Consider the following 71,318-nt stretch of genomic DNA (forward strand, 5'->3'; position numbering starts at 1 on the left):
TCCTCTATATCAGAATAAACCTGTGAATGGGAAATGTAGTCCCCTGGGATTGCTATTGTGTACAGAAGTAATGATGACTTTAAAAGGCTTAGAGAATAAGGGGTAGACTTGAAAGGTCAAATTCTCCATCCAACATTGGATAGTGAATCATGTTCATTTGTGTTTAATGTGCACTGTTTGTCTTGGAGTAGGGCACCTTCCATTCTGTGAGATGAATTATCCTCACGTTTTATAGAGGTGTATAAATCATCATTAACTCAATCGGTCCGAGGAGGCTGGAAAGGGATACGGACTCAGATTATTCAGGAATGCAGTAGAGAAATGCAAAATATTGTGTTTGATTTATTCTAATGTAAAAAAAGACTTGAATGGCAGAAAACAGAGGGGGAAAAAATGTTATTTATTAAAGGTGGCTTACGTGTGTATTGTACTGTTGTTTTTTATTCATGAATTAAAGTTTAACTATCTTAAATCACAACTGTTTGGTTTGATATCTCATTGAATGTAAATACAAACTATTGAATAATAGCCATATATCCATTGTACTGTATATTACACATGTTGATATTAAGTCTAGTTTGATTATAATTTGATTATACTCATAATTCACCATTATAAAAAGTACCTTAAAGCAGATTAATTATGATGAATACAGTACATTCAGTTCCCACTCAACCAGTTTCGACTTGGTAACCCCTTTCATGAGAAATATCTTTAATCATCACAATAGCATTATTAGTGTTAACTAAAATCACAAATCAAAAGCACAACACTTACATTATAAAAAGTAATTTATGTGCAAGCTAGATGACATAGAGAGAGACAAGTTATAGGTTACATTCCCATGTCAAATTGTTTGACTTACTAAAATTAACTCTTGTAAAAGAGAGGTATTTAATACACTAGTGCCACTGAAATAAATATGATTCAACAATAATTCATAAAGGGTCGTATCTTAACTTAAGATCCACTCACGTAACTAAGAATCATGCCTAGATTTCTTTGGGAGATTTGTGAAAATGTTGAGTGATGAAACACAAAAATCGAGTTAGGATTCAGCCCAGAAAGTATAAAATACACATTTCAAAATATACAATCTCTGAAGATTAGTCCACAGTAAATGTTTTCTTGACCTGAGCAAATGAACCGCACACTTCCACCCCTCGAGGCCGCTCAAACTCAAACTCTGGACCGCGAAGCCAGTTCCACTGCTTGTTTTCATTGATCCCCTCTAATCAGGGACTGATTTAGACCTGGCACACCAAGTGGTTGCAATTAATTATCAGGTGGAACAGAAAACCAGCAAGCTCCGGACCTCGTAGGGCAAGAGTTGAATACCCCTGCTCTAGACAGTGTGTCTCAACTCGAGTCCTCCAGTACCCCCCAACAGCATACATTTTTGTTGTTGCCCCAGACTAACTCACCTGATTCAACTCATTCAGGGCTTTGATGATTAGTTGACAAGTTGAGTCAGGTGTGCTTGTCCAGGGCCACAACAGAAGTGTGTATTTTTGGGGTATTCGAGTACTGGAGTTGGGAAACACTGCTCTGGACAGCAAATGCATCTTGATAGAAGAACATAAATGTACACAAACAATAGGGAATGATCGTAACTACATTGCAGTGGACAATACAAGTACCAGTAGAAATGCATTAGAAAAATGAACAAAGTCTCTCTTTATCCTTCTCAGGTGATGGAACAGGTGATGCTACACTTTCAGGGAATTCTGGGAACTATTTTCAATTTGACTGTTCACTGTTGACTGTTCAGTGGATCCAAGTAGTTTCCAGACTTTCCTGGAAGTTTCCTTTGTCTTGGGAGTGCATATACGATGGTGATGATAGAAGGTGGGCTTCTCAGGACAGTTCATCCATGCCTTCATCAATTCCCACCACGTATCCTCTGGGTTTCAATACAGACTTGGGTCATTTTTGTCATTTGATTCTCTCAGGCCACCAAATGGCCCCCGTGTGTTTCTTCACCATAGTTCCAGGTTGTTTGTGTTAGCAAACCCCGGGTTCTCTCTGAATTTCCAATAGGTTCCGTTGGTCAGCCACACATCCCTCCCAGAGGAATCCACAGCTTTCCTGAATATGGAAAATGAACAGAAAATGTAAATCACTGAAAGCATACCTTGAAGTTAGGGCTACAAAACTGTATTTTTTTGGTGAAGTATTATCCTCGACATAAGATGACACACTGATTGTTATTGCTTCAGTATCACTGAAGGCTAAAAGAGCAGGGACTTACTTGAAGAAGCGTGGCTTGTGCTCTTGTCCTTTCTTAGCCAGTTGTTTCCTCCGCTCCCTCTGCACGTCCTCCACTTCTTCTTTAAACTTATCACAATCATCCACCCTCCCATTCTCCAGCATCCTGAGGAAAAGTAAAACCTCATAAAACAATGCTCCAGTTCATCGAACCTATCACATCGTATCTACAAGTCAGGCCCTGAATATTTCCTGGTTCAAAAATGTAAGGCCCTATCAATATAAAAACATGATTTGTAAAATTGTTTAATAATGAATCAAGCCCTCCACGGACCATTGAGGCACCACTCACCTCTGGTCAGGGCGAAGGCGCGAGTCTGTGGGGGGCAGAAGAGGCTTCAAGCCTGGGGTGAGCTCGTTCAGCTCCAGTGCGAAGTTGGAAAAGCCGTAATACAGGTAGTAGTCCTTGGGCTGGGGATCTGCACAGTGAAAGAAGCCAATGAGGTGAGCTACAATAATGAGCTGATGTAACCACAGTCTCAAACCATAATGGCTTTAGTTAGCATACCACTAACCACCTTATCATGCTGAAACATGAGGTGATGTCGGTGGATGGATGGCACGACAATGGGCCTCAGGATCACGTCACGGTATCTCTGTGCATTCAAATTTCCATCGATAAAATGCATTGTCTGTAACTTATGCCTGCCCATACCATAACCCCACCGCCACCATGGGGCACTCAGTTCACAACGTGAACCAGCAAACCGCTCGCCCACATGATGCCATACACGCTGTCTGCCTTCTTCCCGGTACAGTTGAAACCGGGATTCATCCCTGAAAAGCACACTTTTCCAGCGTGCCAGTGGCCATCGAAGGTGAGCGTTTGCCCACTGAGGTCGGTTACGACGCCGAACTGCAGTCAGGTCAAGACCCTGATGAGGATGGCGAGCACACAGATGAGCTTCCCTGAGACGGTTTATGACAGTTTGTGCAGAAATTCTTCGGTCGTGAAAAGTCCCAGTTTCATCAGCTGTCGTGGTTACACGTGGTAACAGCTCTGGTGGACATTCCTGCAGTCAGCATTTTAATTGCATGCTCCCTCAAAACTTGAGACATCTGTGGCATTGGGTTGTGTGACAAAACTGCACCTTTAGAATGACCTTTTACAACTTGGTCTTTCTAAATAGGCTTCCTACATACTAAATATTTTTAATCAATGGGCATCGAACATAATGAGTCCAATTTTCTTTTACAGGAGAAATAAAGCCCTTATAGAAGATTTATGTTTTAAACTCTCTGAGTTTTTTCCTTGTGTGGGTGGGATACTCACTTGGCTTCCAGATACACTGCGGAGTGGGAAAAGTGTCACAGAAGATGCCCTCATGCCACAACCCCCCAAACCGGTGGATAACACTCCCAGTCTGGTCCAGCACAGTGCCCTGCACCTCGTTGTTGTTGGTATCCGACCCCCAATAGCGGGACTTGACAAAGGTGATCTTACAGGTGCATGCGTTGCTGTTGAGGTTACGGATGATAACCTCCCCATAGTGCTCCAGGTAGCGCTGCTGGCTGAGGACATTATGGACACAGGTCACTACTTTGTTCCACTCATAGTGGTCCCCGAACCTGAAAGAGTGATTGAAGGTAGAGCATTTCACATTTTCATTTCTAACAGCTTGAGAGAGCAGATAGTAAAGAAATGGCCACCAGGACCAAACAATTACCTTGGGAGAGTGACGTTCACCATCCCTGTTGGCATGATCTCCAGTGACTTTCCCCAGAACTTATTCTTCCACCGCTGGTCTGTTCAGGTGACATAAATATGTTGTGTTCCATGAGGAACATTATTGATAAAAATGTACGATAGTATAGTTACAAAAAAATCTTAAAATGGTTCAGAACAAATGTTAAGACGCTTATCGCTAGCTGACTAGAATAAAGGTTTTGTTCATTTATAATCAAGAAATATAATTTATAATCAAGAAATCTCACCCTGCCACAAGGAGAAGTTATCTGAGTCTGCGTGACATGCAGAGATGGGGGGATGGTGGCAAACCTAATGAAAGACACGAATGGTTTAGTCTGAATCTGACAGAACTAGTCGGACCTGGTCACTCGTCATTTCTGCTGAGGGATGTCAGAGAAGGTTCAGTCCTCCTACCTGCTCACTGATGTAGCGGAAGCCCTTGTCCTCTCTCAGACATTCATAGGTCTCCCCCAGGAGTGGATTAAAGGGCTTGTAGCGGTTGCGGTAGTGAGCCGTAGCATAACCAGAGATGGCAAAGGCACCAATGTAGACCTGCACAAGAACAGAGAAAGACCTTCAGTCTTCTAATCTAACATACTGCAGCTGTTGTTACGTGGTTTCGTTTCAATCCTGAGGCTCAATGTATACTGTATTCTAGCATATACCTTTGACAGAATGGAAAATCTTTATCATAGTTTATTGATGTGAAAAAATGCTGCTACTTTGAGCACTTTCCCATTCAGTGTCTTTAAGATGTATCTAAAAGCCGTACATCCTTTGCGTTACCAAATATTGAAGAAACATACATTAATGTATATTTTTATTTACCATCCTCTGGTAGGGGTCCTGTGTGTTGTTGGCAGTGTCCAGCAGCTCTGAGTACTCCAGCTCCTCACACAGTCTTTGTATCAGGTTGATGGGCTCGTTGAGAGCTGCAGGCATGGAGACACGGGACAGGTCCTTGCCTATATTGTTGTAGAGGATCTGCATCAGGCCCACATGGGCATTCTCTGGGCAGTGGGCAGGCAGAGTGGTACGGCGGCCGGTGTTCTTGGGCACGACGCTGTTGGGAGCCTTAGAGATGCTGGCACGGTACTCACGAGTGGCCGAAGCTGTGGGGAAAATGTATAAATGTTTCAATACATTGAAAAACAACATTTTTTTATTTTTTTTATTTTTACCCCCTTTTTCTCCACAACTTCGTGATTACGATCCTGTCTCATCTCTGCAACTCCCCAATGGGATCGGGAGAGGCGAAGGTCTAGTCATGCGTCCCCCGAAACATGACTCACCAAGCCGCGCTTCTTTACACCCGCTCGCTTAACCCGGAAGCCAGCTGCACCAATGTGTCGGAGGAAATACCGTTCAACTGACGACATAAGTCAGCCTGCAGGCGTCCGGCCCACCACAAGGAGACGCTAGATCGCGATGAGCAAAGTAAAGCCCCCCTGGCCAAACCCTCCCCTAACCCGGACGACACTGTGCCAATTGTACACCTCCCTATGGGACTCCTGGTCATGGATCGAACCCCAGGCTGTAGTGACGCCGCAACACTGAAAAACTACTTCTAATTGACTGGTTACAGTGCGTGTGCGTGTGCGTGTGTGTGTGTGTGTGTGCGTGTGCGTGTGCGTGTGTGTGTGTGTGTGTTCACGGTCACCATGGCCCTCCTCAGGTTCAGAGTTGCTGGTGGTCCTGTCGCTCAGACCAGACTCGTCAGACTCAGAGGAGCTCCCATTCAGGACGTCGTCACTCGCATCAAAATACTCTGCTGCAGAGTCTGTCACTGAGGGCATGCGGCGGGACTGGTTCCCAGATGCAGTCTAAAGAGAGGGGAAGAGTGACGAACAATAGACACCATGATAAAGACCGCAAAACAGACAGAATCGGCAAGGAAAAGCACTCATAGGTCTATTGTAAACCAAACCTCTCTCCATGAAGGTGTGTACCCTCACCTCAGCCAGTGTGGTTGATTGGTGGTAAGTGTCCTGCAGTCTCTGACGCTCCTGGGCCAAGGCCTCATGCACAGACTTGAGGGACGTGTGCACTGATGGGGACAGGAAAATCAAGATATACACATTTAGCATCAGTAGTAATAACACCTGAAGGCAAAGTGTGTGTGTGTGTGTGTGTGTGTGTGTGTGTGTGTGTGTGTGTGTGTGTGTGTGTGTGTGTGTGTGTGTGTGTGTGTGTGTGTGTGTGTGTGTGTGTGTGTGTGTGTGTGTGTGTGTGTGTGTGTGTGTGTGTGTGTATTTGGCTCTGACCTCTTTGGGACAAAGTACAGATGTCCTGCTGGATCTTCTTGCCTTCAGCGGAGGTGTTGGTGGGAGGGGACAGCTGGGAGCAGACGTAGTCTGGGATGGAGGGTACATAGTCTGGGAGGGAGGGGACAGACGCACCCAGTTGGGAAGAGCTGTTCAGGTGACTGGAGGACAGCTACAAAATTGAGGAATGGTGAAGAATGAAAAAGTAGAACAAACAGAATAACCATTTTCTACAGTATTTGTCAGTCACTGATTCCCCACATTACAGAGATGTTAAATATGTTTAAATGTAGATGGAAAATGAAGGAGAGCTGTGTACAAGCCATGCAATATAACTACTATGGAAGGCTAAAAGCTAGCGTCAAGTTCTAGGAGCATGTATGTCCTACAAGGTTTTAGCCAAAACAAATGTCTTATTTCTCAAACTTTTATCACAACTACAACTTGCAAACTTCCATCTGATAGCAGTGTTTACTGTAAATCGTTGCTTTACTCTGTCCCTAAAGTTACATCTGATTTGATGTTACTTTCCATTGTAAACAAATATACCCCTTTGTCTATATTTGACTGTCTGGACAACATGGAAGAGCTAAATTAGGACTAGTTGTTCCATGCTTTGGCAGTCTGCCTAGTGTCATAGTCGGGACTCACCGATTTTGTAATCCCACGAAAAGGCTTTGGATTAAAAAGAAGCCTAAAAGTTATCAGGGGATTGGGTTGGCTAATACATAAAAGCAACATATTATATTCATAACAGATTGGTTAGTGGTACACAATCACCTTTAGGAATTTCAGGATTTGGGGGATTTAAAAATATCTGCACATTAGTACCAAATCCATTGGAAAATTCACTGGAACAATATCCATAAATCAAAACTAAAAAGGTGAGTCGAAAATGTTCCTAAATCACCTTCACATTTAATCTAAGAACCACAGCTAAAACCAAATGCTTGAAATGTTACAAACCTGTCTTACCATTCCGAGGGCCTCCACTCTTGACATTGTGCGTGAGTGACCCCATATCTTGCCAGACCTGGACTTCTTGGGTTTCTCAAGGGAAAGATTCTTGGTGGAATTAAAAAACAGACTCAGCTTAAATCACTGAGCAGGCATCCCATTGTGCACAGACATGAATTCAACGTGAAATCAACCCAAAGTTTCACTCTGTCATCTGTCATTGGATTTAGTAAAGTTGGGTGAAAAAAATATGAAATTCCCTTTTCAACGTCATCACGTTGAATGTTTTGGTTGAAATGGCATGGAAACATCGTTGATTCAACCAGTTTTTGCCCAGTGGTATAAGCCAGTTGCCTCATTACATTACTAAATTCAAGCATGTCTCACACCCTTGTCCTGCAACTCACTGGTATGCCCATGTTCCAAAGTCACCCCTAGCCCCTGGAAAAATGTGTAGACATGAAACATCTGGATAAGTGTTGATATTTGATCCTAGCCTATAAGACGTCTGGGGTGGAACCATTACCACATTGCTAAACCTATCCTAGGAAGTTGTGGTTTGGCACCGGGCCGTAGTGGTGTTGCTTCATCTCACCTGCATGCTGATGATGCGCTGCAGCTCTCCATTGGTGAAGGCTTGCTGCCCCCCCTCCAGTGACTGCAGCCTCTGGACCAGCCGGTTCAGCTCAGACAGGTCCAACTGACAACGGTTCAGCTCTGCAAAAACAATACAGATGCTGTTAGGCCAGGTCCGAGAACAATTCTACTGGGGAGTTAAGACCTGGACCAAAACACTTGTATCTCCTAACTGTGGTCGTCCGTGAAGTACCATTCAGGAGAATTAGGAGCTAGAGATATTGTTTGCATGAGTACAAAAAAATCCTATATTTATACATTTGGCAGAATGGTGTCGAAGGAGATGGCTGCCGTTTTACGATCCCATAACCAATCGTGCTATTGTGGATGTTTTTTTGCGTTATTTGTAACTTATTTTGTACATAATGTTTCCGCCACCATGTCTTATGACCGAAAAGAGCTTCTAGACATCAGGACAGCGATTACTCACCCCGTACTGGAGGAATACTTTTTCTTCAATAAGTCGGACGGGAAGGGTTTACTTCAGACGCCCGACAAGGCCCTCTTCCCCGTCATTCGCAGGAGAAAGAGACGGAGGTATCGGGGACGAAGGTCCGGGTGCCTTGTAAAGGATCCGTTGCCGAGAGGGTAATCTACCTTTATCATCAGTCCTATTAGCCAACGTACAATCAATTGATAATAAAATAGATGAACTACGATCACGTATATCCTACCAACGGGACATTAAAAACTGTAATATCTTAAGTTTCACCGAGTCATGGCTGAACAACGACATGAATAACATACAGCTGGCGGGTTTTAAGCTTTTTCGGCCGGATAAAACAGTGGCCTCTGGTAAGACAAGGGGTGGTGGTCTATGTATATTTGTAAACAACAGCTGGTGTACGAAATCTAAGGAAGTCTCAAGGTTTTGCTTGCCTGAGGTAGAGTATCTCATGATAAGCTGTAGACCACACTATTTACCAAGAGAGTTCACATCTGTATTTATTGTAGCTGTCTATGTACCACTACAAATCGATGCTGGCACTAAGACCGCACTCAATGAGCTGTATTTGGCCATAAGCAAACAGGAAAATGCTAATCCAAAGGCTGCGCTCCTAGTGGCCGAGGATTTTAATGCAGGGAAACTCAAATCCGTTCTACCTATTTTCTACCAACATGTTAAATGTGCAACCAGAGGGAAAAAAACTCTAGACCACCTTTACTCCACACACAGAGATGCATACAAAGCTCTCCCTCGCTCTCCATCTGGTAAATCTGACCATAAATCTATCCTCCTGATTCCTGCTTACAAGCAAAAACTAAAGCAGGAAGCACCAGTGACTCGGTCAATAAGAAAGTGGTTAGATGAAGCAGATGCTAAGCTACAGGACTGTTTTGCTAGTACAGACTGGAATATGTTCCGGGATTCTTCCGATGGCATTGAGGAGTACACCACATCAGTCACTGGCTTCATCAATAAGTGCATCGATGATGTCGTCCCCACAGTGACCGTATGGACATACCCCAACCAGAAGCCATGGATTACAGTCAACATCCACACTGAGCTAAAGGGTAGAGCTGCCGCTTTCAAGGAGCAGGACTCTAACCCGGAAGCTTATAAGAAATCCCACTATGCCCTCCGACAAACCATCAAACAGGCAAAGCGTCAATACAGGGCTAAGATTGAATCGTACTACACCGGCTCCAACGCTTGTGGGATGTGGAAGGGCTTGCAAACTATTACAGACTACAAATGGAAGGACAGCCGCGAGCTGCCCAGTGACACAAGCCTACCAGACGTGCTAAATCACTTCTATGCTCGCCTCGAGGCAAGTAACACTAAAGCATGCATGAGAGCATCAGCTGTTCTGGACGACTGTGTGATGCGAGTCAGACCTTTAAACAGGTCAACATTCACAAGGCCACAGGGCCAGACGGATTACCAGGACGTGTACTTTATGCATTTGCTGACCAACTGGCAAGTGTCTTCACTGACATTTTCAATATGTCCCTGATTGAGTCTGTAATACCAACATGTTTCAAGCAGATCACCACAGTTCCTGTGCCCAAGAACACAAAGGTAACCTGCCTTAATGACTACCGACCCGTAGCACTCACCTCTGTAGCAATGACGTGCTTTTAAAGGCTGTCATGGCTCACATCAACACTATTATCCCAGAAACCCTAGACCCACTCCAATTTGCATACCACCCCAACAGATCCACAGATGATGCAATTTCTTTCCCACCTGGACAAAAGGAACACCTATGTGAGAATGCTATTCATTGACTACAGCTTAGCGTTCAACACCATAGTGCACTCAAAGCTCATCATTAAGCTAAGGACCTTGGGACTAAACACCTCCCTCTGCAACTGAATCCTGTACTTCCTGACGGGCCGCCCCAGGTGGTAAGGGTAGGCAACAACACATGTGCAACACTGATCCTCAATACTGGGCCCCTTAGTGGTGCGTGCTCAGTCCCCTTCTGTACACCCTGTTCACTCATGACTGCATGGCCAGGCACAACTCCAACACCATTATCAAGTTTGCCGATGGTAGGCCTGATCACCAACATCAATAAGACAACCTATAGGGAGGATGTCAGAGACCTGTCCGTGTGGTGCCAGGACAACATCCTCTCCCGCAACGTGATCAAGACAAAGGAGATGATTGTGTACTACAGGAAAAGGAGGACCGAGCACACCCCATTCTCATCGATGTGCTGCAGTGGTTGAGAGCTTAAAGCAGATTGAGAGCTTAAAGTTCCTTGGTGTCCACATCACCAACAAACTATCATGGTCCAAACACACTAAGACAGTTGTGAAGAGGGCACGACAAAGCCTATTTCCCCTCAGGAGACTGAAAAGATTTGGCATGGGTCCTCAGATCCTCAAAAGGTTCTACAGCTGCGCCATCGAGAGCGTCCTGACTGGTTGCATCACTGCCTGGTATGGCAACTGCTCGGCCTCCGACCGCAAGGTACTACAGAGGGTAGTGCGTATGGCCCAGTACATCACTGGGGCCAAGTTTCCTGCCATCCAGGACCTCTATACCAGGCAGTGTCAGAGGAAGGCCCAAGCGGTACCGGAGTGCCAAGTCTATGTCCAAAAGACTTCTTAACAGCTTCTACCCCCAAGCCATAAGACTCGTGAACAGCTAATCAAAGGACTACCCAGACCCCTCTTTTACGCTGCTGCTACTCTCTGTTTATTATCTATCATGTACATATTACCTCAATTACCTCGACTAACCGGTGCTCCCACACATTGACTCTGTACCGGTACCCTCTGTATATAGCCTCACTATTGTTATTTTACTCCTTCTGTTTAATGATTTGTTACATTTATTTTCTATTTTTTACTTAACACTTTTTTTCTTAAAACTTCTTAAAGCATTGTTGGTTAAGGGCTTGTAAATAAGCATTTCACTGTAAGGTCTACACTTGTTGTATTTGGCGCATGTGACAAATACCATTTTTAAAAATATATTTGAAAGCCCTAACAAAAATTTTTAAAATATATATTTTACCATTATTTAACTAGGCAAGTCAGTTAAAAACTCTACAGGATCGGTGTCCCCCCTGCGGGACGGTTGAGCTAACGTGCGCTAATGTGATTAGCATGACGTTGTAAGTAACAAGAACATTTCCCAGGACAAAGACATATCTGATATGGTTAGAAAGCTTAAATTCTTGTTAAAAACAAATTCTTATTTACAATGACGGCCTACACCGGCAAAACCTGGACGACACTGGGCCAATTGTGCGCCGCCCTATGGGACTCCCAATCACGGCCGATTGTGATACAGTCTGGATTTGAACCAGGGTGTCTGTAGTGACACCTCAAGCACTGAGATGCAGTGCCTTAGACCGCTGCGCTACTCGGGAGCCCTGAGTGTATATAACTATAACATATTGGGTGTACTTTGTATATAAGATAAGAGTGCAGTACCTTCAGCACAGCTGTCTGGGTCATGAGTCTGTTGTAACCAGGCTGACACCTTCCCATTCACCCCAGGGTTGACCGAGGGAAACTCTGACAGTGTTGGTGCAGCTATCTCACCCATGTAAGAGCCTGTAGTGCTTTGGTAGTGTTGGTAGGAAGACTGGTATACGGACGAGAGAGAGACACAGACAGACAGACAGACAGACAGACAGACAGACAGACAGACAGACAGACAGACAGACAGACAGACAGACAGACAGACAGACAGACAGACAGACAGACAGAGACAGAGAATCAAGAGAATCAAGAGAATCAAGAGAATCAATACAAAACTATGAACCACCATCACTGCCAACAGAGACTGGATCTCTACAAAGAGAATTTACCACGTCCTGCATGCCGTTCCGCTGTGCTAGTCCAGCCACACTGGTGCCCTGGGACAAGGCCTGGAGGAAGCCATTGTGCACTTGAGCAGCCTCGTTCTTCTTGAACATGCGATGGGCACTCAGCTTGGTCACCCAGATGTAGAACAGGTCATGACTCTTGGCCTAGGAGACGAAAGAACAGGAAGAGTGGCATCAAGTTCATTTGAATTACTACAGGCATCTAAAAGTAATCCCAAAAAGATAATCCAACTCAACTGTTCTTCAAATTAACCTTGTGTAACAGTATAACTTTAAACCGTCCCCTCGCCCCGACACGGGCGAGAACCAGGGACCTTCTGCACACATCAACAACTGACACCCACGAAGCATCGTTACCCATCGCTCCACAAAAGCCGCAGCCCTTGCAGAGCAAGGGGCAACACTACTAATAGGTTTCAGAGCAAGTGACGTAACTGATTGAAACGCTAGTAGCGCGTACCCGCTAACTAGCTAGCCATTTCACATCCGTTACACTTGGACAATACTCAACTTAGTTTATTAAGTTATTTAATCATAATGTACACTGCCGTTCAAAAGTTGGGGGTCACTGAGAAATGTCCTTGTTTTTGAAAGAAAAGCACACTTTTTGTCCGTTAAAATAACATAGAATTGATCAGAAACACAGTGTAGACATTGTTAATGTTGTAAATGACTATTGTAGCTGAAGAAGTCAGATTTCTTTATGGAATATCTGCATAGGCGTACAGAGGCCCATTATCAGCAACCATCACTCCTGTGTTCCAGACGCGTCACAAGTCCTCAACTGGCAGCTTCATTAAATAGTACCAGCAAAACACCAGTCTCAACGTCAACAGTGAAGAGGCGAATCTGGGATGTTGGCCTTCTTTTTTATTTTATTTTTATTTTATTTATCCGTTATTTTACCAGGTAAGTTGACTGAGAACACGTTCTCATTTGCAGCAACGAGCTGGGGAATAGTTACAGGGGAGAGGAGGGGGATGAATGAGCCAATTGTAAACTGGGGATTATTAGGTGACCGTGATGGTTGAGGGCCAGATTGGGAATTTAGCCAGGACACCGGGGTTAACACCCCTACTCTTACGACAAGTGCCATGGGATCTTTAATGACCTCAGAGAGTCAGGACACCCGTTTAACGTCCCATCCGAAAGACGGCACCCTACACAGAGCAGTGTCCCCAATCACTGCCCTGGGGCATTGGGATCTTTGTTTTTTTAGACCAGAGGAAAGAGTGCCTCCTACTTGCCCTCCAACACCACTTCCAGCAGCATCTGGTCTCCCATCCAGGGACTGACCAGGACCAACCCTGCTTAGCTTCAGAAGCAAAATCTTCTATGCAGAGTTGCAAAGAAAAAGCCATATCTCAGACTGGCCAACAAAAAATTAAGATGGGCAAAAGAACACAGACACTGGACAGAGGAACTCTGCCTAGGCCAGCATCCCGGAGTCGCCTCTTCACTGTTGACGTTGAGACTGGTGTTTTGCTGGTACTATTTAATGAAGCTGCTAATTGAGGACTTGTGAGGCGTCTGTTTCTCAAACTAAACACTATAATGTACTTATCCTCTTGCTCAGGGCCTCCCACTCCTCTTTCTATTCTGGTTAGGGCCAGTGTGCGCTGTTCTGTGAAGGGAGTAGTATACAGCGTTGTACGAGATCTTCAGTTTCTTGGCAATTTCTCGCATGGAATAGCCTTCATTTCTCAGAACTAGAATAAACTGATGAGTTTCAGAAGAAAGTTATTTGTTTCTGGCCATTTTGAGCCTGTAATCGAACCAACAAATGCTGATGCTCCAGATAATCAACTAGTCTAAAGAAGGACAGTTTTATTGCTTCTTTAATCAGAACAACAGTTTCAGCTGTGCTAACATAATTGCAAAAGGGTTTTCTAATGATCAATTAGCCTTTTAAAATGATAAACTTGGATTAGCAAACACAACGTGTTTGGTTGCTGATAATGGGCCTATGTACACCTATGTAGATATTCCGTAAAAAAATCTCCCGTTTCCAGCTACAATAGTCATTTACAACATTAACAATGTCTACACTGTATTTCTGATCAATTTTATGTTATTTTAATGGACAAAAAAAAAAAAAAATGATTTTCTTTAAAAAACAAGGACATCACTAAGTGACCCCAAACTTTTGAATGGTAGTGTATGTAGCATAGTCAACAAGCTAAAATAAGGTAAAAGGGACGGGGCATACCTTCATGTGATATAGAATGTCTCCTGCATCCAAATTGATACGATTGGATTTCTTGTTGATTGACATGACTGCAAGGCTGACATCTAATGAACCATGGAGCTTTCCCCTTGTGATCTTTAAAGTAAAAAATAAGTGCTTTCCATTATTAATGGGGAGATTTTCATAATTGAACTAAAATATATAATTAAGGGAATGTGCACTTACATCTTGTTGGGTTTTGGAATATCGCAAGATCCCTGTTTCCAACACAAAGTACCTCTGAAAGTAGGATAAACACATGAATTAAGGCCAAAATGAACTAATTTCCAAAATAGTGATGAATGGACAGTTTGCTGACCTTGTGCCAGCCTTTCAGGGGCCATTTTCTCCTCTTGAGGAGGTATCCTTCACAGATGCCTGGGATGGTCAGGTCCGGGGGGTTGTCACCTGACGTCACGTCCACCTGAAGGTCGTCCATCACCTCCCAATCTTTAATGTTCTGAGGGTGAGACAACACCATACCAGACACATCAACAACCATCTAGAGACAGTCCTGTTGTTTGTGAAATGTTAACATCCAGTTTGAAGTTTTGTTTGGATATTTGATATTTAAACAAGTGCAGGATGGGCCTAAAACTCCTAGAATTTTATTCATTCTGTCAGTGACTGTAAATGTGTTGATTGTTTATTGAATTTGTTGATGTTTTGTCATTGTGACTCTCTCTTGGCGGAAGAGACATACTCACCCGGGAGTGACGGGAGGAGGCAGTGCTACTGCTCCGAGAGTGGGTGGGCTTGTTGCAGGTGGGAGGGGTCTTCTCCAGGCCACTCATCAGCGATTGGCTGCGGTTGAGCGTGGCCCCGTAAGGATTTTGAAATGATTCCATTTTTGAAATTATGTCAGGCTTCCCTCCCTTGTGTTATTGGTAGATTTTTCCAGTGAGACTGTCCTGCTACAAACTCCCTGTCATCTCAGGAGGGTATGGGTCTGAGAAAGAAAGTAAACACATGAAACGTGAGCAATAATCAAACAACCTTTACAGGGGGAAAAAACGATGACTTATGAGGACAACACAGACACTGACACTGGAAGGTTTTGAAATAGTTGTCATTCAAGATGATCTCAATGGCATCTCAACAGAGCTGCATTCTTGGCCGGAAAAGAAAAAGAACACTAAAATCCTATGCACCCTTACCCCAGAGGTGTCCAACACTCCCGAACACTGACACGAATCTGTCAAACAAACTAAACTTCGGAGAACTTGAGGGGACTCACTCTAATCTGGTTCCCAGAGAGATGCTTCACGTGAACGCATAGCCTAGGCTTACCTGGATCGTACTGGATCTAGCTTGTTCACCTCGGGAATGACTGAATTCTGTCAGGAAACAAATACTCTCTCACTAAAGACAAATCTAGGCAGTGCTATAATTCTGCAATAGTAGCCAGCCTCACCTCAACTTCTGGGGTAGACCAAATGGGTGTGGAAATGGACTTGTGTGTAGCTTTTGTTGAGTAAGTTGCACATTATGAATTGTTAACTGGACAATTGTTTGCTGCAATGATGTGAATAAGAGGCTGAAGAGACTCTTCGCCATGTTTGATTCACAAATCTCTTGTCTGAGGTCGTTGCATGAAGATATGAGGCCTGTATTCATAACTTGTCAGCAGGTGTTATTTCTAAAATACTAAAACCACATCTAGGTATTGGCAAATGGTTTCAATGGGGGCTTGTGACAGAACCTGAGATCCCTCTCAGCCTTGAACTACAGGTATTTGTGCCACTGAGCTATTTAAGATCAATGTCAGATTTCCCATCTAGTGTAATAACCATTTCCATTTCAATATACAGTAAAGGAAGAGCCATGATATCAGAGGCCATTGCCTGTAGGCTGGTAAGAATTGTGCTCACTTCCTCCCAACAGGCTGGGAATCTGAGAACAGGATTAGTAACCTTCCTTCTAATTGGCTTAGCCAAGTCTTTTTTTAAGCAATACCCCACCTGCACATGCAATAATGACATCACAAGGCAGAGAACACTGAAGCTGGTGGTGACAACAAAACAAAGTTTGAGGCCTATGTATGGGAGTGCTAGGACTATGCTAAAGTTACACATCTACAGCCATCAAAAACACAACAGATGATGTGTATTAGGCTGTGAGGCTGTGTGTCCATGTGCACCCATGCAGGCTTGGCTTGGATTGGTGTTACATGTGATGGTTGAGGACAGAGGTAGGGATGGGTGCCTCTCTGATCTCAGTCAGGAAAGCATGTGGCAGGAACAGGATAATGAGATTTGTTGCTAGCCAAGCTTCAATCTTGCTTACTCAACACAGAAAAATACACAATTACAGTGCATGCTCATGCTCTGTGTATTGCCTTGCAAGGCATTTTTAAGCGGGCAATTTATCCATTGGATTATGAATACTATGTGGAGATGTTGAATGCTAGGTGATGTTTATGGTTTACATTTGATCACACCAGCTATCTATACGTTCAAGGGACCACTTCCAACTAACTGAATCTATTTATTTTATTTTGACAGGGAGTCAATGAAGGATGAAGGATATGTCAGTCAAAACAGCCAAATAGGCCTACACGATCTAAACGTGAATCGATTCACAATTGCAAATATACACATGTCCTGACGTATTTCGCACCCATAGTAACCTTACTATAAGGTTATTATAGTAAACAAAAAAATTTACGAAAACTAATCATGAAAAAACTATTTAGCAAACTGAAATAAAATAATTAACAAACCCGTTTTAAAAACTAAAACTATACTGAAACTATTATCTTTGACTCCAAAACTAACTAAAATAAAGTTAAAATCATGAATTATGTTCGTATACTACATGGACACACCTGGCCTGCACAGCTGTGTAAGGGAAAACTGGAATATAACATTGCGGATAAAGTTTGGAATGACAATTTCATGTGTACCACATCTAAAGAGCTGCATCACTATACTGAGAGCTTTGCCGTCTCTAAAAGGACGATTCACTGTTGGGGTAAGTTTCTCAAAAACAAGTAAAATCTCAAAAATGGTGGCTGGACCCTTCTATAACATGCCATTTACATAAACAAAAATAGAGATTTGGTTGTAAAAAAATACAACTTCTCCTTTAGGCCTTTTAATGCTTGTTGTTGTTACGGAAATGTACCCACTAATACGATTTACTTTGTGCATCTACGTCATCTCGCTGAGTCTACCTTTATAACTAACCAAACCTATGACCTGACCCATCACCTTATGCATTACTGCCCCACAGTGGCAAGAAGTTAAATCCCTAAAAATACAAAAACGATAGGCCCATAACGGAGTGGCTGCGGTTCCGGATTTTCAGGAACCCGAATTGCTGTTGCTAAAAATACGGAGATTTCTACGCAAGCGGGAACCACTAGTCTACCTCCTTTCAGCTGCTGCTCAGTGCTGTCACTCTGAGTTCACAGATAGAACAAGGAGCCAGCTGTTTCACCGTATGTATACATCTGTATGGAGTGAGGTGGCACTGGGCCGACATGCTGATGATTTTCTCACCAAAGAAAAGTCAGATCTCAATAAAGTTTTCTATTCCCAAAACTATTATATGTTGCAAACAGAGCACACTAAGTTTTGTAGACGTAACCCTTTGCCAAAATGTTGTTTTACAAGGAGTGCAAGGGTGAATTTAGTTATTGTATACGTGCACTTCACAGAGAAGGCGTTCCCTAACAGAAATATGCAAATACATGCTAGAACACGCCAATAGGATCTCGCTAGCTCATGCTTGGCTCTGCCCACCTCCTCGCTTATTCTGCTCACTATGCTTAATTTACTCCCATTGAAAACGACACAGATGAACTATCTTGGGTTGGTTATAAATATCTTTGGTGACTCCGCTGCCGCTTGAACACAAATCAGTTCGAACAAACTTCCCACTGGGCACAAACTGGTGGAATCAACGTTGTTTCAACGTCATTTGCCAACGTATTGTGGTGTGGACTCTACATGGAAATACATTGTACCTTCAAAGGGGAATTAAGAACTATTCTACCGCGCTGATATACGGTGTGCGTTATTTAAGCAATAAGGCCCGAGGGTTGTGGTATATGGCCAATATACCCCCTTATTGCTTAATTCTAAACTGCTTCAGCCCTGAATGCTGATTTGCTGACCGTGGTATACAGTACATTCAGAAAGTACTCAGACCCCTTCACTTTTTCCACATTTTGTTACGTTACAGCCTTATTCTAAAATCGATTAAATAAAAAATAAGCCTCAATCTATACACGATACCCCATAATGACAATGCGAAAACAGTTTTTTTTACATCTTTGCAAATGTATAAAAATAAAAAACGGAATTACATTATTTACATAAGTATTCAGACTGTTTGCTATGAGACTCTTCCTAGAGCTGGCCGCCCGGCCGAACTGAGCAATCGGGAGAGAATGGCCTTGGTCAGAGAGGTGACAAAGAACCCGATGGTCACTCTGACAGAGCTCCAGAGTTCCTAAGTGGAGATATGAGAACCTTACAGGATAACCATATCTCCATTTTTATATATAGAAATCTGCAACATTTTGAAAAACCTGTTTTTGCTTTCATTATGGAGTATTTTGTGTAGATTGATGACAAGTTTTTTTTATACATTTTAGAACAAGTCTGTAACATAACAAAATGTGGAAAAAGTCAATGGGTCTGAATACTTTTCGAATGCACTGTATATATTTTTTATTTATATATTTTTTTATTCCGATTTTTCAGGGGGTGCTGCAGCTACTTCCTGCGGCTGTTCCCAGACAGGCAGTTAATAGCGATTTAATGTTCTTTTTTCATTATCATTGCAAACATTGGCTAAACAGGAGGCAAACTGCTGGCTATATGGCGGCATAACTATAAAGATGACATAATCACACAAAACGCTTATTGTTTTGCCCCATTGCAATGTATAGACTGCGTCTTGCTTGTGCCAGCTATGGCAATATCCCTTACAACAGCCTTCATATATTTTTGGGGAACATTGTTAAAAAATATGAGGCAAATATAGGCTACATCATCATATCAATCAAATTGGTTGAGTGTTCAGAAGAGGGTGAGTAGAGAAACGTGAATTTGTGTGTAAAATAATAAATGCCCAGAACGTGACTCAGATCCTTAGATTTAAGAAATAAGTTTCCAGAAGGGGGGGACGGGGGGCGAAAACTCTGTGTTCAGAGCCCCAGCCAACACATGAATGGCTCCTAGCCTCCATCGCATAGGCTACTTTCTGTCCCTACTAAAACTAAAACTGACATTTAATAATATAAAAAAGAAAATGAAATGTTTTTATAAAACTTTAAGTAAATAAAAACTAGCAAAGTGAATCGAAAAACTAACTGAAACTTAACTGAATTTAAAATAAAAATCTTAAAACGAATAGAAATAAAAACAAATATAAAAACACCAAACGAGGCCTCCCGAGTGGCGCAGTGGTCTAAGGCACTGCATCGCAGTACTAGCTGTGCCACTAAAGATTATGGGTTAGAGTCCAGGCTCTGTCGCAGCCGGCCGCGACCGGGAGACCCATGGGTCAGCGCACAATTGGCCCAGCGTCGTCTGAGTTAGGGGAGGGTTTGGCCGGCAGGGATGACCTTCTCCCATCGCGCACTAGCGACTCCTGTGGCGGGCAGGACGCAGTGCACGCTGACACGGTTGCCAGGTATACAGTGTTTCCTCCGACACATTGGTGCCGGCTGGCTTCCGGGTTAAGTGGGCATTGTGTCAAGAAGCAGTGCGGCTTGGTTGGGTTGTGTTTCGGAGGACGCGCGGCTCTCGACCTTCGCCTCTCCCAAGTCCGTACGGGAGTTGCAAAGATGAGACAAGACTGTAACTACCAATTGGATACAACGAAAATTGGGGAGAAAAAGGGGTCAAATAAAAAAATATAACACAAAACTATAATAACCTTGATACACACTATGAAAGTCGAACATTCCGACTGAAGCACGTTTGCTCACAATCAGTTGGAAGTGCTTGTGTCTAAATGCAAATTAAAAGTCCTGCATATCACCTGTTCTGTGAGGTGTGACCGCTTATAGCTCTATGGGTGTTGTGAGGGACAGCTCTGGTGGGCTAGTCGTTGGAGCGTATAGGAGAAGACTTTTTTTTTTTACTCCTAGTGAGTCGAGTGAAGATAATAGCACAGAGAGTGAGAATGAGTGGGTTACAGTGGCAAAGAAGAAGGGAAACAAGAGAAGTCAAGTTGTGATGGAAACTAGGAAACCCCTAGACTCATGTTTTATCCAAGTGAGGGTGTTGGATCAATGCTACCTGGGAAATCCATTTAATGTCTCGAGGAAAATCGGGTATGTGTTGGAGGAAAGTGTGGAGTTGGTGAGAGTCACAAGTGTGTCTGCGGAGCACCCTCAAAAAGATATCGGAGTGGAAATGTTTCCTGTATGGATCTTCGAAGCAGGGCGCATATCAAGGAGGCAGAAGCTATAACTGAAGACATAGATGGAGTGGTTGGTGCATGTCGACTGACCCGTATGGTGGATGGAGAAAATAAATTAACTTCATCCATACTACTGTTCTTTGATGAAGAGTCTCCCCCTATTCATATAAAGTTAGGATTCATGAAATACCATGTAAGAGCTTTTGTGCACAAGCCCCTTCAGTGTCATTAGCGCAAAATATTTGGCCATGTGTCAAGTGTGTGCAGAAGGGAAGAGTATCATATGCCAGATGAAGTGAAATTCTGCAACTGTGGAGGCGAACATGGACCCAAATTCCTGGAGGGTGAAGGAGACCGAGGTGGCAAGAGCAAGGTGTGTTCATTGTGTCTCCTATCTGGAGGAGGTGAGAAGAATGGAAGGAACGAGTGGTGGGAAAGAAACAATGATAGTAGAGCCACCACGAAGAGTGAAGGTTTCTCATCAATCGAGGGATAGTGAAATGCTACATGTTAAAAAGGTGGACTTTGTATTATTTTACTTCAATGGTCATAAACTGTACAGCACAAGCGGAGAAGAGTCAGAGAAAATTGGAATCATTGTGAATGCAGCTGAACGTTTCTTGGGTCTTTGTGATTTCACAGCTGAGGCCTTGCAAGAAATCCAGTCGGTGAATGTTTTGCCCTCACAAGCCCCTTATTTTTATTTTTTTAAATTAAATGGGGGGGATGGAATGTGATTGAATAAGTGAGATGGGTTTTGTTTGTTGACTTGTCTATTTTATATTTTGGATGATGCCGTTTATCTCCCTTTCCCCAATGGATTTTTAATTATACCCTGTCCAGCTGGTGGCAGTAATACACCATTAATTTTGGATGCCAACAGCACTGACAACCGGTAAAGAAAGAGAAATATTCTGGCTTGTAAGAAACATTTACACGATTTTGCACTCCAGTGTTTCAGGCTGTATGTAACCAATTAATTGTGTTTTACAGCCCGATTAATCAGACAGGTTGGTGATTTGTCTCGTCCATTGAAATACGGTTGTGTAAGAATCGTGTCAAAAAGGTGTATAGTAATTTGACCTTTTATATTATAATTTCTCAGTGTAAAGTTCCAAAGGTTTACTAAACCGTATCGCAAACCCTTGGGACTTTTGTACACATTGGCAGAAACTGTATTTGCTCTGGCGTTGCTCCCAATTGTACTGGGTTGCAAAAGAACAGTCTGCGGGAAGCCAGAAGTTAAATAAAATTCCATTTCAACTTACTGTGCCTGGTGGGCAGAACGATTACTCCTTAAAACAGAGTGAATTTGAGACAAAATATCTCAAGGAAATTATTATTAAACAGATTTTCCAAACGCGAGTCTGTTGTAGACCCACTTTCTCTGCTTACCTCATGTCAACAAAAAAAGTCCCCCACAAGGCCGTCAAATGAAAGGCACTCATTCAATATAATTTTTGGGGGACTAAAATAAAACTGGTCAGTTTGTCACTTTCAACAGGGCCAAGTACAGAGAGATCCTTGATGAAAACCTGCTCCAGAGAGCTCAGGACCTCAGACTGGTGTGACGGTTCACCTTCCAACAGGACAATGACCCTAAGCACACATCCAGACAACGCAGGGGTGGCATCGGTACAAGTCTCTGAATGTCATTGAGTGGCCCAGCCAGAGCCCGGACTTGAACCCGATCCAACATCTCTGGAGTTGTTGGATCGGCCCCGTCGATGAGAATGGGGGAGTGCTCAGTCCACCTTTTCCTGTAGTCCACAATCATCTCTGTAACCAAGACTAAGGAGATGATTGTGTACTACAGGAAAAGGAGGACCGAGCACGCCCCCATTCTCGTCGACAGTGCTGTAGTGGAACAGGTTGAGAGCTTCAAGTTCCTTGGTGTCCACATCAACAACAAACTAGAATGGTCCAAACACACCAAGACAGTCATAAAGAGGGCACGACAAAGCCTATTCCCCCTCAGGAAACTAAAAAGACTTGGCATGGGTCCTGAGATCCTGAAAAGGTTCTACAGCTGCAACATCGAGAGCATCCTGACTGGTTGCATCACTGCCTGGTACGGCAATTGGTCGGCCTCTGACCGCAAGGCACTACAGAGGGTAGTGCGTACGGCCCAGTACATCACTGGGGCTAAGCTGCCTGACATCCAGGACCTCTACACCAGGCGATGTCAGAGGAAGGCCCTAAAAATTGTCAAAGACCCCAGCCACCCCAGTCATAGACTGTTCTCTCTACTACCGCATGGCAAGCGGTACCGGAGTGCCAAGTCTAGGACAAAAAGGTTTCTGAACAGTTTTTACCCCCAAGCCATAAGACTCCTGAACAGGTAATCAAATGGCTACCCGGACTATTTACATTGTGTGCCCCCCCACCCCCCCAACCCCTCTTTTTACGCTACTGCTACTCTCTGTTTATCATATATGCATAGTCACTTTAACTATACCTTCATGTACATACTACCTCAATTGAGCCGACCAACCAGTGCTCCCGCACATTGGCTAACCGGGCTATCTGCATTGTGTCCCGCCACCCGCCACCCGCCAACCCCTCTTTTACGCTACTGCTACTCTCTGTTCATATATGCATAGTCACTTTAACCATATCTACATGTACATACTACCTCAATCAGCCTGACTAACCACTTTTTTATTTTTTTACCTACCTATTGTTCACCTAACACCTTTTTTGCACTATTGGTTAGAGCCTGTAAGTAAGCATTTCCCTGTAAGGTCTACACCTGTTGTATTCGACGCACGTGACAAATAAACTTTGATTTGAAATAGCTGTGCAGCGACACTTCCCATCCAACCTGACAGAGTTTGAGAGGACCTGCAGAGAAGAATGAGAGAAACTCCCCAAATACTGGTGTCCCAAGCTTGTAGCATCATACCCAAGGAGACTTGATGCTGTAATCGCTGCCAAATGTGTTTCAACAAAGTACTGAGTAAAGGGTCTGAATACTTATGTAAATGTGATATTTCCTCGGGGAGGGTTAAATAAATTTGCTAAAATAAAAAAATAAAAAAATATGTTTTTGCTCGGATTATGGGTTATTGTGTGTAGATTGATGAGGGGAAAAAACAATTTAGTCCATTTTAGAATAAGGCTGTAACGTAACAAAATGTGGAAAATGTCAAGGGGTCTGAATACCTAACGCACTATATAGGTTCGAACCTAGGTTTTGCCTTTTGAATTAGAAAAATTGTATTTAAACAAATGTTTTACTTCTTCCAATGACTTGCCAAACCTCGGTCTGTTCTGTCGAGTCTGCTTTGCGACGAGTTCCTGGAAGTATCGCGATGTTGTGCCTCTGGGATTGAAAACTCTGATGCCACTGTCTGACAATTGTGTGAGTGTACCACAGGATGAAGGGGGTGATCAAACAAGTGAGTAAATGTGCTATGTGGTTAAATAATACAAACTACTTGTTATTCTCAAGAAAGCACTATGCAAAAAGGCATAACCTTGGGCCTCATCACAAGGGTTAAATAGGGGCAAGGAGGCCCTTATCTAAAGCCCATTATGAATTATTGTCACACACAACTTGACTCATGGTCTGAACTGAACAAAGCCATTTTAAGCATGGCACAAGTTTAAAATGTGTGATTTTTTTGTTCAACCATCATCTATTGATTAAACATCTCATTCATAGCCATAAGATCCTAGTCTGATTAATGATGTGCTTAATAAAGTGTTAAAACAAATGTATTCTATAATAGCCAAATCTATAATTATCTGATATTATTGCAATATTTATGTCCAATCGCAACATTTTGAAATGGGTCAACCCAATAAATACTGTAGCTTGTTTTGGTTATGTGGTTGTTTGTTTAGTTGGCTAAAGTGGACATGTTGAAATTGCAATTCATATACAATTCTTGGAATTCCCTTTCCTGAAAAGTCCTCTCGTCAAACTACACATTCCATAAATGCAAATATCAGTCTGTGTGCTTACCTGAAGTTCATGTGTGACCACTCTCATCACGGTAATAATGTTTTCTTCAAATGTCCAACAAACTTTGTGATTTCCCATTTGTTTGTCAAATCACAGAGCCTCACCATATCGTTGAACAATGGCTTTCTCAACAAATATGCGGGAAAAACAAGAAATGCCTTCAAAAAGTGTTGTAGAAACTGCCAATGACGGCTTCCCTGTCCTCACGCAATGAGCAAAATGCGCATCCCCCAAATCCATGGAGAGCTGTGCCACTGCGCATTGTGGCCAGGGCATTATCCGCATTAGCCTAAGGAATTAGATGTGCTTATGGGGTGTTGCTAGACATGTAGACCTGACAATTTACGGCGCACCTAGGCTTGTCTGACCCTATATCTCCATTGGATAACTGCATGTTTACAAGAAATTTAAATCAAGTCTCTTCAATGTTGTTCTGCAGCACAGAATACACATGACAGACTGACATGATGTAAAAAGCTATTTTCTATAGTTAAATAAGAAATTCAAGAGGGCTATTTGAACAGGATACTTCATGTGCTTTAGCACACACACATTCAATGAATACGCAACCCTGTGGGTTAGTAGGGCTTGCCCTGTGACAGACTGCTATTGAATTGAGATGAATATGTTAGGTTCTCTCCCACAAACCCAGAATAGCAGCGGTAATCGGTAATAGACTGACCCAGATGAACATTCTGTAATCCCCAGATTAGCATTTGTCAGGATCTCCCGAGACCACTTGTGTTTATTTTGGCTAGCCTGATTCTCATTACTATTGCAACATGCATGACTCTTGGTAATGACTTTTGCAAATGTCTACTCAGATTTTGATATATTAAAAAAGGATCACCCCAGACGATGACCTCTTAACCTCTTTAACCAAGTAGGTTGGTGCGTTTACTTTTTTGCTGGAGCAGCAATGAGAGGTGGGCGGGGTGGCGCTGCAGCATGGAGGCTGTCTGAGGGGTCATCGTGGTCAGTCTCTCCCTGAACCAGGGTCACTGACAACAGCTTGGCATAGTTCAACACCCCCGGCTGACTCAGCAATGTCTTCCATATACGAGCCCCTAAAACAGTGGGAGGAAAAGTAAGACATTACACAATTGCTTGTATTATAGTATCTTCACTGAAGTCATGTAATACAGTTTTGCTATACTGGTAGTAGGACCATCAGATTGTACTTACCCAATAATACCACCTGGGGGCTGGTCCTCAAACTCAGAAACATCTGCTTCACCTTTGGCTCTTTACTAACAAATATAACAGTCTGGCCATTGAATAGAGGCCCCATGTTAATGTAAGGGCTGTCTGGCAGGTAGGACCTCATCACCTGTGGTTAAACAATGTCAAAAACGTCATATTAAACTCTTTCCAAATGCAAACGGCTATACAATTTGCCTCAAAGGCACAATATAAACAAGCTTGATTTTGATGCCATGCTAGTAGAGCCTGTGCTTGAGAAGCAGAATATCTTCTGAATTGGTGGCGTTGTTTTGGAACACAGCGATCATCTTACAGTCCTGGAACACTGTCTGCAATTCCTTCTTCAAGAGCAACACCAGGCCACTTTCTTGTGAATAAACCAGGACTCATAAATCAGTCCACATCTCGATACCAGCTCACATCACTACTATTCCTAACTGACCGGATGCTATTCCTAACTGACCGGATGGAGGAGCTCTCCTTTCAGCACTACACAACTATAGATGTGTGTTTGTGTGGCGCTGAAAAGACAGCTCCAGTATGCACACGAACATTGACAGGTTTCTTGTGCTTGTTTTTGAGTTATAAACACATGCGCTGGACTTCACTGACCTCCTGAACTGGTTTGACGTGGGGGGTCAGAATCCCTGGGGGAGCCGCAGGTTTGGGTGAAATGTATTCAGTGACAGTCATCAGCTTCTGTTTGAGGATGTGCATGGACTTCTTGTGACGTGTGACTGCCTTAGAGCCATGCTGGACACTCTGCATCAGGGGCAGCCATCCTGTAGACACACATGTTACATTAATAAGGTGTTTATTGTGTGTTTATAAAGGAGGATTTATTAAAAAAATAGAGGTTAGACAGACTGAATCTTATATTTAACTAGGCAAATCAGTTAAGAACAAATTCTTATTTTACAATGAGGGGCCTACCCCAGTCAAACCCTCCCCTAACCCAGACCAATTGTGTGCTGCCCTATGGGACTCCAGATCACCGCTGGTTGTGATACAGCCCGGGATTGAACCAAGGTCTGTAGGGCTCCTGAGTGGCGCAGCTCAGGAGCCCTACCGTTCTATGCAGGCAATAAAACCTGATAGCTGTGTTGCATTGGATAAAAGTGTTCACTTGTGTGTGCATGTGCATACATTCCAATAATACAGTATATGATGTGAGTGATACGATACAATCCATCTTTATGTCAATGTGATTATCTTTGTACAGTGATGGTCTTGGCTCAGGTTTGACATCAAAGAAAGGATGTATATGGTGGTAGTGTACAGAGCATTTTGCACATCAAGCTTTCTGTAATAACCTTCCACCCAAGAGTAAAGCATGAAGTTGCAATTCGTTTTTTCTCCAGGTGTATTTTTAAAGGCTGTTGTTGCAATGCTCTGCTTGTTACAATGCAGCCATGCACTTGCTAGACAGGTACTTGCTACAATGTAACTAGCTTTTTATGTAACTAGCCGGTGTAACTAACTAATGACGGCTAGTTAAGAAGTCATAAGGTGTAAACTGTGTACAACAGAGGACATAGACTGCAACAACATGGTTTGACTCGACATGTAGCTGTATTCATTTAACAATGTAATTTTCTCGAAATCTAAAGGAACAACCAAGATTCGAGCAAATGTCTTAACTAGTTGAACATGTTATTTCTCCAACCTCGTGCAAATTACAAACTGACACGTTTTCATTTTCGTTCCAAAAAATATTTGGTTTGACGGCCTGTATATGCGTAGTTTAAATATGCGTAGTTCAGCGCATAAGCTTAGCTTGCCACCTATTTCTCCTGGAGAAGCAGTTTCTGCCTCTCTTCATACAGTACTGTTTTTGGTTACAAAAGTCAGCGAATGTTTGCGTAATATTTTACGTGAGACAGTGAACGTGATTACGTCAGTCAGGCTTTGCGTGGTTGTTGTACAAGCATGAGGCGCATACCCAGTTGCAGTACATTAAAGAATATCAGTGAAATAGGTCAATACTTTCATTCCCATGCCTCGTTGACAGCTTGCTGTCGAGCATTATTTTCTCAGTCCTTTTGCACGAAATCTACGAGTGATTCTACAACCATGGATCTCAGTGGCATGCGGAAAAAATACAAAGGAGACGAAGAGGTGAGAATTAACAAGTTTTTTTTTCTTACATTCTTGTTATGGCACAAGCTACCTCACTTACCCTTCTAATTTGGGTTGAACGACCGTAAAGATGGCAATGGCAAATGCAGACACTTGCATATACCAGCGGCACCCCAACATTTCCATCACATTGCAAGTATGATATGTCAATTGAATGTACTTTAGTCAAATGTAAAATCTGCTTACAAAGCTGACTTTGCTTACGTGCAACGTCTTGTGATGTAATGAAGGGGTATCTCCCAATAGCTCCACCGCTGGCGAAGGGAGCATAACGGCCCTATAATATACACTATATATGCAAAGGTATGTGGACACCCCTTAAAATTAGTGGATTCCGGTATGTCATCCACACCCGTTGCTGACAGGTGTATACAATCGAACACACAGTCATGCAATCTCCGTAGACATACAGTGGCAGTAGAATTGCCTTTCTGAAGAGCTCAGTGACTTTCAACGTGGCACCATCTTAGGATGTCACCTGTTATTGTGAAGTGGAAACATCTTTGGAGCAACAACAGCATATCTGCGAAGTGGTAGACCACACAAGCTCACAGAACGGGACCGTTGAGTGCTGAAGCGTGTAACGTGTAAAAAATCTTCTGTCCTCGGTTGCAACACTCACTACTGACTTCCAAACTGCTTCTAGAAGCAACGTCAGCACAAGAACTGTTCCTCGGGAGCTTCATGAAATGTGTTTCCATGGCCGAAAAGGCACACAGAAGTCTAAGATCACTATGTGCAATGCCAAGCATTGGCTGGAGTGGTGTAAAGATCACTGCCATTGAACTCTGGAGCAGTGGAAACGCGTTCTCTGGAATGATGAATCACGCTTCACCATCTGGCAGTCCGACGGACAAATCTGGGTTTGGCGGATGCCAGGAGAACGCTACCTGCCCCAATGCATAGTGCCAACTGTAAAGTTTAGTAGTGGAGGAGGAATAATGGTCTGGAGCTGTTTTTCATGGTTCAGGCCCTTTTAGATCCAGTGAAGAAGGTTTTAACAATACAGCAAACAATGATATTCTAGACCAGGGTTCCCCAACTGGCAGCCCGCGGTCCGAATTTAGCCCATTGGTGGTTTTATTTGTCCACCCAAGTTTTCTGAGAAAATAAATAAATACATGTTTTGTTGTTAAACATATTAGACTAAAAACACCTGGAAATCAGCTAAAAAATGATTTTACTTAAAAAAATCTGTTTCCAAGTAGTCCCACGCATAATAGAGAGAAATGTGACCATATACAAATGTAAGCATGGTTTGAAATCATTCTGTTTTAGTCAAACATGATACTGTATATGTTTGGGCTTCTTGAGGTCAATTTGCCATCTACAAATGATTGTAAATATGTTCCCGGCCCCCCGACCATCACCTCAAGAAAAAATTGGCCCGTGGCGGAATCTAGTTGATGATCCATGTTCTAGACGATTCTGTGCTTCCTACTTTGTGGCAACAATTTGGGGAAGGCCCTTTCAAGTTTCAGCATGGCAATGCCCCCGTGCACAAAGCGAGGTCCATACAGAAATGGTTTGTCGTGATCGGTATGGAAGAACTTGACTGGCCTGGACAGAGCCCTGACCTCAACCCCATCTAACTCCTTTGGGATGAATTGGAACACTGACTGCAAGCCAGACCTAATTGCCAAACATCAATGCCCAACCTCACTAATGCTCTTGTGGTTGAATGGGAGCAAGTCCACGCAGCAATGTTCCAACATCTAGTGGAAAGCCTTCCCAGAAGAGTGGAGGCTGTTATAGCAGCAAAGGGGGGACCAACTCCATATTAATTCCCATGATTTTGGAATGAGATGTTCAACAAGCAGCTGTCCACATACTAGAAAAGAGAATTGTGTCACCTCTAGTCATAACATCTTTATCATCTACAAAGTTATGAAGGTTCACCTCACTGCATACACCCCAGTAATTGGAGTGATATCAGAAATGTATTGAAGATGGCATAATAGACATTTCTCAAAATGTATTTCCTTAAATGTCCAAGTCTGCTTATGTCTTCAATGTAATGTGCATTTTGATGTAAAAGTGTCATTATATTAACATGTCGTAGTGCTTTGAGGAGAATCAGCTCGTGTCTCTGGATCCCATCAAGCAGTTTGGAGATTGGTTTGATCAAGCCACAAAATGTCCTGAAATTGGAGAGCCCAATGCAATGTGCATCGCCACATCCACTAAGTGAGTACCCCCGTAAGTACTCCATTAAACACAATGCTTGCTTCTTAAGCTCAAATTGTAACACATTTTCTATCAATCTGCTTATTTCTACGTGAAGAGAAGGATGTCCATCTGCTCGTATGGTCTTGTTAAAAGGCTACAGCGATGAAGGCTTCCGCTTCTTTACCAACTACGAGAGCCGGAAAGGTGGAGAGCTGGTTAGTGTCTGCTACTGTCACAAGGCAGGCATCTTCCTGTCCTCTCAAATATATGTACTACTAGATTATGTCATACTATTCTTAGGGCTGGGCAGTATACTGTATTTTACAATATACCGATATTGATGCACGGACCGGTTTGGGATTTTACTTTACCTTCTATAACGGTTTTTGAATGTATGGTCTGTTAAATGTGATAAGCCGTGTGTAACGTCAATTTTTATAGTTTACACCTTCTACTTGAGTCATCCTTCTGTCACTGAAGGGGCGTATTTGTTGTTGCTTGACCACGAGACACTTGCGTTCAGTCTGCATCAATCCAGCACATGCAACAATGTTGATGACGACGATGTTATTTCCACTTGTCTTCTTAATTTAAATCCACAAGCGTTCTGTAATTACACAATTAGTTTGTGTTACATCTGCAAACAGCTACTTTGTCTTTTCTTACCACGTTTTAGCTAAATCCTGTTAGCCGCTAATCGCTAGTTAGCTGGCAGTGTGGGAATGATCTAAAATGAGTGCAGGATATGCAGAAATTGATGGAAATGCAGGAAAGTATTTTAGGTTGAAGTTAAATTGAACAGTATAAAACAATCAGAATGAAGAAAGACCCATTAAAATCATGTAGAATGTATGTGTTGCCACCGTAGCATCACGCACTACTCGTAAAGCAAATGTGGAACTTTTATTATTAAAAAAAAATAGTCAAATACCATCAACACTTTAAAAACTACTGTGATATGATATTTTGGCCATATCGCCCAGCCCTACTACTTCTGTTTGCAGACTTTACATCAGAATTTTTGATTTCCCTTCCGGTAGGACAGCAACCCTTACGCATGTCTGTGCTTTTACTGGGAGCCCATCAACAGGCAGGTATGTGCTTCATTTTACCTCTTAAAATGTAGCCTACTGGTCAACCCATTGTTTTAATATCTTCAAATATCTTAGATTTTTTTTTTAAACACATTGTGATGTAGTTTTTGAATCAATTAACTAATGCAGGATGACACTGAATTTGCTGTACAGTAGTTGGCACTACTCTTGAGAATGTGTGTGTGCAGATCCGTATCGAGGGCAATGTGGAGAGAATCCCCTACCAGCGTTCCTGTGACTACTTCCACTCCCGGCCCAAGAGTAGCCAGATCGGGGCCATTGTGAGCAGACAAAGCACTGCCGTCCCTGACAGAAATGTGAGAACCAGTCCATGCTACTCCACTGTATTATTGCCTTCCACCATTGAGGGACTTATTCCCTCAAAATGAGGGAAATTAATGAAATATGTTAAATCTGGGCAATTCCAGGCCAGGATAGCCCAGAAATATTTTGGGGTATCGCAGAATGTTCTGCCAATTTTCACATAGAAACTTCATTGGGAGGAAGGGTGCTTGACATGTATGACAAACAATTTTTTTGAAAATGATGATGAAATTGGCTATTTTATGTCCTTTTTAAACCTATACATGCCTCCTGTAAGACCCTATGATCTGTGAACCGTCGATGATACAGACAACATCTTGGTGTCATTATACTCCTTATAGTGTGCTCTAACATAATGGAGTATCTCTAGATTGAGATTTTTTTTCTCACATGAATCTATTCAACATGAAAAATAATATTTCTAAAGTACCCTTTTTGATTTTGTTCCTTTTATGACATACTCTACAAATACATACAATTTTTAAGTTATTATTTTATAAGCATCACCCACACTGCAATGCAATGTTGTCGTCGGTCTCTCGTTATGTAGTGTTGCGTTGACTCTCTTGTCGTGATGTGTGTTTTGTCCTATATTTTTATTTTTAGTCCCAGCCCCCATCCCCACAGGAGGCCTTTTGCCTTTTGGTAGGCCATCATTGTAAATAAGAATTTGTTCTTAACTGACTTGTCTAGTTAAATGAAGAAAAGAAAAAGGTGATTTTTGTGAATGTGCAATCCTAAAGGAGGGCTGTGATTGGTTATGACCTATAATATACATGTCTATACATTTGTCATATCTTCAATGGTACCAGAGAGCCCACTCTGGAAATTGTATGTGTTTGAAGAGGATATTATTCCAAACGATGTATCAAAAAGGGTACTTTTGAGATATTCATGTTGTTTATGTTGAATAACTGAATGTTAAACATTTTATTTCAGAATCTAGAAATACTCCATACTTGAAAGCACACTATAAAGAAGTATAATGACACCAAGATGTTTTCGTATCATGTATGGTTCACGGATCATAGGGTCTTACAGGAGGCATGTACAGTATACAGTTGAAGTCGGAAGTTTACATACACCTCAGCCAAATACGTTTAAACTCAGTTTTGCACAATTATTTACATTTAATCCTAGTAAAAATTCCCTGTCTTAGGTCAGTTAGGCTCACCACTTTATTTTAAGAATGGGAAATGTCAGAATAATAGCAGAGAGAATTATTTATTTTAGCTTTTATTTGGTTTACCACATTCCCAGTGGGTCAGATGTTTACGTACACTCGATTAGTATTTGGTAGCATTGCCTTTAAATTGTTTATCTTGGGTCAAACGTTTCGGGTAGCCTTCCACAAGCTTCCCACAATAAGATGGGTGAATTTTGACCCATTCCTCCTGACAGAGCTAGTGTAACTGAGTCAGGTTTGTAGGCCTCCTTGCTCGCACACACTTTTTCAGTTCTGCCCACAAATTTTCTATGGGATTGAGGTCAGGGCTTTGTGATGGCAACTCCAATACCTTGACTTTGTTGTCCTTAAGCCATTTTGCCACAACTTTGGAAGTATGCTTGGGGTCATTGTCCATTTGGAAGACCCATTTGTGACCAAGCTTTGTGATGTCTTGAGATGTTGCTTCAATATATCCACATAAATTTCCTCCCTCATGATGCCATCTATTTTGTGAAGTGCACCAGTCCCTCCTGCAGCAAAGCACCCCCACAACATGATGCTGCCACCCCCGTGCTTGTGGTTGAAAAACTAGTTTTAATGACTCCAACCTAAGTGTATGTAAACTTCCGACTTCAACTGTATGTCTTAAAAGGGCCTAAAATGACCACTTTCATTATGATAAAAAAAAAGTGATACAAATGTAAAAGCTTGTCAAACATCCTTCCTCCCAATGAAGTTTCTCTGTGAGAATTGCCAGAATCTGAGATACACAAAATATTTTTGGTCTGTCCTGGCGTGGAGTTGCCCATTTGACGGTTTTGTTTCACTCTGCAGTACCTGAGACAGAAAAATGCGGAGCTGGAGGAAAAGTACAAGGACACAGATGTCCCAATGCCTGACTATTGGTTAGTATTACTATCAAATCACCAGGAATTCTACATGACTTGGCCATGCCAAACCTGTGCAGTAAGTGGTCTTATCATGCAAGCCTGTTCTTGTTTTTGCCTGTCTTCCAACAGGGGAGGCTATATCGTTAAGCCTTACATGATAGAGTTCTGGCAGGGTCAGACCAACAGGCTACATGACCGTATTGTTTTCACACGGCCGAAAAATGTTCTAGAAGAGCATCAACATCATGCTGAGGCGGGCTGGGTGTACCAGAGGCTATCCCCTTGACAAGGACGGTTAGGGGAAATGGACTAAAGAGCAGGCTGGAGATTGGGGCTAGCGTACAACTCACTCATGTCAACATCATCAATCAAACCAACATCATTTCAATACATTAGGAACATTTTGATGTTGAATAACTAAGTGCTATATGATGTGTATCTTATTAAGCCATAATTTGCTGTTCTGTTCAATTGGTCTTGTTTTATACCAAATAAAGGAGACATTTTCTGGTTGGTTAGGAGGCCTGATTGTCTATTGTCTCCAAGGCAACAATGGAACATGATTAATGTGATGCAACTATGAACTATACAGTCTAGCACATAACCTGTGACACAAGGTTTTGCTAATCTGAATATGCTATATGGAATGCTTTGCATTTTCTGACTCATGAAGTGCAAAGTCTGTCTAGTAGAGTAGTCACTGTTTGGTAATGATTGACAGAAAATCAGCAATGTGTTTCTGCAGGCCTCAACAACCTCTAGAAACTGTACTTGTAAAGAGCACAATCTCCAGTACTGTGTCTGTTATTTAACGTTCGTACATGAGTTCCATTCTATTGGAGCAGGGATAGCCTACATGTTCTGTCTAGCTGCTAATATGTATTTTAATGGCCCACATCCACAGCAGTTTCTCTGTCATAATGTAATAACGATAGCCTATTAGGCTGAAGTCCCAGTGTTGAATTTGTTATGGACTGATTCCACAGGCAATCCATGTCTTGATCAATCTGCCTTTGAAATATAGGTATATTAAGGTGTATATATATAGGTACAGTTGAAGTTGGAAGTTTACATACACTTAGGTTGGAGTCATTAAAACTAGTTTTTCAACCACTCCACAAATTTCTTGTTAACATACTATAGTTTTGGCAAGTCTGTTAGGACATCTGGATGACATCTAAATGACACAAGTCATTTTTCCAACACTTGTTTACAGGCAGATTATTTCACTTATAATTCGCTGTATCACAATTCCAGTGGGTCAGAAGTTTACATATACTAATTTTACTGTGCCTTTAAACATCTTGGACAATTCCAGAAAATGATGTCATGGCTTTAGAAGCTTCTGATAGGCTAATTGACATCATTTGAGTGAATTGGAGGTGTACCTGTGGATGTATTTCAAGGCCTACCTTCAAACTCAGTGCCTCTTTGCTTGACATCATGGGAACATCAAAAGAAATCAACCAAGACCTCAGAAAAAAATTGTAGACCTCTACAAGTCTGGTTCATTCCAAACGCCTGAAGGTACCACGTTCATCTGTACAAACAATAGTACGCAAGTATAAACACCATGGGACCACACAGCCGCCATACCGCTCAGGAAGGAGATGTGTTCTGTCTCCTAGAGATGAACATACTTTGGTGCGAAAAGTGCAAATCAATCTCAGAACAACAGCAAAGGACCTTATGAAGATGCTGGAAGAAACAGGTACAAAAGTATCTATATTCACAGTAAAACGAGTCCTATATCGACATAACCTAAAAGGCCGCTCAGCAAGGAAGAAGCCACTGCTCCAAAACCGCCATAAAAATGCCAGACTACGGTTTGCAACTGCACATGGGGACAAAGATCGTACTTTTTGGAGAAATGTCCTATGGTCTGATGACCAATGTTATGTTTGGAGGAAAAAGGGGGAAGCTTGCATGCCGAAGAACACCGTCCCAACTGTGAAGCACGGGGGTGGCAGCATCATGTTGTGGGGGTGTATTGCTGCAGGAGGAACTGGTGCACTTCACAAAATAGATGGCATCATGAGGGAGGGAAATTATGTGGATATATTGAAACAACATCTCAAGACATCAGGAAGTTAAGCTTGGTTGCAAATGGGTCTTCCAAATGGACAATGACCCCAAGCATACTTCCAAAGTTGTGGCAAAATGGCTTAAGGACAACAAAGTCAAGGTGTTGGAGTGGCCATCACAAAGCCCTGAACTCAATCCCATAGAAAATGTGTGGGCAGAACTGAAAAAGTGTGTGCAAGCAAGGAGGCCTACAAACCTGACTCAGTTACACCAGCTCTGTCAGGAGGAATGGGCCAAAATTCACCCAACTTATTGTGGGAAGCCTGTGGAAGGCTTCCTGAAATGTTTGACCCAAGTTAAACAATTTAAATACTAACTGAGTGTATGTAAACGTCTGACCCACTGGGAATGTGATGAAAGAAATAAAAGCTGAAATAAATCATTCTCTCTACTATTATTCTGACATTTCACATTCTAAAAATAAAGTGGTGATCCCAACTAACCTAAAACAGGGATTTTTTTGACTAGGATTAAATGTCATTAATTGTGAAACTGAGTTTAAATGTATTTGGCTCAGGTGTATGTAAACTTCCGACTTCAACTGTATATTAAGATTAAGAGATCTGATGTGAGAGCAATTGTGCCAAGGTAATTCTGTGTAACATGTATATGTATAACAAACATCTATAACGAACAAACCTTTGAAGCTAAACATCATAATTTCATATACTTTAACATATATTCACTCCAGATTACTGGTCATGAGCCCTTGTTCAGACACAGGCAACATATTTGTTGCCTTATTCTTGAAAATCTTGAAAAGTGCAATGCTCACAGGAATGAACTGTTGAAGGTACTTTGCTAGCTATCCACACAAGGATACCACACATTCTAATATGTCTGTGCATCAATAACCTTGAACTGTATTGTTTATATGGGTGTGAGTGAGAATGTAGATGGTAACAGTATTATCGGTGTACTTGAGTGTGGTGTCCACCTTGGGAGTGTATATATATATATATATATATATATATATATATATGTTTTGTGCGAATAAGATTGCTGCGTTTTTGTGAGTGGTGTGGCTGTTTGTTGTTCATTGGTATTGATATGCACTTGTGTGTGTGTGTGCACATGCGTTATGTATGTTATTTCTCTGCTCTGTGGTTCTCATCACTAAGACCATGTTCAGGGGACAACATAGGGTTCTCAGCCAGTGTGGCACGGATCTTCTTGAAGCGACCAGAGTGGGACACCTTAACATGGCGCCCTTTAGTGGCCGACTTATCAGCTATCTTCTCCAGTCTGGCACTGAACTGGTCGTCTGTGGGGATCTGAGAGCTGTTGGAATGCTTCTTATTCCCAGTGCTATTGCCATACTCTGGGGGGATCTTGTACACAACCTTGACCTCAGACTTCTTGCGTGAGAAGGTCAGCTTCCACCAGCCAGGGTCAGCCATGGCACAGACAGAGACTGGAGGGGGTGCAGACCTAGGGAGGGAAAGGGCACCTGGTTTTGTGACAGTTGCACAGCAAGAGGACTCAAGTTCAAGAGACAAAGGCAGGGGGGATTCTTGAGACAATGCTGACATGTTTCTTGTAGTTGATTGGCAGACTAAAGTGAAAATTATCCAGACCTTATAGCTGCAAAATGTAACTTTTTGGGTGACAAATTCACATAGGAATATTAGTTATAGATCTGTCATTCTCATTGAAAGCAAGTTTAAGAAGCGGTAGATCTGTTCTATGTGCGTTATTTGTATGATTCCTATTCTGAAGTTTCGTTTTTGCGACCTTTACTTTAGTTTTTGTACAGAAGCTTCAAACATCTGAAAATGCTGTATTTTGGGTTATTGAAATATATTTCACAGCGGTTTTGATGGTACAATGATTCTCTACACTGCTTGTTTCATCACAAACTGAAATTTGACAAAATATTAGAATTTTAGCAACCAGGAAATGGCGAAGCCATTTCTGCATATTGCACCTTTAAATATAGCATTAGCTGATGATGATCAACTTTTATCCTAATTGTCTAATGCAGCTGTTTTTACCTCAATATCAAATAATTTCTGGGTTACAATTATGTACCTTACTGGGATTGTGGGAGGGGACAACTGAAAACTGGCTGTTATTGGCAGAGGTTTGGAACCAGGGGTAGGAACCGGAACAGAACCGAAAACCATAAAAGGTTCAGGGGACAGAACCAAAAACTGGGAACAAAAGTAATCTATACTGTTCCGGGAACAGAACCATTATTTTAAAAGCATGGGAACCGGTTAATTACTTTTAGCTAGCTAGCTCTGGTCCAACATGAAGCCAACTCTCTGAAGTTCAAAGATGTTCAAAGTTCTTTCATAGAAGCCGCTCCTCCATAGGTATAATTCTGTGGGCCTATTTCAGATAATGCATGTCAAACAACAAGATGCCTAGTGCTTCAAGCCAAACCGCCTGCTCCACCCTCTCTCGCGCTCTCCAACACCCGCAAAATTTGTTGCATCTCGCATCCTACACTTGTCTGTACAATGCATGTAAATAGCTTGCCCGCTCCATAGCACACTACACTGCTCTATCCGCACTGATTGGTGAAGTAATTTAATGTCGAGCTAGATGTAAAAAAAAAAAAATCTGAAGTTTAAAAAGGAACAGAAAGGAACAATAAAAAAAATATGTTTTTTGGTTCGAACCCGTTCAGTGTTTTATTTTGCTGGTCAGAACAGTGGAACGCAACAAAAAATATATATGGTTCTGTTCAGAACGAAACGATTGGAAAATAATTTACCACCTTTACCTTTACCTGGTGATGTCACCAGGCAGGCCAAAACTCCATCCAACCAAAACAGGCAGAAATTTCAGGCAGTCTTTTACACTACCCCATAGTGTGGAAATATATACAAAACATCAGGGAAATTGCATTTTTGACTGCACGGGCCTTTGAGTTAAGTATGTCAGTCAACCTGGAGAAAGTGCTTGAAAAAAAATGTGCTTGTTAGAGGCTTTCATCCATGCTAGATCAAACAAGGATTTGGTGATACAAAGTTGGATGTCACATTATACACTGCTCAAAAAAATATAGGGAACACTTAAACAACACAATGTAACTCCAAGTCAATCACACTTCTGTGAAATCAAACTGTCCACTTAGGAAGCAACACTGATTGACAATAAATTTCACATGCTGTTGTGCAAATGGAATAGACAACAGGTGGAAATTATAGGCAATTAGCAAGACACCCCCAATAAAGGAGTGGTTCTGCAGGTGGTGACCACAGACCACTTCTCAGTTCCTATGCTTCCCGGCTGATGTTTTGGTCACTTTTGAATGCTGGCGGTGCTTTCACTCTAGTGGTAGCATGAGACGGAGTCTACAACCCACACAAGTGGCTCAGGTAGTGCAGCTCATCCAGGATGGCACATCAATGCGAGCTGTGGCAAGAAGGTTTGCTGTGTCTGTCAGCGTAGTGTCCAGAGCATGGAGGCGCTACCAGGAGACAGGCCAGTACATCAGGAGACGTGGAGGAGGCCGTAGGAGGGCAACAACCCAGCAGCAGGACCGCTACCTCCGCCTTTGTGCAAGGAGGAGCACTGCCAGAGCCCTGCAAAATGACCTCCAGCAGGCCACAAATGTGCATGTGTCTGCTCAAACGGTCAGAAACAGACTCCATGAGGGTGGAATGAGGGCCCGACGTCCACAGGTGGGGGTTGTGCTTACAGCCCAACACCGTGCAGGACGTTTGGCATTTGCCAGAGAACACCAAGATTGGCAAATTCGCCACTGGCGCCCTGTGCTCTTCACAGATGAAAGCAGGTTCACACTGAGCACATGTGACAGGCGTGACAGAGTCTGGAGACGCCGTGGAGAACGTTCTGCTGCCTGCAACATCCTCCAGCATGACCGGTTTGACGGTGGGTCAGTCATGGTGTGGGGTGGCATTTCTTTGGGGGGCCGCACAGCCCTCCATGTGCTCGCCAGAGGTAGCCTGACTGCCATTAGGTACCGAGATGAGATCCTCAGACCCCTTGTGAGACCATATGCTGGTGCGGTTGGCCCTGGGTTCCTCCTAATGCAAGACAATGCTAGACCTCATGTGGCTGGAGTGTGTCAGCGGTTCCTGCAAGAGGAAGGCATTGATGCTATGGACTGGCCCGCCCATTCCCCAGACCTGAATCCAATTGAGCACATCTGGGACATCGTGTCTCGCTCCATCCACCAACGCCACGTCGCACCACAGACTGTCCAGGAGTTGGCGGATGCTTTAGTCCAGGTCTGGGAGGAGATCCCTCAGGAGACCATCCGCCACCTCATCAGGAGCATGCCCAGGCGTTGTAGGGAGGTCATACAGGCACGTAGAGGCCACACACACTACTGAGCCTCATTTTGACTTGTTTTAAGGACATTACATCAAAGTTGGATCAGCCTGTAGTGTGGTTTTCCACTTTAATTTTGAGTGTGACTCCAAATCCAGACCTCTATGGGTTGATAAATTTGATTTCCATTGATCATTTTTGTGTGATTTTGTTGTCAGCACATTCAACTATGTAAAGTAAAAAGTATTTAATAAGAATATTTCATTCATTCAGATCTAGGATGTGTTATTTTAGTGTTCCCTTTATTTTTTTGAGCAGTGTATATCGATTTTTAAGGCCATTTTCAAGGGGTCAAAGGTCAAATCTGGTGAAAATGTTCATATACATTTTAGTAATTTAGCAGGTGCTCTTATCCAGAGTGACTTACAGGAGCAATTAGGGTAATGTGCCTCGCTCAAGGGCACATCGACAGACATTTTTCCTAATAATATAAATATAAATACATTTTGCTCAAATGTCCTGGAACTCTCAACAAAAACGGAGTAGATTATCACATATAAACACTTCGACTATGGAATGGACGCATTAATAGTGACTTTTCATACAGCAATTGAGTCATTCACAAAATAATGCCTTTTGCGTCCCTTTGATATTTTAAGTAGAAATTATATACCAATATTGAATTTTTAAAGCATGTTATATTAAATAAAGTGCCCTTTAATATAAGCCACATTGTCACGATCGTCGTAAGGATTGGACCAAGGTGCAGCGTGGGAGGCGTACATTTAATTTAATTTAAATGAACACCGAACAAAATACTGAACGAAACGTGAAGCTACTGGTGTGCACACAGGCAACTATCTGTAGACAAGATCCCATGAAACACAAAGGGGAAATGGCTGCCTAAATATGATCCCCAATCAGAGACAACGATAAACAGCTGTCTCTGATTGGGAAACATACCAGGCCAACATAAACCATTAATCACCTAGATGACCCACCCTAGTCACTATCACGCCCCAACCAACATAGAGAATAAACAGCTCTCTATGGTCAGGGCGTGACACACATGGATAATTCAATAAATCAAAGTTTTTATAGCAATAAAGACTTGCTTAAGGGCCAAAATTCTGCATTTTGATAAATGTCCCTAAGTGCACCCCTGTGACTTCTAGGAAGATTTTAACCCACTTAACCCCTACATTTCTCCAAGTTCTCACCATCATTGTAAATGCCTAGTTATTTTGTTGCTTTGACAAAGTCATTTCTGAAGATTATAATTTATTTCATGTGATTAGTGATTCATTTACATCCCTCATTTTAAGGTCAGTTACATGAACTTAACTCTTATTTTAATTAATATGGTGAAACTATTCCTTTCTACATATTTTTTTCAAAGGTAACATTGAACATCTAATGTGGTGTCTGGCTAGACTGTAAACTCTCCTTCCAGACTCATATTAAACATCTCCAATCCAAAATCAAATCTAGAATCGGCTTTCTATTTCGCAACAAAGCCTCCTTCACTCACGCCGCCAAACTTACACTAGCAAAACTGACTATCCTACCGATCCTCGACTTCGGCGATGTCATTTACAAAATAGCTTCCAATACTCTACTCAGCAAACTGGATGCAGTCTATCACAGTGCCATCCGTTTTGATACGAAAGTCCCTTACACCACCCACCACTGCGACCTGTATGCTCTAGTCGGCTGGCCCTCGCTACAAATTCGTCGCCAGACCCACTGGCTCCAGGTCATCTATAAATCTATGCTAGGTAAAGCTCCGCCTTATCTCAGCTCACTGGTCACGATAACAACACCCACCCGTAGTACGCGCTCCAGCAGGTATATCTCACTGGTCATCCCCAAAGCCAACACCTCCTTTGGCCGCCTGTCCTTCCAGTTCTCTGCTGCCAGTGACTGGAACGAATTGCAAAAATCGCTGAAGCTGGAGACTTATATTTCCCTCACCAACTTTAAACATCAGCTATCTGAGCAGCTAACCGATCGCTGCAGCTGTACATAGTCCATCTGTAAATAGCTCACCCAATCTACCTACCTCATCCCCATATTGTTTTTATTTACTTTTCTGCTCTTTTGCACACCAGTATCTCTACTTGCACATCATCATCTGCTCATTTATCACTCCAGTGTTAATCTGCTAAATTGTAATTATCTCGCTACTATGGCCTATTTATTGCCTACCTCCTCACGCCATTTGAACACACTGTACATAGACTTTCTTTCTATTGTGTTACTGACTGTACGCTTGTTTATTCCATGTGTAACTCTGTGTTGTTGTTTGTGTTGCACTGCTTTGCTTTATCTTGGCCAGGTCGCAGTTGTAAATGAGAACTTGTTCTCAACTAGCCTACCTGGTTAAATAAAGGTGGGGGAAAAAGTATTCAGACCCTTTGCTCTGAGACTCGAAATTGAGCTCAGGTGCATCTTGTTTCTATCGATCACCCTTGAGATATTTCTACAACTTGATTGGAGTCCACCTGTGGTAAATTCAATTGATGGGAGAACCTTCCAGAAGGACAACCATCTCTGCAGCACTCCACCAATCAGGCCAGACGGAAGCCACTCCTCCGTAAAAGGCACATGACAGCCCGCTTGGTGTTTGCCAAAAGTACAGAGAGATTCTTGAAGAAAACATGCTCCAGAGCGCTCAGGACCTCAGACTGAGGCGAAGGTTCACCTTCCAACAAGAAAACCACCCTAAGCACACAAGACAACGCAGGAGTGGCTTCGGGACAAGTTTCTGAATGTCCTTGAGTGGCCCAGCCAGAACCTGGACTTGAACCCGATCGAACATCTCTGGAGGGACCTAAAAATGGCGCTGACGGATAGGGCAGCATTAATTATATTTATTTTTATGTGTTATTTCTTACATTATTAGCCCAGGATTTCTTTTGTGTTATTACATACAGAACTTTTGGATATCAGAGTGGTGGTACATTACACTCTCTGCCATCTTTGATTTTACTGTTACAAAGAGACCTCATATGACTACAGTGCCTTGCAAAAGTATTCATCCGCCTTGGCGGTTTTCCTATTTTGTTGCGTTACAACCTGCAATTTAAATAGATTTTTATTGGGATTTCATGTAATGGACATACACAAAATAGTCCACATTGGTGAAGTGAAATAAAAATATAAAAAAATAAAAACAATAAAAACGGGAAAGTGGTGCGTGAATATGTATTCACCCCCTTTGTTATAAAGCTCCTAAATAAGATCTGGTGCAACTGATTACCTTCAGAAGTCACATAATTAGTTAAATAAAGTCCACCTGTGTGCAATCTAAGTGTCACATCATCTGTCACATGATCTCAGTATATATACACCTGTTCTGAAAGGCCCCAGTGTCTGCAACACCACTAAGCAAGCGGCACCATGAAGACCAAGGAGCTCTCCAAACAGGTCAGGGACAAAGTTGTGGAGAAGTACAGATCAGGGTTGGGTTATAAAAAAAATATCAGAAACGTTGAACAACCCACGGAGCACCATTAAATCCATTATTAAAAATGGAAAGAATATGGCACCACAACAAACCTGCCAAGAGAGGGCCGCCCACCAAAACTCACAGACCAGGCAAGGAGGGAATTAATCAGATAGGCAACAAAGAGACCAAAGAAAACCCTGAAGGAGCTGCAAGCTCTACATCGGAGATTGGAGTATCTGTCCATAGGACCACTTTAAGCCGTACACTCCACAGAGCTGGGCTTTACGGAAGAGTGGCCAGAAAAAAGCCATTGCTTAAAGAAAAAATAAGCAAACACATTTAGTGTGAGCCAAAAGGCATGTGGGAGACTCCCCAAACATATGGAAGAAGGTACTCTGGTCAGATGAGACAAAAATGTAGCTTTTTGGCCATCAAAGAAAACGCTATGTCTGGCGCAAACCCAACACCTCTCATCACCCCGAGAACATCATCCACACAGTGAAGCATGGTGGTGGCAGAATCATGCTGTGGGAATGTTGTTCATCTGCAGGGACTAGGAAACTGGTCAGAATTGAAGGAATGATGGATGGCACTAAATAGAGTGAAATTCTTGAGGGAAACCTGTTTCAGTCTTCCAGAGATTTGAGACTGGGACAGAGGTTCACCTTCCAGCAGGACAATGACCCTAAGCATACTGCTAAAGCAACACCCGAGTGGTTTAAGGGGAAATATTTAAATGTCTTGGAATGGCCTCGTCAAAGCCCAGACCTCAATCCAATTGAGAATCTGTGGTATGACTTAAAGATTGCTGTACACCAGCGGAACCCATCCAACTTTAAGAAGCTGGAGCAGTTTTGCCTTGAAGAATGGGCAAAAATCCCAGTGCCTAGATGTGCTAAGCTTATAGAGACATACCCCAAGAGACTTGCAGCTGTAATTGCTGCAAAAGGTGGCTCTACAAAGTATTGACTTGGGGGGGTTGAATAGTTATGCACACTCAAGTTTTCTGTTTTTTTGTCTTATTTCTTGTTTGTTTCACAAGAAAAAAAAAATTATCTTCAAAGTGGTTGGCATCCATTAAAAGTTAAAATCCATTATAATTCCAGGTTGTAAGGCAACAAAATAGGAAAAATGCGAAGGGGGTGAGTACTTTCGCAAGCCAGGGTTCAACGAACACTCAAACTGGACAGTTTTATCTCAATCTCTTCATTCAACGACTCAATCATGGACACTTACTGACAGTTGCTGCCATGTTGTGTTGCTACCATGTTGTTGTCATGTTGTGTTGCTACCATGGTGTGTTGTCATGTGTTGCTGCCTTGCTATGTTGTTGTCTTAGGTCTTTCTTTTTGTAGTGTTGTGTTGTGCCTCTTGTCGTGATGTGTGTTTTGTTCTGTATTTATATTTTATTTTTTATTTTTAATCCCAGCCCCCGTCCCCGCAGGTCTTTTGCCTTTTGGTAGGCCGTCGTTGTAAATAAGAATTTGTACTTAACTGACTTGCCTAGTTAAATAAAGGTTCAATAAAATAAGATTTAAAGTATGTGGGGAAGCTGTGTGAGCTGTCCATCCCAGGACCTCTGTCTGCCCAGTGTGAGAGGTCTGACAAGGAGGAGGCCATAGCTGGATTTGTCTCCTGAATCAATGTTGGGGGTGACTGAAGCCAAGTGGGTGACTGAAGCCTGCTTGATTGAAGCAAGGTACATGGGTCCCCCTCCTCTCCTGCTCCCCTCCCCATCAATCTCTTTAGTTGGTTGCGTTTCCTAAAGCCTAAGTAGTTCGCTTTTACGTATTATAATATCAAAGGGTGTTACTTTGTATTGTTTTTTTTAAAGCATTCAGACTGGAGATGAGTGTTACAAATTGTACGAATCAATGGGTCCTGCACACTGTAGGGCGGCTGGTGGCCTATATTAGGCTTATTGCTCTAATAATTATTTCTAATTATTTCTCATGAGTGTTCATGTTGATCAATATTTTGGCTATGCTGGCCTATTGTAAATTCTCGAATAAATGTCTGATCAATACATACAATTCATATTAATGCAGAGGCACCAATAAATTGTACAGTACACTTATTGTATGTGTGTTTTCATGTACATGTCTAAGATTCTAAGGTGACTCAGGCTTTGCTAATTATTGTGAAGAAGTGAATTGTATTCTGTAATCACACTGAACAAAAATATAAATACAACATGTAAAGTGTTGGTCCCATGTTTCATGAGCTGAAAAAAAAGATCCCAGACATTTTCCATATGCACAAAAAGATAATTTCTCTTAAATTTTGTGCAAAAAATATTTTACATCCCTGTTAGTGAGTGGTTCTCCTTTGCCAAGATAATCCATCCACCTGACAGGTGTGGCATATCAAGAAGCTGATTAAACAGCATGATCATTACACAGGTGCACCTTGTCCTGGGGACAATAAAAGGCCACTCTAAAATGTGCAGTTTTGTCACAGATGTCTCATGTTTTAAGGGAGTGTGCAATTGGAATGCTGACTGCAGGAATGTTCACTAGAGCTGTAGCCAGATAATTGAATGTTCATTTCTCTAACATAAGCCAGCTCCAACGTTGTTTTAGAGAATTTGTCAGTACGTCCAACCGGCCTCAAAACCACATGCCACGTGTATTACGTAGTGTGGGCAAGCGGTTTGCTGATGTCAATGTTGTGAACAGAGTGCCCCATGGTGGCGGTGGGGTTATGGTATGGGCAGGCATAAACTATGGACAACAAACACAGTTGCATGTTATCTATGGCAATTAGAATGCACAGAGATACCGTGACGAGATGCTGAGTCCCATTGTTGTGCCATTTATCCACCATCATCTCCTCATATTTCAGCATGATAATACACGGCCCCAATTCCCAAGGATTTGTACACAATTCCTGGAAGCTGAAAATGTCCCAGTTCCTCCATGGCCTGCATACTCATCAGACATGTCATCCATTGAGCATGTTTGGGATACTCTGGATAGATGTGAACGACAGCGTGTTCCAGTTTTCTCCAATATCCAGCAACTTCGCACAGTCATTGAAGAGGAGTGGGACAACATTCCACAGGCTACAATCAATAGCCTGATCAACTGTATGTGAAGGAGATGTGTCGCGCTGCATGAGTCAAATGGTGATCACACCAGATACTGACTGGCACCTAGAAGAGCAGGTATTCCAGGACAGAGTGGGATGCAGGTTGGGTGTGATGTAGGGAGCAGAATGGGGGAAAACCCAATAATGTTAGTAGACATGAGGAAGGTTGTTCCATTTGTGACAGCAGCAATCAATTGCACAGACAAATTACAATCAAAGACTAAGAAGATACAAATCATCAACAGAGCAGGCAGTGAGGTATCTCGGGATCACAGGACTGAAGTGGGGAAATGTACAGGATGGCCTCTGTAAGATTTAGAATCAGTCCAGTCAGTAATCAGGTATTGGATCATTTTCATAACGGTGTTAATCCTTCAACAGAATGCCAGAAGTTTGATGGCTGATGGGCAAGAGTTCAAACAGTTTATTGAGGAGTTACCAGCCAAACCTGATGTGATATGCCTCCAGGAGACATGACTTAAGCCTACTCCAGAATTTGTATTACATGGTCATGTTGCAGTCCATAGAGATAGGGTGGCAGGGGGAGGAGGGGGGTGTGCTACCTTTATAAAGCGGGGGATCCCATATAGGCACGTGGGAGAGGGAGTTGAACAGGAGTATGTAGTAATATTGGTGTGGTTGGGAGAGGGGAATATGGTAAAAGTGAACTTTTACAACTCGTGTAAGAGACTAGATTTGATGGCCATTGGGAATGTAGAAGGTCAAGATAGGAGATGGGTAATGTGGTGTGGGGGATTTGAATGCTCATAGTATGCTCTGAGGAGGGTTAATGACTGATGTAAATGGACAAGTGGACCTTACTTTGATCTCAAGTTCAGTGGCAGGCAGATGTAGTTGGAAGGTTTTGGAGGAATCTAGACGGGGTAGTGACGGTCCTGTCACGCATACTGTAGGATTGAGGGTGGAAGAATCAGTAGGAAATGGATTGAGGAGATGGATATTTGGGAAAGCGGAGTGGGATCAGTTTCAGGAGTTGAGTGAACAGACTCTGTCTCAGGTTGATCTCAATTCAGACATAGAAACAGTGAGTGATGGAGTTAGAGGAGCAATAATAGAGGCCACAAGGCAGGTGATTCCTATGGGTACAGGGGGAGAAAGAGCAAGGCAGGTGATTCCTATGGGTACAGGGGGATAAAAAGCAAGGCAGGTGATTCCCATGGGTACAGGGGGAGAAAGAGCAAGGCATGTGATTCCTATGGGTACAGGGGGGATAAAAAGCAAGGCAGGTGATTCCCATGGGTACAGGGGGGATAAAGAGCAAGGCAGGTGATTCTTATGGGTACAGGGGGGATAAAGAGCAAGGCAGGTGATTCCCATGGGTACAGGGGGAGAAAGAGCAAGGCAGGTGATACCTATGGGTACAGGGGGGAGAAAGAGCAAGGCAGGTGATTCCTATGGGTACAGGGGGAAGAAAGAGCAAGGCAGGTGATTCCTATGGGTACAGGGGGAGAAAGAGCAAGGCAGGTGATTCTTATGGGTACAGGGGGGATAAAGAGCAAGGCAGGTGATTCCCATGGGTACAGGGGGATAAAGAGCAAGGCAGGTGATTCCTATGGGTACAGGGGGGAGAAAGAGCAAGGCAGGTAATTCCTATGGGTACAGGGGGAGAAAGAGCAAGGTAGGTGATTCCTATGGGTACAGGGGGAGAAAGAGCAAGGCAGGTGATTCCTATGGGTACAGGGGGGAGAAAGAGCAAGGCAGGTGATTCCTATGGGTACAGGGGGAGAAAGAGCAAGGCAGGTGATTCCTATGGGTGCAGGGGGGAGAAAGAGCAAGGCAGGTGATTCCTATGGGTACAGGGGGAGAAAGAGCAAGGCAGGTGATTCCTATGGGTACAGGGGGATAAAGAGCAAGGCAGGTGATTCCTATGGGTACAGGGGGGAGAAAGAGCAAGGCAGGTAATTCCTATGGGTACAGGGGGAGAAAGAGCAAGGCAGGTGATTCCTATTGGTACAGGGGGATAAAGAGCAAGGCAGGTGATTCCTATGGGTACAGGGGGAGAAAGAGCAAGGCAGGTGATTCCTATGGGTACAGGGGGGATAAAGAGTAATGCAGTTCCCTGGTGGACTGAAGAGTGGAGAGAAGCAGGGAAGTGTAGGAACAGGGCATTCAGAATGTAGAAAAGGTCCCATAATTACCAGCACCTGATTCAGTATAAACAAGCACAAGATGCAGTAAGGAGGATCACTAGGACAGCTAAGAGGTAGTATTGGCGCCGGTTCTGTGGAAACATAGGCAGGACCACTCCTGTGGGAGAGGTATGGGGGATGATTAAGAGGATGAGTGGGGTCAGACAAGATTGGGATCTCACTGTGCTGAAAAATGGGGAGATTGTTGCAGTGAGAGATATGGAGAAGGCAGGGATGTTAGCCCAGGCATTTGTGAAGGTGCACAGCTCAAATAATCTGACAGAAGAGGGATAGCGTGGGAGAGAGAGTGTCAGAGGAGAACATCCAGGGGTCCTGGATCAGAGAGAGATGGTGGGGGATACATTGAATGCCCCTTTTAAATTGGTTGAGATGAAGAGAGCATTAGCTAATGCTTCGGTAACATCTCCTGGGAAGGATGAGATGTGTTACATCATGATGGCTCATTTCAGTGACACTGCAATGGAGAAAGTTGAAAACTGATTGCTCAGTTTGGCTGAGTGGCCAGCTCTAGGAAGAGTCTTGGTGGTTCCAAACTTCTTCCATTAAAGAATGATGGAGGTCACTGTGTTCTTGGGGACCTTCAGTGCTGCAGACATTTTTTGGCACCCTTCCCTAGATCTGTGCCTCGACACAATCCGGTCTCGGAGTTCTAAGGACAATTCCTCTGACCTCATGGCTTGGTTTTTGCTCTGACATGCACTGTCAATTGTGGGACCTTATAGAGACAGGTGTGTGCCTTTCCAAATCATGTCCAATCAATTGAATTTACCACTAGTGAACTCCAATCAAGTTGTAGAAACATCTCAAGGATGATCAATGGAAACAGGATGCACTGAAACTCAATTTCGAGTCTGATGGCAAAAGTTCTGAATACCAATGTAAATAAGATACAGTGGCAAGAAAAGGTATGTGAACCCTTTGGAATTACCTGGATTTCTGCATGAATTAGTATTTAAATTTGATCTGACCTTCATCTAAGTCAGTGTGCTTAAACTAATAACACACAAAATATTGTATTTTTCTTCTCTATATTGAATACATAATTTAAACCTTCACAGTAAAGGTTGGAAAAAGTATGTGAAAAGTATGTGAACCCCTAGGCTAATGACTTCTAATGACTTTGGTTGGAGTTGCCCTGCCCTATACAAAACACTCACAAAATTTGAGTTTGCTATTCACAAGAAGCATTGCTTGATGTGAACCATGCCTCGAACAAAAGAGATTTAAGAAGACCTAAGATTAGGAATTGTTGACTTGCATGAAGCTGGAAAGGGCTACAAAAGTATCTCTAAAGCCTTCATCAGTCCACAGTAAGTCAAATTGTCTACAAATGGAGAAAGTTCATGACTGTTGCTACTCTCTCTAAGACTGGTCGTCCTGCAAAGATGACTGCAAGAGCACAGCACAGGATGGTCAATGAGGTTAATTATTTTTAAGAAGAATCCTAGAGTGTCAGCTAAAGACTTACAGAAATCTCTGGAACATGCTAACATCTCTGTTGATGAGTCTAAGATACGTAAAACACTAAACAAAAATGGTGTTCATAGGAGAACACCACGGAACAATCCACCGCTGTCCAAAAAAACATTGCTGCACGTCTAAAGTTTGCAAAAGAGCACCTGGATGTTCCACAGCGCTACTGGCAACATATTCTGTGGACAGATTAAACTACAGTTGAGTTGTTTGGAAGGAACACAACACTATGTGTGGAGAAAAAAAGGCACAGTACACCAACATCAAAACCTCATCCCAACTGTAAAGTATGGTGGAGGGAGCATCATGGTTTGGGTCTGCTTTGCTGCCTAAGGGCCTGGACAGCTTGCTATCATCGACGGGAAAATGAATTCCCAAGTTTATCAAGACTTTTTGCAGGAGAATGTGAGGCTATCTGTCTGCCAATTGAAGCTCAACAGCAGTTAGGTGATACAACAGGACAACCACCCAAAACACAGAAGTAAATCAACAACAGAATGGCTTCAACAGAAGAAAATACGCCTTCTTGAGCAAAATTGAGCATGTTTGGGATACTCTGGATAGATGTGAACGACAGCGTGTTCCAGTTTTCTCCAATATCCAGCAACTTCGCACAGTCATTGAAGAGGAGTGGGACAACATTCCACAGGCTACAATCAATAGCCTGATCAACTGTATGTGAAGGAGATGTGTCGCGCTGCATGAGTCAAATGGTGATCACACCAGATACTGACTGGCACCTAGAAGAGCAGGTATTCCAGGACAGAGTGGGATGCAGGTTGGGTGTGATGTAGGGAGCAGAATGGGGGAAAACCCAATAATGTTAGTAGACATGAGGAAGGTTGTTCCATTTGTGACAGCAGCAATCAATTGCACAGACAAATTACAATCAAAGACTAAGAAGATACAAATCATCAACAGAGCAGGCAGTGAGGTATCTCGGGATCACAGGACTGAAGTGGGGAAATGTACAGGATGGCCTCTGTAAGATTTAGAATCAGTCCAGTCAGTAATCAGGTATTGGATCATTTTCATAACGGTGTTAATCCTTCAACAGAATGCCAGAAGTTTGATGGCTGATGGGCAAGAGTTCAAACAGTTTATTGAGGAGTTACCAGCCAAACCTGATGTGATATGCCTCCAGGAGACATGACTTAAGCCTACTCCAGAATTTGTATTACATGGTCATGTTGCAGTCCATAGAGATAGGGTGGCAGGGGGAGGAGGGGGGTGTGCTACCTTTATAAAGCGGGGGATCCCATATAGGCACGTGGGAGAGGGAGTTGAACAGGAGTATGTAGTAATATTGGTGTGGTTGGGAGAGGGGAATATGGTAAAAGTGAACTTTTACAACTCGTGTAAGAGACTAGATTTGATGGCCATTGGGAATGTAGAAGGTCAAGATAGGAGATGGGTAATGTGGTGTGGGGGATTTGAATGCTCATAGTATGCTCTGAGGAGGGTTAATGACTGATGTAAATGGACAAGTGGACCTTACTTTGATCTCAAGTTCAGTGGCAGGCAGATGTAGTTGGAAGGTTTTGGAGGAATCTAGACGGGGTAGTGACGGTCCTGTCACGCATACTGTAGGATTGAGGGTGGAAGAATCAGTAGGAAATGGATTGAGGAGATGGATATTTGGGAAAGCGGAGTGGGATCAGTTTCAGGAGTTGAGTGAACAGACTCTGTCTCAGGTTGATCTCAATTCAGACATAGAAACAGTGAGTGATGGAGTTAGAGGAGCAATAATAGAGGCCACAAGGCAGGTGATTCCTATGGGTACAGGGGGAGAAAGAGCAAGGCAGGTGATTCCTATGGGTACAGGGGGATAAAAAGCAAGGCAGGTGATTCCCATGGGTACAGGGGGAGAAAGAGCAAGGCATGTGATTCCTATGGGTACAGGGGGGATAAAAAGCAAGGCAGGTGATTCCCATGGGTACAGGGGGGATAAAGAGCAAGGCAGGTGATTCTTATGGGTACAGGGGGGATAAAGAGCAAGGCAGGTGATTCCCATGGGTACAGGGGGAGAAAGAGCAAGGCAGGTGATACCTATGGGTACAGGGGGGAGAAAGAGCAAGGCAGGTGATTCCTATGGGTACAGGGGGAAGAAAGAGCAAGGCAGGTGATTCCTATGGGTACAGGGGGAGAAAGAGCAAGGCAGGTGATTCTTATGGGTACAGGGGGGATAAAGAGCAAGGCAGGTGATTCCCATGGGTACAGGGGGATAAAGAGCAAGGCAGGTGATTCCTATGGGTACAGGGGGGAGAAAGAGCAAGGCAGGTAATTCCTATGGGTACAGGGGGAGAAAGAGCAAGGTAGGTGATTCCTATGGGTACAGGGGGAGAAAGAGCAAGGCAGGTGATTCCTATGGGTACAGGGGGGAGAAAGAGCAAGGCAGGTGATTCCTATGGGTACAGGGGGAGAAAGAGCAAGGCAGGTGATTCCTATGGGTACAGGGGGGAGAAAAGGCAAGGCAGGTGATTCCTATGGGTGCAGGGGGGAGAAAGAGCAAGGCAGGTGATTCCTATGGGTACAGGGGGAGAAAGAGCAAGGCAGGTGATTCCTATGGGTACAGGGGGATAAAGAGCAAGGCAGGTGATTCCTATGGGTACAGGGGGGAGAAAGAGCAAGGCAGGTAATTCCTATGGGTACAGGGGGAGAAAGAGCAAGGCAGGTGATTCCTATTGGTACAGGGGGATAAAGAGCAAGGCAGGTGATTCCTATGGGTACAGGGGGAGAAAGAGCAAGGCAGGTGATTCCTATGGGTACAGGGGGGATAAAGAGTAATGCAGTTCCCTGGTGGACTGAAGAGTGGAGAGAAGCAGGGAAGTGTAGGAACAGGGCATTCAGAATGTAGAAAAGGTCCCATAATTACCAGCACCTGATTCAGTATAAACAAGCACAAGATGCAGTAAGGAGGATCACTAGGACAGCTAAGAGGTAGTATTGGCGCCGGTTCTGTGGAAACATAGGCAGGACCACTCCTGTGGGAGAGGTATGGGGGATGATTAAGAGGATGAGTGGGGTCAGACAAGATTGGGATCTCACTGTGCTGAAAAATGGGGAGATTGTTGCAGTGAGAGATATGGAGAAGGCAGGGATGTTAGCCCAGGCATTTGTGAAGGTGCACAGCTCAAATAATCTGACAGAAGAGGGATAGCGTGGGAGAGAGAGTGTCAGAGGAGAACATCCAGGGGTCCTGGATCAGAGAGAGATGGTGGGGGATACATTGAATGCCCCTTTTAAATTGGTTGAGATGAAGAGAGCATTAGCTAATGCTTCGGTAACATCTCCTGGGAAGGATGAGATGTGTTACATCATGATGGCTCATTTCAGTGACACTGCAATGGAGAAAGTTGAAAACTGATTGCTCAGTTTGGCTGAGTGGCCAGCTCTAGGAAGAGTCTTGGTGGTTCCAAACTTCTTCCATTAAAGAATGATGGAGGTCACTGTGTTCTTGGGGACCTTCAGTGCTGCAGACATTTTTTGGCACCCTTCCCTAGATCTGTGCCTCGACACAATCCGGTCTCGGAGTTCTAAGGACAATTCCTCTGACCTCATGGCTTGGTTTTTGCTCTGACATGCACTGTCAATTGTGGGACCTTATAGAGACAGGTGTGTGCCTTTCCAAATCATGTCCAATCAATTGAATTTACCACTAGTGAACTCCAATCAAGTTGTAGAAACATCTCAAGGATGATCAATGGAAACAGGATGCACTGAAACTCAATTTCGAGTCTGATGGCAAAAGTTCTGAATACCAATGTAAATAAGATACAGTGGCAAGAAAAGGTATGTGAACCCTTTGGAATTACCTGGATTTCTGCATGAATTAGTATTTAAATTTGATCTGACCTTCATCTAAGTCAGTGTGCTTAAACTAATAACACACAAAATATTGTATTTTTCTTCTCTATATTGAATACATAATTTAAACCTTCACAGTAAAGGTTGGAAAAAGTATGTGAAAAGTATGTGAACCCCTAGGCTAATGACTTCTAATGACTTTGGTTGGAGTTGCCCTGCCCTATACAAAACACTCACAAAATTTGAGTTTGCTATTCACAAGAAGCATTGCTTGATGTGAACCATGCCTCGAACAAAAGAGATTTAAGAAGACCTAAGATTAGGAATTGTTGACTTGCATGAAGCTGGAAAGGGCTACAAAAGTATCTCTAAAGCCTTCATCAGTCCACAGTAAGTCAAATTGTCTACAAATGGAGAAAGTTCATGACTGTTGCTACTCTCTCTAAGACTGGTCGTCCTGCAAAGATGACTGCAAGAGCACAGCACAGGATGGTCAATGAGGTTAATTATTTTTAAGAAGAATCCTAGAGTGTCAGCTAAAGACTTACAGAAATCTCTGGAACATGCTAACATCTCTGTTGATGAGTCTAAGATACGTAAAACACTAAACAAAAATGGTGTTCATAGGAGAACACCACGGAACAATCCACCGCTGTCCAAAAAAACATTGCTGCACGTCTAAAGTTTGCAAAAGAGCACCTGGATGTTCCACAGCGCTACTGGCAACATATTCTGTGGACAGATTAAACTACAGTTGAGTTGTTTGGAAGGAACACAACACTATGTGTGGAGAAAAAAAGGCACAGTACACCAACATCAAAACCTCATCCCAACTGTAAAGTATGGTGGAGGGAGCATCATGGTTTGGGTCTGCTTTGCTGCCTAAGGGCCTGGACAGCTTGCTATCATCGACGGGAAAATGAATTCCCAAGTTTATCAAGACTTTTTGCAGGAGAATGTGAGGCTATCTGTCTGCCAATTGAAGCTCAACAGCAGTTAGGTGATACAACAGGACAACCACCCAAAACACAGAAGTAAATCAACAACAGAATGGCTTCAACAGAAGAAAATACGCCTTCTGGAGTGGCCCAGTCAGAGTCCTGACCTTTACGCGATTGAGATGCAGTGGCATGACCTCAAGAGAGCAGTTCAGACCAGACATCACAAGAATATTGCTGAACTGAAACAGTTTTGTAAAGAGGAATGGTCCAAAATCCCTCCTGATTGTTGTGCAGGTCTGATCCGCAACTACAGAAAACATTTGGTTGAGGTTATTGCTTCCAAAGGAGGGTCAACCAGTTATTAAATCCAAGGGTTCACATACTTTTTCCACCCTGCACTGTGAATGTTTACATGGTGTGTTCAATGAAGACATAAAAACATACAATTGTTTGTGTGTTATTAGTTTAAGCACACTGTGGGTGTCTATTGTTGTGACTTAGATGAAGGTCAGATCTAATAACGGCCATCTTTAAATCGGGCAACCTTGCTGACGTGAGTAACTACAGGCCCATTAGTATACTACCTGTGGTGTCAAAGGTTGTTGAAAAGTGTGTAGCAGAACAACTGATTTCCCACCTCAACAACAGGTTGGTTCACATTATACTCCATGCAGTTTGGCTTCAGAGCGAAACACTGGAAAATGTGAAGTCCAAGATGGACAAAGGGGGCATTGTTGGGGCTGTGTTTCTGGACCTAAGGAAGGCTTTTGATACTGTTAACCATGAGATTCTCATTTCAAAATTGTCCAAGTTCAACTTTTCCCCCGATGCCTTGAGATGGATGAAATCATACCTTGAAGGCAGAACTCAGTGTGTCAGAGTGAGCAATGAGCTGTCGCCCACTCTTAGCTATGATGTGGGCGTGCCCCAAGGGTCAATACTGGGGCCCCTCCTGTTCAGCCTGTACATTAATGATCTGCCTTCTGTCTGTACTAGGTCTGAAGTTCAAATGTATGCAGATGATACAGTGATATATGTGCATGCAAAGAGCAAACAACAAGCTGCACAAGAACTCACTACTGTAATGGTCCAGGTTACAAAGTGGCTCAGTGACTCGTGTTTGCATCTCAATGTGAAAAAAATTGTTTGCATGTTTTTCACAAAGAGGGCAACATATACATAGCTACTGAGCCAGATGTCTATGTGTCAGGGGAGAAGCTCCAGGTGGTATCTGATTTTAAGTACCTTGGCATCATACTTGATTTCAACCTCTCTTTTAAAAAGCATGTGAAAAAGGTAATTCAGATAACCAAATTCAACTTAGCTAATTTCCGATTTATACGAAATTGTTTGATTACAGAGGTAGCAAAACTACTTCAAATCTATGATACTCCCCCACTTAACATACTGTGTCACGTTCCTGACCTATTTCTGTTAGTTTGTTGTATGTGTTAGTTGGTCAGGACGTGAGTTTGGGTGGGCATTCTATGTTGTCTGTTTCTATGTTGGTTTAGGGTTGCCTGGTATGGCTCTTAATTAGAGGCAGGTGTTTGGCGTTCCTCTAATTAAGAGTCATATTTAGGTAGGTTGTTTCACAGTGTTCGTTGTGGGTGGTTGTCTCCTGTGTCAGTGTTTGTCGCACCATACGGGACTGTTCGGTTTGTTTTGTTCATCGTCAGTTATGTGTAGGCTATTTTCCCTGTTCGTGCGTTTTCGTGTTTATGTGAGTTCGTCGTCCAGGTCTGTCTACACCGTTTGTTGTTTTGTTAGTTTATAGTGGAGTTCGTGTTTTCGTGTTTTCTTTAAATAAATTATGTGTTCACAACCCGCTGCGCCTTGGTTCCATCACTACTCCTCCTTTTCGGTTGAAGAGGAGGAGGACCACCGTTACAGAATTCCCCACCAACATTGGATCAAGCAGCATGAGCGGAACCAACAACAGCGGCAAAGTAACCAGGACTCATGGACATGGGAGGAAATATTGGGTGGAAAGGGACCATGGGCTCAACCAGGAGAATATCGCCGCCCTAAAGCTGAGCTGGAGGCAGCGAAGGCAGAGAGGCGGAGATATGAGGAGGCAGCAAGGAGACGTGGCTGGAAGCCTGAAAAGCCCGTGAGTACTACCCAAAAATTTCTTGGGGGGGGGCTAAGAGGTAGTGGGCCAAGGGCAGGTAGGAGACCTGCGCCCACTTCCCAGGCTAACCGTGGAGAGCGGGAGTACGGGCAGACGCCGTGTTACGCAGTAGAGCGCACGGTGTCTCCTGTACGGGTGCATAGCCCAGTGCGGGTTATTCCACCTCCCCGCACTGGTAGGGCTAGATTGGGCATTGAGCCAAATGTCATGAAGCCGGCCCTACATATCTGGCCACCAGTACGTCTCCTTGGGCCGGCTTACATGGCACCAGCCTTACGCATGGTGTCCCCGGTTCGCCTACATAGACCGGTGCGGGTTATTCCACCTCCCCGCACTGGTCGGGCGACGGGGAGCATTCAACCAGGTAAGGTTGGGCAGGCTCGGTGCTCAAGGGAGCCAGTACGCCTGCACGGTCCGGTATTTCCGGCGCCACCTCCTCGCCCCAGCCTAGTACCACCAGTGCCTACACCACGCACCAGGCTTCCAGTGCGTTTTCAGAGCCCTGTTCCTCCTCCACGCACTCTCCCTATGGTGCGTGTCTCTAGCCCGGTACCTCCAGTTCCGGCACCACGCACTAAGCCACCTGTGCGTCTCCTGAGTCCTGTACACACTGTTATTTCTCCCCGCACTCGTCCTGAGGTGCGTGCCCTCAGTCCGGTACCACGCACCAGGCATATAGTGCGCCTTGAGAACTCAGTGTGCCCTGTTGTTGTTCCCCGCACTAGCCTGAAGGTGCGTGTCCTTAGCCCGGTACCTCCAGTTCCGGCACCACGCACCAGGCCTACAGTGCGTCTCAGCCGGCCAGAGTCTGCCGTCTGCCCAACGGCGCCTGAACTGTCCGTCTGCCAAGCGCCGCATGAACTGCCCGTCTGCCATGAGCCTACAGAGCCTTCCGCCAGACAGGAGCAGCCAAAGCCTTCCGCCAGACAGGATCAGTCTGAGCCATCCGTCTCCGCAGCGCCATCTGAGCCATCCGTCTCCGCAGCGCCATCTGAGCCATCCGTCTCCCCAGCGCCATCTGAGCCATCCGTCTCCCCAGCGCCGTCTGAGCCATCCGTCTGTCCCGAGCCATTAGAGCCGCCCGTCTGTCCCGAGCCGTCAGAGCCGTTAGTCAGTCAGGAGCCGCTAGAGCCGTTTGTCAGTCAGGATCTGCCAGAGCCATTTGTCAGACAGGATCTGCCAGGGCCGCCAACCAGACAGGATCTGCCAGAGCCGCCAACCAGACAGGATCTGCCAGAGCCGCCAACCAGACAGGATCTGCCAGAGCCGTCAGCCAGCCATGAGCGTCCTGAGCCGTCAGCCAGCCATGAGCGTCCTGAGCCGTCAGTCAGCCATGAGCGTCCAGAGCCGTCAGCCAGCCATGAGCGTCCAGAGCCGTCAGCCAGCCATGAGCGTCCAGAGCCGTCAGCCAGTCATGAGCTGTCCCTCAGCCCAGAGCGGCTATTTATTCAGAACTGCCCCTCTATCCTGAGCTACCTCTCTATCCTGAGCTACCTCTCTATCCTGAGCTATTCCTCTATCCCGGTGCTGCCCCTTGTGTCGATGTTACCCAAAAGATTAAGTGGGGGTAATATGAGGGTGGTCATTTGTAGGGGGAGATATAAGCTGGGATTGACTATGGTGGGGTGGGGACCTCGCCCTGAGCCTGAGCCACCACCGTGGTCAGATGCCCACCCAGACCCTCCCCTAGACTTTGTGCTGGTGCGCCCGGAGTTCGCACCTTAAGGGGGGGGCTATGTCACGCCCTGGCCTTAGTATTCTTTGTTTTCTTTATTATTTTAGTTAGGTCAGGGTGTGACATGGGTAATTTATGTGGGTTTTGTAGTGTCCAGGGTGATTGTAAGGTTTAGGGGGTTTATTTAGAGTAGTTGGGTTTATGTTTAGTATAGTTGTCTAGCTGTGTCTATGTTGTGAGTAGTTGTCTAGGAAAGTCTATGGTTGCCTGAATGGGTTCCCAATTAGAGACAGCTGGTTTCTGTTGTCTCTGATTGGGAGCCATATTTAAGGTAGCCATGGGCTTTAGTTGGTTGTGGGGAATTGTCTATGGTGAACGTTTGTAGCCTGTATGTGTGCACTACGTTTATAGCTTCACGGTCGTTTATTGTTTTGTTAGTTTGTAAGTGTTTTGTTTCGTTTTGCCTTCTTCTACAATAAAAGGAAGATGGCTTATTTTCCACATGCTGCGTTTTGGTCCGTCTCTCCTCCACACGATCGTGACATACTGCTTGACTAATTGGGCCCAAGCTTGTTGTACAACATTAAAACCTATTCAGTCTGTCTACAAACAGGCTCTCAAAGTGCTTGATAGGAAGCCCAATAGCCATCATCACTGTTACATCCTCAAAAAGCATGAGCTCCTGAGTTGGGAAAATCTTGTGCAATACACCGACGCATGTCTTGTATTCAAGATCTTAAATGGCCTGGCTCCCCCTCCACTCAGTATTTTTGTTAAACAGAAAACCCAAACATATGGCAGCAGATCCACAAGGTCTGCCATGAGAGGTGACTGTATAGTTCCCTTAAGGAAAAGCACCTTCAGTAAATCCGCTTTCTCTGTGAGAGCTTCCCATGTCTGGAATACACTGCCATCAGACACACATAACTGCACCACATATCACACTTTCACAAAATGCATGAAGACATGGCTAAAGGTCAATCAGATTTGTGAACATAATCCCTAGCTGTGTATTGCCGCTTTCCATGTTGTCTGTTGTCTGTAGCTTGTGAGGTGTGGAAACAATGTTGCTTTTATGAATTTTGTCTTACTGCTTTTTGTTCTATGTTGCCTTGTCTGTATGCTACGTCTTGCTTGTCCTATGTTGCTCTGCGTGTGCTCACTGCTCAATGATTGTTTATATTGTAATTGTTTTTAATAACCTGCCCAGGGACTGCGGTTGAAAATTAGCCAGCTGGCTAAAACCGGCACTTTTACTGAAACATTGATTAATGTGCACTGTCCCTGTAAAAATAAAATCAACTCAACATCAACTCAACAAGATCAAATTTCATGACCATTTTATGCAGACATCCAGGTAATTCCAAAGGGTTCACATACTTTTTCTTGCCACTGTGTATCTAAAAAAAAACGAATTCCGTGGTATCCAATTGGTAGTTACAGTTTTGTGTTGTCGCTGCAACTCCCCTATGGACTCGGAAGAGATATTTGAGAGCCATGCGTTCTCCGAAACATGACCCTGCCAAGTCGCACTGCTTCTTGACACACTGCTCGCGTAACCCGGAAGCCAGCCGCATCAATGTGTCTGAGGAAACACAGTCTGACTGATGACCGAAGTCGGCTTGCTGGTGCCCGGCCCACCACAAGGAGACACTAGAGCCCGGTGAAACAAATCCCGGTCGACCAAACCCTCGTCTAACCCGGACGACGGTGGGCCAATTGTGCACCAGCTCTTGCGTCTCTCGGTCAAACCAAATCCAAACTGGCCTCCTTTGCGGGCCGTTTTTCTGCACCAGGACAACCCACAGTTGAGCTCAGCTCAACGCTGATTGGCTAATTCTTTTAGATTTTTTTGTCAAGGGAGGCCAAATGCTTGCTGGCATCAATCAATCAAATGATACGGCGGCAACATGTATTTTTATGGAATATCTACAGTGTATAGGTGTACAGAGGCCCATTTTAAGCAACCATCACTCCTGTGTTCCAATGGCACGTTTATAATTTTAAAAGGCTAATTGATCATTAGAAAACCCTTTTGAAATGATGTTAGCACAGCTGAAAACTGTTGTTCTGATTAAGGAAGCAATAAAACTGGCCTTCTTTAGATTAGTATCTGGAGCATCAGCATTTGTGGGTTCGATTACAGGCTCAAAATGACCAGAAACAATGCACTTTCTTCTGAAACTCATCAGTCTATTCTTGTTCTGAGAAATTAAGGCTATTCCATGCGAGAAATTGCCAAGAAGAAGATCTCGTACAACGCTGTGTACTACTCCCTTCACAGAACAGCGCAAACTGTCTCTATCCAGAATAGAAAGAGTGGGAGGCCCCGGTGCACAACGTCAACAGTGAAGAGGGGACTCCAGGATGCAAAGAAAAAGCTGGCCAATAAAAAGAAAAGATTAAGATGGGCAAAAGTAGACAGACACTGGACAGAGGAACTCTGCATAGAAGGCCAACATTCCGGAGTCGTCTCTTCACTGTTGACGTTGAGACTGGTGTTTTGCACGTACTATTTAATGAATCTTCCAGTTGAGGACTTGTGAGGCGTCTGTTTCAAAAACAAGGACATTTCTAAGTGACCCCAAACTTTTGAATGGTAGTGTATGTACAATAGGTAACAAGCCCGTTACACTTCTGGAAGCCAGCTGAGGATGAAGAATGTTTTTCGACTTTATGACAATACATCTGTTTTCTTCTTTTCTGCACACTATGCTGTTAGACAGTTGTGTTGGGATTAAGTTAAAACACGTTTCATCAAATTCACAAGAGTTAATAATTTAAGCCCAAAACATTGTATGGAAATAAGCTACTCTTACTAAGCTTGCATCTCCTTCACTTTCGTAGTCAGGTCAGGGAGTAATCTTGCCTTTATCTTTCCCATTAATAGCCTTGCCAAAAAACTATGACTGCACGTACAGTACCAGTCAAAAGTTTGGACACACCTACTCATTCAAGGGCTTTTCTTTATTTTTTTCTACATTGTAGAATAATAGTGAAGACATCAAAGCAATCAAATAACACATACGGAATCATGTACAAACCAAAAAAGTGTTATTTATAGTGTTATAGTGTTATTATAGTGTTATTTATATATTTGAGATTCTTCAAAGTAGCCACATTTTGCCTTGATGACAGCTTTGCACACTCTTGGCAAAAGGTTGCGAGTTCGAATCTCATCACAAACAACTTTAGCATTTTAGCGAATTAGAAACTTTCCAACTACTTACAACTTTTTAGCTACTTTGCAACTACTTGGCATGTTAGCTAACCCTTCCCCTAACCGTATCCCTTTTAGCTAACTCTTCACCTAAACTTAACCCTTAACCCTAACCCCTAGCCTAGCTAAAGTTAGCGAGCAAGCTAATGTTAGCCACCTAGCCAGAATTCATAACGTGTCACACATTTTGCAAATTCATAACATTGTCACGACTTCCACCGAAGGTGGCTCCTCTCCCTGTTCAGGCGGTGCTCGGCGGTCGTCGTCACCGGTCTACTAGCTGCCACCTATTCCTTTTTTTTCTGTTAGTTTTGTCTTGATTGTTTTCACCTGTTACTTATTTGTTGTTAATGATGGCCTATTTAAACGTCCAGGGCCCGCCTGCTTTTGTGCGGGCTTATTCTCACTGTCAGTGGTGAAATTGTTTTGCTTCTACGTATTTTGCTGTCTGTTAGTTTTTCCCTGGTTTTGGGGACATACCTGTTTATTGGTCATTTTGCCTGTTTGTTGGCTAGACCCAGCTTAATAAATGTATGCATTGGAAGCATTGCTCTCTGCGCCTGACTCCACACCCACCACTCCTAGCTATCCGTGACAAACATATTGTATGTTTAGCAAATTCGGGAACATATAATGCGTATTGTCATTCATAACATATCATATGAAATGGGTGATGGACATCCACAAATAAATATATACCATACGAAACGTAACATTTCATACTAAATGGAGTGTCTCGGATTTAAGTACAGAATAATTCGAAAACAATTCACAACAATACACACACATCTCAAAGTAAAATAATGGAATTAAGAAATATATAACTATTAGGACGAGCAATGTTGGAGTGGCATTGACTAGAATACAGTTGAATACAGTATATACAGTTGAAGTGGGAAGTTTACATACACCTGAGCCAAATACATTTAAACTCAGTTTTTCACAATTACTGACATTTAATCCTAGTAAAAAATCCCTGTTTAGGTCAGTTAGGATCACCACTTTGATTTAAGAATGTGAAATGTCAGAATAATAGTAGAGAGTGATTTATTTTAGCTTTCATTTCTTTCATCACATTCCCAGTGGGTCAGAAGTTTACATACACTCAATTAGTATTTGGTAGCATTGCCTTTAAATTGTTTAACTTGGGTCAAACGTTTCGAGTAGCCTTCCACAAGCGTCCCACAATAAGTAGGGTGAATTTTGGCCCATTCCTCCTGACAGAGCTGGTGTAACTCAGGTTTGTAGGCCTCCTTGCTCGCACACGCTTTTTCAGTTCTGCCCACAAATTTTCTATAGGATTGAGGTCAGGGCTTTATGATGGCCACTCCAATACCTTGACTTTGTTATCCTTAAGCCATTTTGCCAAAACTTTGGAAGTATGCTTGGGGTCATTGTCCATTTGGAAGACCCATTTGCGACCAAGCTTTAACTTCCTGACTGATGTCTTGAGATGTTGCTTCAATATATTCACATAATTTTCCTCCCTCATGATGCCATCTATTTTGTGAAGTGCACCAGTCCCTCCTGCAGCAATGCACCCCCACAACATGATGCTGCCACCCCCATGCTTCACGGTTGGGATGATGTTCTTCGGCTTGCAAGCCTCCCCCTTTTTCCTCCAAACATAATGATGGTCATTATGGCCAAACAGTTTGATTTTTGTTTCATCAGACCACAGGACATTTCTCCAAAAAGTACAATCTTTGTCCCCATGTGCAGTTGCAAACCGTAGTCTGGCTTTTTTATGGCGGTTTTGGAGCAGTTGCTTCTTCCTTGCTGAGCGGCCTTTCAGGTTATGTCGATATAGGACTCGTTTTACTGTGGATATAGATACTTTTGTACCTGTTTCCTCCAGCATCTTCGCAAGGTCCTTTGCTGTTGTTCTGGGATTGATTTGCACTTTTCGCACCAAAGTACGTTCATCTCTAGGACACAGAACGTGTCTTCTTCCTGAGCGGTATGACGGCTGCGTGGTCCCATGGTGTTTATACTTTATACGGGCACTTGGAAATTGATGAACCAGGATGAACCAGACTTGTGGAGGTCTACAATTATTTTTCTGAGGTCTTGGCTGATTTCTTTTGATTTTCCCATGATGTCAAGCAAAGAGGCACTGAGTTTGAAGGTAGGCCTTGAAATACATCCACAGGTACACCTCCAATTGACTCAAATGATGTCAATTAGCCTATCAGAAGCCATGACATCATTTTCTGGAATTTTCCAAGATGTTTAAAGGCACAGTCAACTTAGTGATTGTAAACTTCTGACCCACTGGAATTGGAAAAATTACTTGTGTCATGCACAAAGTAGATGTCCTAACCGACTTGCCAAAACTATAGTTTGTTAACAAGACATTTGTGGAGTGGTTGAAAAATGAGTTATAATGACTCCAACCTAAGTGTATGTAAACTTCGGACTTCAACTGTACATATGAAATTAGTAAAACAGTATGTAAACATTATTAAAGTGACCAGTGTTCCATTATTAAAGTGACCAGTAATGCTATGTCTATGTACTGGTCACTTTAATAATGGAACACTTACAGACATTTGTCACAGTTTGAGTTAATTTTCTATTATACTGATAGCTGATAAGATTTTCTTGAAAAGAAGATGTATTCAATGAAATACTGGTGGATTGATCTTTAAAAGACCATTCAATTCACAGAAAAGACTATACTGGAAATAACTATAGGGTATTACAATGGCCTACTGTATGTGCCACAAAATACAAAGACCATGGATGCTGTCCAAAAATAGATTCAATGGCACATCATGATGCACTTGAGAAATGTCAGATTGAAGTTGATAAAAAGAAGACTTATAAACAACATTTTGTCCACATCCTGAGTATGGGGAATGTATCAATCCAATCTTGATTAATCTTTTAATCCATTTGCAAAAAAAATGAATTTACACAGTGGATGTTGTGACTGCTTTAAATGTGCTCTCTTGCCATCTGGTGGCACCTTCTATCACGATCACTCAAAAAATCCATTTTTTTTTCTCAAGCATACTTTTTTTTCTTTGTGGAAATTGGTTTATAAATGATATATTAACTGGAGGTCTTGTGAGTCACAAAACCAATGAAAGTGTGATTTTATGTATCGACAGACAGAGCATTGTCACAATGAACTTCATAAATTGGAGATGTTGTGGAGATGAAGATATGGTTAATCAACCAAGTTGGAAACTCCTGGACTGCTCTCCCTGTTCCACTCACTCTCTGTTGGGTTGAGCCCTACCAAAATTATGTTATACTCTGACTGCCTCAGACTCAGTCTAAGTGTATCACAGAACTTGGGATGGGGCACTCAGAAAGATACAAAGAAATATGCAGACAGTATGAGTTGCTGACAGAAACATGATGGTAAACCCATCAGATATGCAAATATATAATGGAATTCTTAACACAGATTATAATGGTGAACAAGTGTGGAAACCAAAGGGATTAAAACAAAATGTTTTATTTAGGCCTGCACACAAAATGTGTCCATATGGCAGTGGTCTCTGTTGTCAAAGCTGTGATTGAATGTGGAATGAATGTATATAACTCAGCTATGACTTTAATTGATATACCTGTGAAGCCGCAGCTACAAAGATTGTGATGCAATTCAATCAAAATGTTTATATTTCTGTACAACTTATAAGGCATGTTCTATAAGAAGTTAAAATAAGTTGGAAGCTGTATCTATTCATCTCCTGAATCATCCATTAGTTTGTCAAAGTCAAAATTAGTCTCCACATTTTTCGATTGTGCAAAAATGTTTTTATCATGAAAATACATTGTAGTGGTACTTACAACATTATTAGCGTAGCCTACGTCCACTGTGTTGTATCTGATGTTGAAGTGGACATGTCATTCTTATTAAGCTCTCTGTGCATTGATTTTAGACTAGTGTAACCGACGGGGTTCCAACCTGGTGTCCTGTACACCATTAGGACATCTTAGCCTGCTGAGCCAAAGCCTAGGCAATTTCCGTCATGGCTCAGATGAGAATGTGTGAGGAGGAGGAGGTCAAAGGATAGTGAATTGTAACCAAGGTGGTTCAGTGACCACACATGCATGATGAGTTAGCCTAACCTTGCCTGAGACCTGTAGATTAGTCTTCAGTTTCAGGCCTACGCTTTTCCGATACCCTGTGTGTTTGTTACACTAGTCTAAAATCCATGGCTAGGATGTGCTTCTACATTGGGCTGTGGTGATACTCTCCCTCTCCTGGTGTACACCCCCAATTGGCATACAATTGAAAAATGTAAATGCAATATTGAAAGAGAAAATGCTAATTGGGTAGTTGGAAAATGAAAACAGCCACTATCAATTTCACTTTACACTTTGCCTTTCTGTTTACCATTTGCCTTTTTCTGTTTAACAATTACCATTTTTTATTTAGAATGTCTGTTTACCATTTCCAATTTTCATTATTATTTTTTTTTTTACTTTTAAATTGAATTGTGTCATGAATCATGCACAGTGATGTAGTGTACGAGTCAGGCTTTAAAGACCCAGTGCAGTCAAAAATGGGATTTCCTGTTTTTTATATATATTTTTACACACTGTGAGGTTGGGATAATACTGTGAAATTGTGAAAATTATAATAATTCCATTTTAGTGTAAGAGCTGTTTGAAAAGACTGCCTGAAATGTCAGCCTGTTTGGCTGGGATGGAGTTTTGCTATGCCTGGTGACATCGCTAGGCAGTAAATTTGTCAATAGAGAAATATTGTTCCAAACCTCTCTACCAATAACAGCTAGTTTTCAGTTTTCCCCTCCCCACCCAGACCACTCCCAGACAGTCCTAGCAAAATTATTACTTGAGAAATTGCTCTTTGCAAAGAAGCTATTTTTGTTTATTTTTTACCATTTTATTTGAAAACAATCACAGTAAGGTACTTGTTATCCAGAAATGATTAAATACTGAGATAAAAACGGTTGCATTGGACCTTTAAAATAAGAGGATGATTAGAAAATAGTAGGAAAGGAAAATAAAATACAATTTTAAGAAACAAACATGGAATAAAATGTTTCACAAAACATGTTGTTACACAGGCATAATAGCCGAGGCATAATGGTGAAACCAGTTTTTCACTTTCTGTGTGAATTAATCTATAATTCATAGGCAGCTCATCCTAATTCTCAAATGATTTGGAAGCGTATAGCCCACAGAAATCGACTAATTTTATAGAAAGGTCTGATTGTTGTATTCAATTTCCATAATTTCTAAATCTTAATATGACAAAGTTGTATTTTTTTTTAGACTAACTGAATAATTAATTTGTGAAGCCAGTCGATTAAATTCGGCGATTTTCACTGCGGTGATGTAAACATGCGCCCAAGAATGTTCTACGCATGCTCTGTGGGAAGCGTGTTTTGGTGTGAGATGCGCCGCTGTTAGCTAGCCTATGGAAATATTGTCAAGTCATGGTGGGCCATTCAATGGGGGGAGAGGGTGGATAATGACATTGTGTAATGCCAATAAAACATGAGAACTCTTCTGAAATCAAATAATGGTTATAGAAGGTGGCCGACTTGTGGGCATACAGGCAGATGTATAAAATCTCCACGCGTAAGTATAAAATAGGTTTTAGCTAGATAGCTAACGTTAGCCAACTAGCTTTGCTAGATAGCCAACGTTGGCTAGGAACATAACGTTAGCTTGTAGCTAATTGCGCTTGAATGTTTTGGACAAGCGACATAAAGTAGGCGGATGCATTATCTGCTTCTTGTGTGTACGTTTAGTTGAGATTGGCAATGCAACACATTGTTTTAAAATACATAGTAACAGTTAGCGAGCTAACGTTACATTTTAGCATTTTCTCTTCCCCGTTGCTGTCACCTCCCGCCCCCATCTTTTCCCCATTGGTTAACGTTTCCCCATTGGTTAACGTTGCGCCACTTGTTGCTAGGGAGGTTGCTTTATATCGGAAATGAGCGCTATCAACACTTCCCTCTGGACGAGAAATACCGGTGGATGCTGGCTACGATGTTGTTAGGCTGCCTACTTTTAAACATTATTGACAGATATACTGATGCATCGTTTTTATTGCTATTATTTTAATGTAATTGTGTATGTGTGAGTGACACATCGGTAAGCTGCAGATCTTGAAAAGAAAATGGATGAGAGGGAGACTGCTAGGGATGGGAGTCATGAAGCGTAGCTACTGGAGGAGAACCCGAGACCCTCCCTCTTTCACCTTCACATCTATTCCTGTTATGCACTGGACTAGGTGATGCATTTCAGTTGTACATTGTCAGGTTGGCATGTCAAATTGGTCTTGAGGTACAGTGTGTTCTCTAGAGAGAGTGGTTTTCAAACCTCTCCTCAGGGACCCCCAGTTAACAATTTGATTGTAGCCCTGAACTAGCGCGTAAGGGCTTTATGATTCGTTGACAATTGGAATCAGGTGTGTTTTCTTTGGAATATATCAAATACATGGAACAGCTGGGGGTCCCCAATGAGAGGTTTGAACACTACTGCTTTAGGAAGTGGCGACGTGATGGTTTGCTGCTAAGGAGTATGTGTCTATTGTTCCCTCCCATAGAAATATGTGGAATATGATTTACGGTTTGTTTTTGCATTCACTGGCAGTGCATATGCTAGGTTTATGGTTTTGAGTTTAGAGTTTAGTTTGATTTGATTTGGCTATTCATGTTGGTTATCATTGAATTTGGTCATCTTAAATCGTTTGTGGCTGACTGCCCATTGTACACGTTTGAGGAAAAGCCTGTTTGTTTCAACATCTGAGGCCGTACTCACATTTCATCTTGTCCGAACAATGTTTGATGCATTCAGCTTCTGTTATGTCATGTAATATATTATTTTGACATTATGTAATGTCATTTTTTTTTATATATATTTTTACTGTGAAATCATACTGTAGTACACAGCTTAGGTTGGAGGACATTTAACTTAACATTTAATCTAAGCTTGTTTACTCAACAAATTCACATTTCTTTATCCTGTCATACATTTTTTTAAAGGCATCAAGGTTTCATTTGGCCTTGATCTCTCTCTGTCTGTCTGTCTGTCTGTGCAGGTATGGGAGGACTTACTGATGGGGAAGACCAAAGCCTGACCTAGAACCCGGTTTACCCTTTGACTGATATTGGGCACACATACAAGACCACAGAAACCCTCTCTATTCTATTCACATTTTAAGCAAACTCTGCAAAATACTGCTAAAAGAGAAAGTCGCAAAAGTCCCTCTTCTGTCATATCTGCAATTGTCATACTTTCATTGTTTATCCCAGTCTTTATCTCAGTATCAACTATTGCACCACTCTAGTTTGTCCCCTGTTAATTTTTTACTTTTTTACTTCACTTTTTGTTCCTTTGTAAAGAAATGCTTTACCTGAAAAAGTACTTCACAGAGGGCCTGATTCAGTTCACCATCCTCCTGAGTCTCATTGGGGTGCGGGTGGACTTGGACACCTACCTGAGCAATCAGCTGCCCCCACTGCGGGAGATCATCCTAGGCCCCAGCTCGGCCTACACCCAGACGCAGTTCCACAACCTCCGCAACACGCTGGACGGGTATGGCATCCATCCCAAGAGTGTGGACCTTGACCAGTTCTTTACCACCCGCCGGCTGCTGAACCAGGTGCGCCAGCTGGATCGCCTGTCAGTGCCCAGTCCAGAGCTGAGCACGTGGCTGGTCCACCGTGACCCTGAGACTGTGGTGTCCGCCGCCAGCCAGTCCAGCCCGAGCATCACCCTGGACAATGGGGCCGGCCTGGAGGACGTGATCAACTCCGAAACCCCGACCATGAGGGGTGGCGGCGGAGCGCCTGAGTCCACCTACAACCCAAGTGGAGATGACAGCACCCTGGGAGCCGTGGCCCCTGAGGACAGCCAGGAGCAGCGCAACAGGGATGGCAATGATGATCTCACCAAAGAGGTAGGAAAGCCTGAGTAGAGGTGAGATCAAGGCAAGCTGGGGCATGGCACTTCTATTGTAATGTACAGGGAGGGATATGTTACTAGGAGGAAATAGGCCTACTTCTCAGATTGCTGTATTTAGCTGTCTATCAGAGACGCCTTTGTGTGAACCTTGATAAATCACCATTTTAATGAAATATAATTATTTCTGGCATTATTGTGTAATGTGTTTTTTGCATTATTGTAATGTCCTTGCATTAGAATCATCCTTGCCCCTAATAGTCACAGGACCACCACTTGGAGGCAGTGTGGTTTTGGGTGACACTAAGCCATTGTTAAAGTAGAATTAACTAACTCTCCAAATGGATCACATGCTTTTATGGTAATTAAGTGGCTACAGTTGCATTAGTGGGCGTACATCAGGAATGGGCAACTGGCAGCCCCCGTGTGTGTATGTGTGTGTGTGTGTGTATATATATATATATATATATTAGTGACTCAGTTGGGATCTCAAATTAATATGTTGAGTTAGAATAGTAGAATACATAAGGTGCGATTTTGAAATTTGGTTGTCCATCAGCAGTTTTTCCACTTATGTCAGTCACTGCCATTCACTCAATTAGCCCATGTCAGCTAGTGTTTTGCGCAGGATGGGGTGGGGGGCAAAATTTTACTTAAGCCTCAAAGACTAGGACTAGCTCTGAATGCATGTGTGGGTATGCATGGATGTGGGTATGCAGACCTGCGAGCCACTTCGGCCCCTCATGATTTTTTTATGGCCCCCATCCCTGCTTACATGATCTGAAGTTCTGTGATTTTCTATGAAATATGACCTATAATTAATTATAATATGAGTGAAATGCTTATCTTTTGGAAGGAAAGCTATGTTAAAAAAGCAGATTTTCTGTTTTGGAATGGTGTGCATACCCCAACAACAGAATGTTGTCTAGGCCTATACCGGTCATGAAAAAATATTCATGCCAGTAGACTGCTGATTGGCCAACTCATCCTCTATGAGGAACTAGCATGTCTGTTTGAGACACACGTTTGATGTTAAGTGTTCTTTCCCTCCAATTTATGCTTTGGCCACAAGAGTACAGGATGAGTCAACAACATTATTTGTGAATGCGCTAACTGAATATGAACTTTTAAAAGTGAGATTTTGACAGGACAGTTACTTTAAATCGCATTATATATCTCACCTTGTGTTGACCTGAGGATGAAAATATTGAAATGTAAAGCCAACAGTATCACAGGTATAGGCATCCTTGATTTTTGCACCACAGTCAAGTACAGTACCATCAAAGTATTCATACCCCTTGACTTATTCCATGTGTTATATACAGCCTGAATTGAAAATGGATTATATATATTTTTTCTCACCCATCTACACACACTACCCCATAATGAAAAAGTGAATGTTTTTTTTATATTATTGAAAATTAAATACAGAATTATCTCATTTACAAA

The 71,318-nt window shown here is 43.0% G+C and overlaps 5 protein-coding genes across 6 annotated transcripts in view; 2 read left to right on the plus strand and 3 right to left on the minus strand.

The window, feature by feature from the left end:
• Positions 1-773: 773 nt before the first annotated feature.
• LOC120029962 (oxysterol-binding protein-related protein 7-like) lies at positions 774-24,882 on the minus strand. Of its 2 annotated transcripts, none has more exons than XM_038975272.1 (20): positions 24,686-24,882; positions 15,042-15,283; positions 14,654-14,794; positions 14,521-14,574; positions 14,317-14,430; positions 12,090-12,251; positions 11,710-11,863; positions 7,775-7,896; positions 7,198-7,287; positions 6,223-6,394; positions 5,914-6,005; positions 5,619-5,781; positions 4,787-5,070; positions 4,373-4,510; positions 4,204-4,267; positions 3,936-4,014; positions 3,542-3,837; positions 2,561-2,687; positions 2,252-2,374; positions 774-2,088 (listed from the first exon to the last, which is right to left on the minus strand). In XM_038975272.1, the coding sequence occupies exons 2-20, from the start codon at positions 15,180-15,182 to the stop codon at positions 1,980-1,982; spliced, it is 2,625 nt and encodes an 874-aa protein (XP_038831200.1). In that variant the 5' UTR covers positions 15,183-15,283; positions 24,686-24,882; the 3' UTR covers positions 774-1,979. The 2 variants fall into 2 exon arrangements, with proteins under 2 accessions (XP_038831200.1, XP_038831199.1); XM_038975271.1 differs by having other exon boundaries at positions 7,189-7,287.
• Positions 24,883-25,450: 568 nt separating this feature from the next.
• Positions 25,451-26,665, minus strand: LOC120029369 (39S ribosomal protein L10, mitochondrial-like). The gene is made up of 3 exons (XM_038974595.1): positions 26,501-26,665; positions 25,871-26,015; positions 25,451-25,752 (listed from the first exon to the last, which is right to left on the minus strand). The coding sequence occupies exons 1-3, from the start codon at positions 26,654-26,656 to the stop codon at positions 25,583-25,585; spliced, it is 471 nt and encodes a 156-aa protein (XP_038830523.1). The 5' UTR covers positions 26,657-26,665; the 3' UTR covers positions 25,451-25,582.
• A 1,132-nt stretch (positions 26,666-27,797) lies between these two features.
• Positions 27,798-34,193, plus strand: LOC120029834 (pyridoxine-5'-phosphate oxidase-like). The gene is made up of 7 exons (XM_038975121.1): positions 27,798-28,006; positions 30,090-30,214; positions 30,312-30,411; positions 31,237-31,290; positions 31,479-31,607; positions 33,617-33,687; positions 33,802-34,193. Exons 1-7 carry the CDS (start codon positions 27,818-27,820, stop codon positions 33,956-33,958), a joined length of 825 nt encoding a protein of 274 aa, XP_038831049.1. The 5' UTR covers positions 27,798-27,817; the 3' UTR covers positions 33,959-34,193.
• A 2,652-nt stretch (positions 34,194-36,845) lies between these two features.
• LOC120029764 (proline-rich protein 15-like protein B) lies at positions 36,846-37,157 on the minus strand. Its single transcript, XM_038975035.1, has one exon. It carries the CDS (start codon positions 37,155-37,157, stop codon positions 36,846-36,848), a length of 312 nt encoding a protein of 103 aa, XP_038830963.1.
• Positions 37,158-67,351: 30,194 nt separating this feature from the next.
• Positions 67,352-71,318, plus strand: part of LOC120029986 (endoplasmic reticulum membrane sensor NFE2L1-like) — a 9,807-nt gene continuing 5,840 nt past the window's right edge. Inside the window, exons 1-2 of the mRNA XM_038975299.1 lie at positions 67,352-67,535; positions 69,007-69,867. Coding sequence (XP_038831227.1) covers positions 69,313-69,867 — 555 coding nt within the window. The 5' untranslated portion in view covers positions 67,352-67,535; positions 69,007-69,312. The remainder of the gene's footprint in view (positions 67,536-69,006; positions 69,868-71,318) is intronic.

Source organism: Salvelinus namaycush, chromosome 35 (assembly GCF_016432855.1).
Source record: "Salvelinus namaycush isolate Seneca chromosome 35, SaNama_1.0, whole genome shotgun sequence".
NCBI classification, from domain to species: Eukaryota; Metazoa; Chordata; class Actinopteri; order Salmoniformes; family Salmonidae; genus Salvelinus; species Salvelinus namaycush.

Bases quoted from the DNA above. Each gene is read 5' to 3' on its own strand.
- LOC120029962 (XM_038975271.1), bottom strand. From the start codon at position 15,182: ATGGAATCATTTCAAAATCCTTACGGGGCCACGCTCAACCGCAGCCAA. The intron at 14,795-15,041 runs GTGAGTATGTCT...TCTCACCCTCAG, and splicing joins CCTCCTCCCGTCACTCCCGG to AACATTAAAGATTGGGAGGT. The intron at 5,782-5,913 runs GTGAGGGTACAC...CCCTCTCTTTAG, and splicing joins AATCAACCACACTGGCTGAG to ACTGCATCTGGGAACCAGTC.
- LOC120029369 (XM_038974595.1), bottom strand. From the start codon at position 26,656: ATGCAGAGTGTCCAGCATGGCTCTAAGGCAGTCACACGTCACAAGAAG. The intron at 26,016-26,500 runs GTCAGTGAAGTC...GTTTAACCACAG, and splicing joins ACGTCAAACCAGTTCAGGAG to GTGATGAGGTCCTACCTGCC. The intron at 25,753-25,870 runs GTAAGTACAATC...CCACTGTTTTAG, and splicing joins CCCCCAGGTGGTATTATTGG to GGGCTCGTATATGGAAGACA.
- LOC120029834 (XM_038975121.1), top strand. From the start codon at position 27,818: ATGAGGCGCATACCCAGTTGCAGTACATTAAAGAATATCAGTGAAATA. The intron at 31,291-31,478 runs GTATGTGCTTCA...GTGTGTGTGCAG, and splicing joins GGGAGCCCATCAACAGGCAG to ATCCGTATCGAGGGCAATGT. The intron at 31,608-33,616 runs GTGAGAACCAGT...TTCACTCTGCAG, and splicing joins CTGCCGTCCCTGACAGAAAT to TACCTGAGACAGAAAAATGC.
- LOC120029764 (XM_038975035.1), bottom strand. From the start codon at position 37,157: ATGGCTGACCCTGGCTGGTGGAAGCTGACCTTCTCACGCAAGAAGTCT.